At 37.2% G+C, this 72,089-nt stretch overlaps 1 protein-coding gene across 3 annotated transcripts; it reads left to right on the top strand.

Moving 5' to 3' along the window:
* Positions 1 to 38,447: 38,447 nt before the first annotated feature.
* Positions 38,448 to 41,173, top strand: LOC110798256 (uncharacterized). 3 transcript variants are annotated; one of them, XR_008918480.1, is made up of 5 exons: positions 38,448 to 38,952; positions 39,139 to 39,281; positions 39,530 to 39,588; positions 40,416 to 40,518; positions 40,644 to 41,173. XR_008918480.1 is itself a non-coding variant. In XM_022003430.2 (3 exons), exons 2-3 carry the CDS (start codon positions 40,492 to 40,494, stop codon positions 40,959 to 40,961), a joined length of 345 nt encoding a protein of 114 aa, XP_021859122.1. In that variant the 5' UTR covers positions 38,448 to 39,588; positions 40,416 to 40,491; the 3' UTR covers positions 40,962 to 41,173. The 3 variants fall into 3 exon arrangements, 1 of the variants encoding a protein (XP_021859122.1); XR_008918479.1 differs by having other exon boundaries at positions 38,448 to 39,281; XM_022003430.2 differs by having other exon boundaries at positions 38,448 to 39,588.
* The last annotated feature ends 30,916 nt before the right edge of the window (positions 41,174 to 72,089 follow it).

The following is a 72,089-nucleotide window of genomic DNA, read 5'->3' on the forward strand; positions in this document are numbered from 1 at the left end:
GGAGAATATGAAGAGTCTTTTCAATGGGGACTCTAATTCTCACTCTTTTTTTTCTTTGTGTTTTCCAATGAGAATTTCCAACATCAATCACTGATATTTCGATGAACTTTATTTGTTGTTAGTCGTACCTATTTAAATTTCATTTTCATTACTTGCTTTGTTCATTTGGTAATTTTTTTTGAAATTACCTGTTTATATGCAATGTCTTAAATCGTAAAAAGTTAACTATCGTTAAAGACATACCCCTAGACATCTTGATCGACGTACAAGATAAGTTATTATTACTGATTTGCTTTTAGCATCGATATAAATTTATACCCGACTTTATAATTGGTGATACCCTTTGTACACCCGCTTTAATTCATATAACCTACAAACGGTGTCAAAATTGGGTGATAACTACTTGTGCGTAGAGATTAGTAGCAGATTACAGACATGCAATGTAAACACCTTAGCTTGTCTTACTACCTTTTTCGTTTGACGTGCCTCTTTACTTGTCTCCTAATACTTAAATGTGGGAAATTGACATTTTTAAACTGTAACGACAATTTCTTAATAAATATTCCCATTCCAATTGTATGTACATTATATATGGACACGACCTTTTTTTTAATTTTTGGTGCAAATATTGACACGCCTTCGTAAATTTAAGGTTTAATTCAATTAAGGATAAGTTGAAACAACAATTTTCTATCAAAATTATTAAAAAAAAAATTAAAAAAAAATAAAATATTGCAAACAACTTCGTAAGTTCGTATAATTTTGTTTAATCCTTGTCCACCTTTTAAACAGTAGGTTCCGTTCCTCAGTGGGACAATGAGTTGGATCTTCATCTATTTTGACTTTACACTAAACTTTTCCATGGATATGAAATTATGAATATCAGGTAATCATTTGGGTTTGCCGGCGGGTCATCAAAAGCAAATCTAAAGGTAGACTTGTCAAATGAGGATTACGTTTGGCTAGCGATAGGTTCTAATCGGTTTGGGTCATATCAGATAAAGTATTGAATATACAAGAGAATTTTTCTCTTGAATCACTTCGACTTTTTTTAAAATTGCGGTCTGATCAAATTAGTTTTTGACAACTCCATCCACATTTGGGGTATGTTTTCGTTCTTTGAAAATTAGCTAGGTCTTATATTTTTATCTACTTTCGAAAGAATTAGTAAAAATGAGATAATACCTTGTCATTTCACGATGAAAGGAAACAAAGTTAAACTAAAATTGAATCACTCATTCGGTATCTTTTTTTATTTTCAATTTTTTATTTTTTACAAAATTAAAACCAAAATATGAAAACCACAAAAAGTAGTTTCCAGTTTTTTGTTGTCAGTTTTCAAAATTAACATAATTACAATAGGTATGACTATTTTTTAGTTCATAATTCAATCTAAATCATATGACTTACAAAATCAAAAATCAAAAACTAAAAACTGACAGTGATACTGAACGGGCCCTTAATCTCCAAACCAAAACTCATTTTATGGTCAGACCGAGCTTAAAATACGCAAATTTTTGGCTGTACTCGGGTACAGTCAGAGTTGGTTGTACCCCTATTCAAAACGAACATTTACTATTTCGGAAATGAATATTTATTATTTTATTTGGAAATGAACATTTACTATTTTGGAAATGAACATTTATTTATTTATTTGGAAATGAACATTTATCTACTCATTCGAATATGAACGTTTATCTAATTATTTGGCAATCCTCATTTATCCAACCAATTTAGAAATGAACATTTATCTACTGATTGTGAAATGAGTAGTTACTAATTTTAAAATGAACTTAGTTATTGCATTACTATATTATTACTTTAAACATATATTTACATATATTGAGCAATTAAAACACGTCAAAATATATTTTACTAAAAAATTGAATATTTTAGGCATCGCCTATGTCAGTTTGTACTTGCATTACAAGATATTGGTAGAAATCATCCACTTATTTTTCAATATCTTCAATATTAAATCTTACTTTTGATGTAGTCTCGAGTTCTTATACTTTTGAATGTGTGTATGAAGTGTGATTTGAACACAATATTTGACTTTCACGGTTTCAATTTCCTCATTATTGTAGGCTGAAAATGAAAATAGTAAGTAATTTGATATGATGATCACAACTAATTTAAAAATGAACATTAACTGATTTGAAAATGATGAGCATGCAAAGAAAACAAATAGGTTAAAAAGATACAAGGGTTTATAAGATGCTCAGTAATAGAACAAGAAAGAACAAAGAATACAAAAGGTATGAACAAATAAAACAAAAAGTATGAACAATTTCATTATGAACAATAACCAGATGATTATTATGAACAAACAAATAAACAAAAAAGACCAAACAATTCAACAAAAAAGAACAAACAATATAAAAAGGAACTTATAATTTCAGAAGAAAGAACAAACAATACAACAATTATTAACAATTTTATGATGAATTTAAAAAAACAAAATGAAAGAACAAACAGTACAACAAGAAAGAACAACCAATACAAAAAGAAAGAACAAACAATACAGGCGCTTGTAAAAACATAAAAGATCAACGAAGAACTTAATTTCATTATGAACAATAACCAGATGATTATTATGAACAAACAAATAAACAAGAAAAAACAAATAATTCAACAAAAAATAACAAACAATATAAAAAAGAACATAAAATTCCAGAAGAAAGAACAAACAATAAAACAATTATGAACAATTTTATGATGAATTTAAAAAACAACATGAAAGAACAAACAGTACAACAAAAAAGAACAAAACAATACAGGCGCGTAGTTTTTGGGCGTTTTTATTCGACGCCCTATTCGGTTAATAACGCCCTCAATAATTATGTGAAAGTACGATCCTGCCCCCCTCCCTCATCCCCCTTCCTCCTTCGCTGCTCTTTCCTCTTCACCCTGCATGTTCCTCTGGCAGCCAAATCCGATTCGCCGACACAACCACAGCCGAATTCCGGTGGGATTTGTTCCACCAAAATCTCGTCGCCGTCGCCGGTTCCCATTTCCAGTAACCGGCACAACTCTGTTTTTGTCCTACAACCGTTGGCTGCCGTTTACTCACAGCACAACCTGCTTGGTCGCACCATCGTCGCCGGAGCACTCCCCTTTCCGCCGTAGCTGCACTCCCCTATCGCCGGCGCTGCGCATCCCGCTCGCCACACTGCACTCTCCTCTCGCCGGCACTCCTTATTTTCCTGTATCGCCGGCGTTTGGAATTTTTCTCGTCGCCCACGTCGATTTCTTGCCGGTAGAGTTTCAACGAAAATGGCTCCAAAGAGGAGGCCTACGTCGAGGTCATTTCCTCCTCCTCCATTATCTCCGGCGAGCAAGGTAATTTTTTTTTTGATTTTTGTTTTCTCGCCGGCGCACAGGAATTGCACGGCCTCCATGTGCGCCGCGCACAACCTGTGCGCCGGTGACATGTGGGCCGTGCAGATTTGGTGCACCACTTCCATGTCACCGGCGCACGGTGTATGCGCGGTGGACATGGAGGCCGTGCAATTCCTGTGCGTGGGAATTTTTAAATTTTTTTAATTTTTTTTTAATTTTTATTGTTGTTTTAATTATATTTCTGTTTATATTATGTAATTTGTTGTTGATTTTTTTTTAAATTATTGTTGTTTTAAGTGAATTATTTAATTTTCTGTTTTATTTTGATTGTTCAATGTAATTATTTTAGGGTATATTATCAAATTATTAGCGTTGAAAATATATACTCCGGCGATAAATTATAATTTATAAATTATTAGAGTATAAATTATAGTTTATAAATTGTGAATTTTTTTTTCCGGCGAATGAGATGGTACGCCGGCGGAGGGGGAAGAGGAGATGAGGGGGAGGGGTGAAAAAATGAGATGGGAGGGGGTAAGTTTTTATAAGGGCAAGATTGTACTTTCACTCCAATAATGCGGGCGATATTAACGTATGCGGGCGTCGAATAGCGATACACTAGTTTTTTGAGGGGTATAGCCAAAACTGGCTGTACCCGAACACCGCAGTTAGGGGTTACTTAAAGTAATATTTGTAGGTCATTTCAGGTTAAACATACTTTGAGTTAAAAACCTGCCAGATTGAGTTGGGCATAAACTTTGGCCAAAGAGCTTGACTCGACTGGCCTAATCCCTTTTGTTAATGGGAGAAATTAATCCCCTCAGTTAATGGGAGAAACTTTGGATAAAAGTATGATCGATCTCATGGTCACTCTAAGGGTGCGTTCTGTTCACCTTAAAAAATTAAGTTTCAATTCCAATAAATTCAGATAATTTGAGATAAGTTCAGATAATTTCAATAAGTTCCAATAATAATAATAATAATAATAATAATAATAATAATAATAATAATAATAATAATAATAATAAATAATAATAATAATAATAATAGTAATAATATTAATAATAAATACGGAGTAATAATAATGAATAATAATAATAATAATAAATAATAATAATAAAAATATTAATAAATAATTAAATAATTATTCTTATATTATTATTCTTCTTCTTCTTATTAATATTATTATTATTATTATTCTTACTATTATTATTATTCTTATTATTATTATTAGTGATATATTACTATTATGATTATAAATAACCCGACACGATATTATCCCGAACCGATAAGAACCCAAATTCAGCGAAAATTGACCCATTACATTCAAACCCGATTTACCCGATCTAACATGAAGATGACTAATATGATTCTCAAATCCGTTTAAACCCAACCCCTTTTCAACTCGTTCCCTTTTAAACCCGTAATCGTTAATACCCGAACCCGTTTCAACCCGTTCCCGTTTAATCCAGGATCTGTTAAAACCCGAACCCGTTTCAACCCGTTCCCGTTAAATCCTAAACCCGTTAAAATCCAAATCCGTTTCAACCCGTACCCATTAAAACTCGAACACATTAAAATCTGAACCTGTTTCAACCCGTACCCGTAAAAATCTGAAAACGCTATTTTTTATTTATTTATATATATATATTATTAATTATTATATATATTATTATTATTATTATTATTATTATTATTAATTTTTAATATTTTTTTATTTTTTTATTATTATTATTATTTTATTATTATTATTATTATTATTATTATTTTATTATTATTTATTTATTTTTATTTATTATTATTATTATTTATTTTAATTATTTTAATTATTTTTTATTGTTATTAATAATAATAATTATTTTTATTTTTATTTTTATTTATTATTTTAGTTATTTTAATTTATTATTTATTATTAAAATTATTATTATTATTTATTAATTTAATTATTATTATTATTATTATTATTATTATTATTATTATTATTATTATGGGAAACCACCAAAATGTTACAAGCTTAACAAGCTACAAAGATCAAGTAATCTACAAGAAGTTGGAGGGGAGCCGAGATACAATCTGGGCCCCCACTCCTCTAGCTATGGCGAACCCGATCCTGCTGAAAATGTGGGCAGCTGCCCGTGCCTCAATGTGTTGAGCCCTGGAGTACGTCTGGACCCGCTTCAGCAACGAAACAACCCCTTTCTCTAATTCCCCAAAAGAAGAGAAGGAAAAAGGAAAGAAACCGTAACCCAAGGCCCTACAATGTGCCGCATACTTATCCTGCTTCCGCTGCGCTGCAACCGCCACAACCCGACCTGGAACAAAATCTGACAACCCAGATTGCGTCATAGGTGAAGACCCAGTCAAGTCAACACACACATCTACATCGCCATCCCAAGAATAAAGCAATATATCTGCCGGACGAAGAGCTCCATCACTCTCACTAGTCAGCCCAACATCAACCTCGTTGCGAGCAGAAATCCCCGACCGATAGCAAATATCCAAAAGGGTATCACGCACAACATTATGTCGATGTTTAATACCCACAATCCCAGCACAAGACACGGCATGATCCCCATAAATGTCCCCATCGAAAACCCGAGAGCAAGCAGAACAAGGCGTCGAAACAGAGAACAACGGAATACCCAACCGATAGCAAAGAACCGAACGATAAGTCTTACCGTTCATAGTCTGGCCTAAACCCAAGACGGGGACTGCCCGCAGCCAAGCTGAGGAGTGATCCCCCTGCTGTGATTTCCATACGGCAACATGACAGGAAGATAAGGAGTAGGCAGATATTATTATTATTATTATTATTATTATTATTATTATTATTATTATTATTATTATTATTATTAAAAGTTTCAATAAGTTCAGATAAGTTCAGGTCAAATAAGTTGAACAGAACGCACCCTAAGTTGAAATCAATACATAAGCGTGCTAGTTCGTAAATCAATTTTTTTTTTTTGATTTTTGTTTTCTCGCCGGCGCACAGGAATTGCACGGCCTCCATGTGCGCTGCGCACAGCCTGTGCGCCGGTGACATGTGGGCCGTGCAGATTTGGTGCACCACTTCCATGTCACCGGCGCACGGTGTATGCGCGGTGGACATGGAGGCCGTGCAATTCCTGTGCGTGGGAATTTTTTAAATTTTTTAATTTTTTTTTAATTTTTATTGTTGTTTTAATTATATTTCTGTTTATATTATGTAATTTGTTGTTGATTTTTTTTAAATTATTGTTGTTTTAAGTGAATTATTTAATTTTCTGTTTTTATTTTGATTGTTCAATGTAATTATTTTAGGGTTTATTATCAAATTATTAGCGTTGAAAAATATATACTCCGGCGATAAATTATAGTTTATAAATTATAGTCTATAGTTTATAATTATTAGAGTATAAATTATAGTTTATAAATTGTGATTTTTTTTTTCGGCGAATGAGATGGTACGCCGGCGGAGGGGGAAGAGGAGATGAGGGGGAGGGGTGAAAAAATGTGATGGGAGGGGGTAAGTTTTTATAAGGGCAAGATTGTACTTTCACTCCAATAATGCGGGCGATATTAACGTATGCGGGCGTCGAATAGCGATACACTAGTTTTTTGAGGGGTATAGCCAAAACTGGCTGTAACCGAATACAACAGTTAGGGGTTACTTAAAGTAATATTTGTAGGTCATTTCAGGTTAAACATACTTTGAGTTAAAAACCTGCCAGATTGAGTTGGGCATAAACTTTGGCCAAAGAGCTTGACTCGACTGGCCTAATCCCTTCTGTTAATGGGAGAAATTAATCCCCTCAGTTAATGGGAGAAACTTTGGATAAAAGTATGATTGATCTCATGGTCACTCTAAGGGTGCGTTATGTTCACCTTAAAAAATTAAGTTTCAATTCTAATAAATTCAGATAATTTGAGATAAGTTCAGATAAGTATCAATAAGTTCTAATAATAATAATAATAATAATAATAATAATAATAATAATAATAATAATAATAATAATAATAATAATAATAATAATAATAATAATAATAATAAATAATAATAATAATAATAATAGTAATAATATTAATAATAAATACGGAGTAATAATAATAAATAATAATAATAATAATAATAATAATAATAAATAATAATTAAAATATTAATAAATAATTAAATAATTATTCTTATATTATTCTTCTTCTTCTTCTTAATATTATTATTATTCTTACTATTATTATTCTTATTATTGTTATTATTATTAGTGATATATTACTATTATGATTATAAATAACCCGACACGATAATAACCCGAACCGATAAGAACCCAAATTCGGCGAAAATTGACCCATTACATTCAAACCCGATTTACCCGATCTAACATGAAGATGACTAATATGATTCTCAAATCCGTTTAAACCCAACCCCTTTTCAACTCGTTCCCGTTTAAACCCGTACTCGTTAATACCCGAACCCGTTTCAACCCGTTCCCGTTTAATCCAGGATCTGTTAAAACCCGAACCCGTTTCAACCCGTTCCCGTTAAATCCTAAACCCGTTAAAATCCAAATCCGTTTCAACCCGTACCCATTAAAACTCGAACACATTAAAATCTGAACCTGTTTCAACCCGTACCCGTAAAAATCTGAAAACGCTATTTTTTATTTATTTATATATATATATATTATTAATTATTATATATATTATATATATTATTATTACTATTATTATTAATTTTTAATATTTTTTTTATTTTATTATTATCATTATTATCATTATTATTATTTTATTATTATTATTATTATTATTTATTTATTTTTATTTATTATTATTATTATTTATTTTTATTATTTTTTATTGTTATTAATAATAATCATTATTTTTATTTTTATTTTTATTTATTTTAATTATTATTTTAGTTATTTTAATTTATTATTTATTATTATAATTATTATTATTATTTATTAATTATTATTATTATTATTATTATTATTATTATTATGGGAAACCACCAAAACGTTACAAGCTTAACAATCTACAAAGATCAAGTAAACTACAAGAAGTTGGAGGGGAGCCGAGATACAATCTGGGCCCCCACTCCTCTAGCTATGGCGAACCCGATCCTGCTGAAAATGTGGGCAGCTGCCCGTGCCTCAATGTGTTGAGCCCTGGAGTACGTCTGGACCCACTTCAGCAACGAAACAACCCCTTTCTCTAATTCCCCAAAAGAAGAGAAGGAAAAAGGAAAGAAACCGTAACCCAAGGCCCTACAACGTGCCGCATACTTATCCTGCTTCCGCTGCGCTGCAACCGCCACAACCCGACCTGGAAAGAAGTCTGACAACCCAGATTGCGTCATAGGGGAAGACCCAGTCTAGTCAACACACACATCTACACCGCCATCCCAAGAGTAAAGCAATATATCTGCCGGACGAAGAGCTCCATCACTCTCACTAGTCAGCCCAACATCAACCTCCTTGCGAGCAGAAATCCCCGACCGATAGCAAATATCCAAAAGGGTATCACGAACAGCATTATGTCGATGTTTAATACCCACAATCCCAGCACAAGACACAGCATGATCCCCATAAATGTCCCCATCGAAAACCCGAGAGCAAGCAGAACAAGGCATCGAAACAGAGAACAACGGAATACCCAACCGATAGCAAAGAACCGAACGATAAGTCTTACCGTTCATAGTCTGGCCTAAACCCAAGATGGGGACTGCCCGCAGCCAAGCTGAGGAGTGATCCCCCTGCTGTGATTTCCATAGGGCAACATGACGGGAAGATAAGGAGTAGGCAGATATTATTATTATTATTATTATTATTATTATTATTATTATTATTATTATTATTATTATTATTATTATTATTATTATTATTATTATTATTATTATTATTATTATTATTATTATTATTATTATTATTATTATTATTATTAAAAGTTTCAATAAGTTCAGATAAGTTCAGATCAGATAAGTTCAGATAAGTTCAGGTCAAATAAGTTGAACAGAACGCACCCTAAGTTGAAATCAATACATAAGCGTGCTAGTTCGTAAATCAATTTTTTTTTTAATTTTTGTTTTCTCGCCGGCGCATAGGAATTGCACGGCCTCCATGTGCGCCGCGCACAGCCTGTGCGCCGGTGACATGTGGGCCGTGCAGATTTGGTGCACCACTTCCATGTCACCGGCGCACGGTGTATGCGCGGTGGACATGGAGGCCGTGCAATTCCTGTGCGTGGGAATTTTTTAAATTTTTTAAAATTTTTTTTAAATTTTTATTGTTGTTTTAATTATATTTCTGTTTATATTATGTAATTTGTTGTTGATTTTTTTTTTTAATTATTGTTGTTTTAAGTGAATTATTTATTTTTCTGTTTTTATTTTGATTGTTCAATGTAATTATTTTAGGGTTTATTATCAAATTATTAGCGTTGAAAAATATATACTCCGGCGATAAATTATAGTCTATAGTTTATAAATGATTAGAGTATAAATTATAGTTTATAAATTGTGATGTTTTTTTTTTCCGGCGAATGAGATGGTAGGCGGAGGGGGAAGAGGAGATGAGGGGGAGGGGTGAAAAAATGTGATGGGAGGGGGTAAGTTTTTATAAGGGCAAGATTGTACTTTCACTCCAATAATGCGGGCGATATAAACGTATGCGGGCGTCGAATAGCGATACACTAGTTTTTTGAGGGGTATAGCCAAAACTGGCTGTACTCGAATACAACAGTTAGGGGTTACTTAAAGTAATATTTGTAGGTCATTTCAGGTTAAACATACTTTGAGTTAAAAACCTGCCAGATTGAGTTGGGCATAAACTTTGGCCAAAGAGCTTGACTCGACTGGCCTAATCCCTTCTGTTAATGGGAGAAATTAATCCCCTCAGTTAATGGGAGAAACTTTGGATAAAAGTATGATCGATCTCATGGTCACTCTTAGGGTGCGTTCTATTCACCTTAAAAAATTAAGTTTCAATTCCAATAAATTCAGATAATTTGAGATAAGTTCAGATAAGTATCAATAAGTTCCAATAATAATAATAATAATAATTATAATAATAATAATAATAAATAATAATAATAATAATAATATTAATAATAAATACGGAGTAATAATAATAAATAATAATAATAATAAATAATAATAATAATAATAAATAATAATAAAAATATTAATAAATAATTAAATAATTATTCTTATATTATTATTCTTCTTCTTCTTAATATTATTATTATTCTTACTATTATTATTCTTATTATTATTATTATTAGTGATATATTACTATTATGATTATAAATAACCCGACACGATATTAACCCGAACCGATAAGAACCCAAATTCAGCGAAAATTGACCCATTACATTCAAACCCGATTTACCCGATCTAACATGAAGATGACTAATATGATTCTCAAATCCGTTTAAACCCAACCCCTTTTCAACTCGTTCCCGTTTAAACCCGTACTCGTTAATACCCGAACCCGTTTCAACCCGTTCCCGTTTAATCCAGGATCTGTTAAAACCCGAACCCGTTTCAACCCGTTCCCGTTAAATCCTAAACCCGTTAAAATCCAAATCCGTTTCAACCCATACCCATTAAAACCCGAACACATTAAAATCTGAACCTGTTTCAACCCGTACCCGTAAAAATCTGAAAACGCTATTTTTTATTTATTTATATATATATATTATTAATTATTATATATTATTATTATTATTATTATTATTATTATTATTATTATTATTATTATTATTACTATTATTATTAATTTTTAATATTTTTTTATTTTATTATTATTATTATTATTATTTTATTATTATTATTATATTATTTTATTATTATTTATTTATTTTTATTTTTTATTATTATTATTTATTTTAATTATTTTAATTATTTTTTATTGTTATTAATAATAATCATTATTTTTATTTATTTTAATTATTATTTTAGTTATTTTAATTTATTATTTATTATTATAATTATTATAATTATTATTATCATTTATTAATTTTATTATTATTATTATTATTATTATTATTATTATGGGAAACCACCAAAACGTTACAAGCTTAACAAGCTACAAAGATCAAGTAAACTACAAGAAGTTGGAGGGGAGCCGAGAGACAATCTGGGCCCCCACTCCTCTAGCTATGGCAAACCCGATCCTGCTGAAAATGTGGGCAGCTGCCCGTGCCTCAATGTGTTGAGCCCTGGAGTACGTCTGGACCCGCTTCAGCAACGAAACAACCCCTTTCTCTAATTCCCCAAAAGAAGAGAAGGAAAAAGGAAAGAAACCGTAACCCAAGGCCCTACAACGTGCCGCATGTTAGGTTATGATACATATGACAATTCATAAATCATGCGGAAAAACCATTTAGCCAGGAATACATATTATTTACACATAATCATATAGCATAATTTAGATGCATACTCTTTGTTGCGTGCCTTCCCTAGCTGCGCCCGAACCGAACAAGAACAAGTCTTTAGGACTCCAAGTGTCGTCCCTCCGTAGATAGTCCACAACACGTCCGGATCCGCCTTAAGATTGACCAACTAGAATCGCCCTTAAGGTACTAGAATTTTCGGCACTCTTAGGTAAGAAATATGACTGAATTTTTCTCTCAAAACTCACTTTGAATACTTGAATTATCTCTTAAAATATGTGACCCTAGGTACGTATTTATAGAGTTATGGAAAGGGAATTGGAATCCTAGTAGGATACAAATTAATTAAACTTAGAATCCTATAAGAACTCTAATTAATTAATTTATCCTTTTAGGAATAGGAATTTAATCATATACTAATTCTAATAGTTTTAGGAATCGTGCATGAACACAAACTCACACACACACACGGCAGCCACGAGGGCCGCCCATGCGTGCGTGCGAGCAGCAGCCCACGCAGCGAGGCCTATGGCCTTAGGCGCGCGCTGGGCCTGCCTTGCGGTGGGCCTGGGCGCTGCCTTGGCTGGGCGCGCGTTTGGCTTGCTGGGCGATGGCCCGACTTCGTGCTGGGCCTTCGTCCGGCAGGCCTCGTCCGATGCTAATTCGTACGATACGATTCCGATTAAATTCCCGGTTCCGGAATTCATTTCCGATACGAACAATATTTAATATTTCCGATTCCGGAATCAATTTCCGTTTCGAACAAATATTTAATATTTCTGTTTCCGGAATTATTTTCCGATTCCGATAATATTTCCGATTCTGACAATATTTCCGTTTCCGGCAATATTTCCGATTTTGGTAATATTTCCATTTCCGATAATATTTTCCGATACGTACCATGTTTCCGTTTCCGGCAACATCTACGACTTGGATAATATTTATATTTCCGATACGATCCATATTTCCGTTTCCGGCAATATTATCGTTTCCGGAGTATTCATTTCTTGCCTGTGACGATCTCAGCTCCCACGGAAACCAAGATCCGTCGATTCCGAATATCCATAGATGGAGTATCTAATGCCATTAAATACTTGATCCGTTTACGTACTATTTGTGTGACCCTACGGGTTCAGTCAAGAGTAAGCTGTGGATTAATATCATTAATTCCACTTGAACTGAAGCGGCCTCTAGCTAGGCATTCAGCTCACTTGATCTCACTGAACTATTAACTTGTTAATTAATACTGAACCGCATTTATTAGACTTAACATAGAATGCATACTTGGACCAAGGGCATTATTTCCTTCAGTCTCCCACTTGTCCTTAGGGACAAGTGTGCATTTCCTAATTCCTTTGTCGCTCGATGCTTGCTCTTGAACATAAGGTAAGAGTCGTCATCCTTATTATGTCCAGAGGTGTTCCTCGGTTTCAGAGTTCAACTGATCAAATAAACAGATAATCATAGCCTATGATTCATCCGAGCACGGCCATGCATTTCACAGTTTCTAGCTCTCCGAGTGGCCTTGTACAACTTTTAAGCATCTCATCCCGATTTATGGGAGGACAATCCCAATCTTGCGATCTTGAGATTAGACTTCGTTTGATAGGTGATTACCTGAGCGTTGCCTTTATAGCCTCCTTTTACGGTGCGACGGTTGGTCAACGTCAAAGCAACCAGTTCTCAAACAAGTAATCTCAAATCACTCAGGTATTGAGGATTTAGTGTCTAATAATTTTAATGAAATTTACTTATGACAGATTTTCATCTCTTACAGTAAAGTTTCATAGGTCTTGTCCGATACTAGTCTTCCCAAAGTAAGTATCTATGCAAATGATTATGACATTGCCATGTCCACATAGTTCAAGAAACAGAACTACTAGTCATCTTGCATTCTAATCGTCTAACGTTTTCTATGCGTCCAATTTTATAGAAAACTCCGACTAGGGACCATTTTCAACCTTTGACATTCAAGTTCACTTGATAGACATTTCTTAGTCACAGGACTGGTCCTGACAGTCTATCTTGAATATATCGTCAAATTGAAGGGACTCATCATTTAATAAACCACAAATTAAATGGAAAAATGAATTCTTTTCATTTATTGTGAATGATTAACCAATAATGTTTTACAAAGATTTAAACTCTAAAACTTTAAAACATTAAACAGAGACATCAAAGCCATTCTCCAATATGCTTGATTCCCATAGCTGCAGTGTGCGAGTTGTGCTTCGCCTGCGGCAGAGGTTTAGTTAATGGATCTGATATGTTGTCATCAGTTCCAATTTTGCTTATCTCGACTTCTTTTCTTTCAACGAACTCTCGTAGAAGGTGAAATCTACGAAGTACATGCTTGACTCTCTGGTGGTGTCTAGGCTCTTTTGCCTGTGCAATAGCTCCGTTATTGTCACAATACAGGGCTATTGGTCCTTTAATGGAGGGGACTACACCAAGTTCACCTATGAACTTCCTTAGCCATATAGCTTCCTTTGCTGCTTCATGTGCAGCAATGTACTCCGCTTCAGTTGTAGAATCCGCAATGGTGCTTTGCTTAGCACTTTTCCAGCTTACTGCTCCTCCGTTGAGGCAGAAGACAAACCCAGACTGTGATCTGAAATCATCTTTGTCGGTTTGGAAACTTGCGTCCGTATAGCCTTTAACAATTAATTCATCATCTCCACCATAGACCAGGAAGTCATCTTTGTGCCTTTTCAGGTACTTCAGAATGTTCTTGGCAGCAGTCCAATGCGCCTCTCCTGGGTCTGACTGGTATCTTCTCGTAGCACTGAGTGCGTACGCAATATCCGGGCGTGTACATATCATAGCATACATTATTGAACCAATCAATGATGCATATGGAATCCCATTCATTCGTCTACGCTCATCAAGTGTTTTTGGGCACTGAGTCTTGCTTAGAGTCATTCCATGAGACATGGGTAGGTAGCCTCGCTTGGAGTCCGCCATCTTGAACCTATCAAGCACCTTATTGATATAAGTGCTTTGACTAAGTCCAATCATCCTTTTAGATCTATCTCTGTAAATCTTGATGCCCAATATGTACTGTGCTTCTCCTAGATCCTTCATCGAAAAACATTTCCCAAGCCAAATCTTGATAGAGTTCAACATAGGAATGTCATTTCCGATAAGCAATATGTCGTCGACATATAATACTAGGAAAGCAATTTTGCTCCCACTGACCTTCTTGTATACACAAGATTCGTCTGCGTTCTTGATGAAACCAAAGGCCTTGACTGCTTCATCAAAACGTATATTCCAGCTCCTGGATGCCTGCTTGAATCCGTAGATTGATTTCTTTAGCTTGCATACCTTTTTAGCATTCTTTGGATCCTCAAAACCTTCAGGCTGTGTCATAAACACAGTTTCTGTTAAAACGCCGTTTAAGAAAGCAGTTTTGACATCCATCTGCCATATTTCGTAATCGTAATATGCAGCGATTGCTAACATTATCCGAATAGACTTTAGCATTGCAACTGGTGAAAAGGTTTCATCATAATCCACACCGTGGACTTGCCTGTAACCTTTTGCAACCAATCTAGCTTTGAAAACTTCAAGTTTCCCATCCTTGTCCTTTTTCAGTTTGAAAACCCATTTGCTTCCAATGGCTTGGTAGCCATCTGGCAAATCGACCAAATCCCATACTTGGTTTTCAGACATGGAGTCTAATTCAGATTGCATGGCTTCTTGCCATTGCTTGGAGCTAGGGCTCGTCATAGCTTATTTGTAAGTCGCAGGTTCATCACTTTCAAGTAATAGAACGTCATAGCTCTCGTTCGTCAAAATACCTAAGTACCTTTCCGGTTGAGATCTATATCTTTGCGATCTACGCGGGGTAACATTTCTAGATTGACCATGATTCTCACCAGATTCTTCTAAAGATCTCTGAGTTTCATCCTGAATGTCATCTTGAGCATTCTCTAGAGTTTGTTGTTCGACTCGAATTTCTTCGAGGTCTACTTTTCTCCCACTTGTCATTTTGGAAATGTGACTTTCTCCAAAAAGACACCATCTCGAGCAACAAACACTTTGTTCTCAGATGTATTGTAGAAGTAATACCCCTTTGTTTCCTTTGGATAGCCCACAAGGATACATTTGTCAGATTTTGGATGAAGTTTGTCTGAAATTAATCGTTTGACGTATACTTCACATCCCCAAATCTTAAGAAAAGACACATTTGGAGGATTTCCAAACCATAATTCGTATGGAGTCTTTTCGACAGCTTTAGACGGAGCTCTATTTATAGTGAGTGCAGCTGTATTTAGTGCATGTCCCCAAAATTCTAATGGAAGTTCGGCCTGACCCATCATTGACCTGACCATGTCTAGCAAGGTTCTGTTCCTCCGTTCCGATACACCGTTCCATTGTGGTGTTCCAGGAGGAGTCAATTCTGATAGAATTCCACATTCTTTCAGATGGTCATCAAATTCATAGCTCAGATATTCACCGCCTCTATCAGACCGCAGTGTTTTAATCTTCTTGCCTAATTGATTCTCTACTTCACTCTGAAATTCCTTGAATTTGTCAAAGGATTCAGACTTATGCTTCATTAGGTAGACATAACCATACCTACTGAAGTCATCAGTAAAAGTGATAAAGTAGCTGAAACCACCTCTAGCATTTGTACTCATTGGTCCACATACATCTGTATGGATTAAACCCAATAGTTCATTTGCTCTTTCTCCAACTTTAGAGAAAGGTTGCTTTGTCATTTTGCCAAGTAAACATGATTCGCATTTACCATAATCCTCTAAGTCAAATGGTTCTAGAATTCCTTCCTTTTGAAGTCTTTCTAAGCGTTTCAAGTTTATATGGCCTAATCGACAATGCCACAGATAGGTGAGATCTGAATCATCCTTTTTGGCCTTTTTGGTATTTATGTTATATACTTGTTTGTCGTGATCTAATAAATAAAGTCCATTGACTAATCTAGCAGATCCATAAAACATCTCTTTAAAATAAAACGAACAACTATTGTCTTTTATTAAAAAGGAAAATCCCTTAGCATCTAAGCAAGAAACTGAAATGATGTTTTTAGTAAGACTTGGAACATGGAAACAATCTTCCAGTTCCAAAACTAGCCCGGAGGGCAACGACAAATAGTAAGTTCCTACAGCTAATGCAGCAATCCGTGCTCCATTTCCCACTCGTAGGTCGACTTCACCCTTGCTTAACTTTCTACTTCTTCTTAGTCCCTGTGGATTGGAACATAAGTGTGAGCCACAACCTGTATCTAATACCCAAGAAGTTGAATTAGCAAGTATACAGTCTATAACGAAAATACCTGAAGATGGAACGACTGTTCCGTTCTTCTGATCTTCCTTTAGCTTTGGACATTCTCTTTTGTAATGGCCTATTCCATCACAATAAAGACAACTTGATGTGGACTTGTCCTGCTTTGATTTAGCATTGCCCTTGGACTTTCCACCTTTCTTGAACGGTCTCCTTCTAGCCTTGAGTAAATCTTTGGCTTCACAGTCCAGTATTATTTCAGCCTTTCTGACAAGGTGAACAAATTCTGCAACTGTTTCTTCTCTTGGTTCACTTAGGTATAGTTGCTTGAAGCGACCAAACCCACTGTGTAGTGAATTGAGCAAGATAGAGACTGCCATCCTTTCGCTTATTGGTGTTCCTAGTAGACTTAGGCGATCAAAGTATGAACACATAAGATCCACATGGAACCTCAGTGGGACGCCTACCCTCTGTTTAGTGCGAAGGAGCTGAACATGTGTTTCTTGGACCTCCATCCTATAACACCTGTTGGGAGAACCAACCTTTAGACCAGACGTTGATTCAATCAACTCATGGACGTTCAGGTCCCTGTCCTCCGTACTTCCACGACAGATATCCCTCAGATTCTTGATGAGCGTAAAAGGTTCATAAGCTACAAACCTTTTAGCCCAATCATCAGGGATATTGTTCAGCATGAGACTCATAACCTTTTTGAGATCCGCATCCCAGGCGTAAAATCTCTCAGGGGTCATGTCTCTGGCATAGTAGCTTGGCATGGGATGTGACAGTACATACTCAAGTCCATTGAGTTTGACTATTTCAACTAGCTTAGCTTCCCATTCAAGAAAATTTGCCAGGTTCAGCTTGACCATAAGCTCAGAACCCATGATGATGTTTTGATTGTTGTTTGCCATATTAAAACTACAATTGAAAAGAATAAACAAATAAATAACCATTCACAGTTTCTCTTAATAAACTTAAATTCTAGCATACATGCATAATTCAATGTTTATTAAGCATTTTATTCAAGTTATGTGTTCCGGCAGGTGTGAATAAAATGATTCCAAGATCCTAAAATCATTGAAGAACTAAGCACAGTTTGTCGACTTAATCCTAGAACATCTTAGGTAAGCAAAAACCTTTTGCTAATAGTCTAGAAACTATTCTTGGTTGATAGGTACGTCTAAGAACTTATTAGGTAAACCTATCGATTTTGCCACGACATAAAAGGACTCCTTACTTATATCGTTGATTTTCACCAAAACTAACATGTACTCACAATTATTTGTGTACCTTGCCCCTTTAGGACCAATAAGTAACACCTCGCTGAGCGAAAACTATTACTAGATTGATGTAAAGGATATCCAAGCAAGTGTATATTTTGGCATGGCACCTTTTAACTCAATTTTTAAGTTTGGAACTTAAGGCTCTTACTATGTTGGTTAGATTTTAAGTGAACTAAAATCCTTAATCATGCAACATAATCAAGCTTTTGATCTCATGCATTTTAAGACATATTTAAAAGCAATAAATAACTTAAAACATGCATAAGATAAATGTGATCTAGTATGGCCCGACTTCATCTTGAAGCTTTGACTTCAAAGTCCGTCTTGAAAATCTCCGTGGGAGGCACCATTTTCTTCAAATAGGATAAGCTATAACTAATTACAACTATTTGATGGTACGCAGACCATATTTGAATTGAAAAACAACTTTGGTACTTTAGACCAATTACATTCAAATTAATGGTACGCAGACCATATTTTCTATCCTATTTGGGCCATACTAGTTACTTCATAACCTGCAAAACAGTACATATACAATATATACCATTCACCATTCATTATCATGAATGGCCCACATAGCTGGTTAGTAAAACACATTATGCATCACGTAAACATTTGCAGCAATTAATCAAGGGCACCAATAATCTACCAATTATTCAGTCCTTATTAATTCTAATCAAGTTGTTTTAACCTTAAGGATTTGTAGACCTAATCAAGAGTTTATGACTAAAAGGGCTCCCACTTAAACCAATAAATTCATATGCTTTACTAATTTTAAACATAAAAATGTATTTCTAGTCTAACCGGAAACATACAAATTTAATTAAAATTTAAAGCTCATATAAATTTATAATTGAATCCAAAAGTTTAATTTAATTTCAGTCGTATTTAAATTAATTCATGATTTTAATTTTAGTAAAATAATTAGAATAAATAAAATTTATTATAATTACAATATTCAAAATCAAAATCCAAGAAAATAATTTAAATTATTATTTTTAAAATTAATTAAAATTACGTAAACTGAGAAATTTCAAATTAAACATTCAAAACGATCTAATCGCACCGCAAACACCCTACGCATCGCACGCCCATGGGCCGCACGCACACAGCCATCGCTGGCCATGTGCGCGCAGCCCATGCGCTCGTCGCATAGCTGCTGCATCTCCATCGCAAGCCATCGCACGCTGTGGTGCTTGCTGCGCGCGCGCCGGCGCTCGACGCACGCGAGCCATCGCTCGCTGTGCGCGCTCGCCAGCGCACGCTGCGCGCGCTCCAGCGCACGCTGCGCGCGCGAGCCATCGCTCGCTGTGCGCGAGCAATTGCGCGCGTTCAACGCTGGGCGCAACGCTCGTGGCACGCGAGCTTGCGCTCGCTGCGCGCGAGGCTGCGCGCGCTTGCGCGAGGCAGTGCGCATTGTGGCGCAGCTCGCTTGCTGCCCACACACGACTGCCATGGCTTGCCTTTCGCCCATGCCCATACGTCCATAGCTCGTGGCCCACGACACAAGGCAGGGCTGCTGCCTTGTGCTCGTGCACCATGCTTTGCTCATTGCATTCGTGCCGCACGGGCGACGAGCTCCCTTGCTCGTCGTCGCATGCCCGCACTATACAACACCCCTTAAGGGTAACACGAAGCGTCCATTGCTTTGTGCGTGCAAGTTATATGAACGAATCGCATAAAAAATTTAAAATTTATTTTAAAAATTAATGACAAATTAATAAATAATATTAATTTCATAATTTTAGGGCGAAAAATCGAAAATTTATTATTCAATTGATTTCCGATTATTATGGATTCAAGCCTAGGTCATAAAAATTTAAAATTTATCATAAATTTACAATTTTTATGGTGGTTTTTAATCATAGGTTTCTAATTAAATTATAATTAATTATGAAAATCAAATTAATTCTAAATTATTCTAATTTTCAACAAATTAATCATAATTACAAATTAGATTGCATAATTAACAAGGCTAGGCATTCAAACTTGTTAAACATATACAGTAGGTCAATCAAAAATTCAAGATTTATCAACAAGAAACGCAAATATTTAATTTAACATCTTAAATTTACGAAATTTTGCATTCGAAAAACTAAAACCTTCGAAAAGTCATAGTTAGGCTTCGAATTTGAGAATTCTGGGTTCGGCAGAAAAATTTTAGAATGCCTTTTACATGCGGAATTGACACAAAAATCACTCAATTCGGATGAGTAACGAAGAAACTGCCGAAAAACTGCGTACGTATAATTAAATAAACGCAATTTGCAATTAATTAACAATTACGAAAATTAATCACCCCTTTTAATTCTTGCAAATTTGTAATATTTAACCATGTTCATGCAATTTAGATTATGAAAATAATAAGGGGCTCGTGATACCACTGTTAGGTTATGATACATATGACAATTCATAAATCATGCGGAAAAACCATTAAGCCAGGAATACATATTATTTACACATAATCATATAGCATAATTTAGATGCATACTCTTTGTTGCGTGCCTTCCCTAGCTGCGCCCGAACCGAACAAGAATAAGTCTTTAGGACTCCAAGTGTCGTCCCTCCGTAGATAGTCCACAGCACGTCCGGATCCGCCTTAAGATTGACCAACTAGAATCGCCCTTAAGGTACTAGAATTTTCGGCACTCTTAGGTAAGAAATATGACTGAATTTTTCTCTCAAAACTCACTTTGAATACTTGAATTATCTCTTAAAATATGTGACCCTAGGTACGTATTTATAGAGTTATGGAAAGGGAATTGGAATCCTAGTAGGATACAAATTAATTAAACTTAGAATCCTATAAGAACTCTAATTAATTAATTTATCCTTTTAGGAATAGGAATTTAATCATATACTAATTCTAATAGTTTTAGGAATCGTGCATGAACACAAACTCACACACACACACGGCAGCCACGAGGGCCGCCCATGCGTGCGTGCGAGCAGCAGCCCACGCAGCGAGGCCCATGGCCTTAGGCGCGCGCTGGGCCTGCCTTGCGGTGGGCCTGGGCGCTGCCTTGGCTGGGCGCGCGTTTGGCTTGCTGGGCGATGGCCCGACTTCGTGCTGGGCCTTCGTCCGGCAGGCCTCGTCCGATGCTAATTCGTACGATACGATTCCGATTAAATTCCCGGTTCCGGAATTCATTTCCGATACGAACAATATTTAATATTTCCGATTCCGGAATCAATTTCCGTTTCGAACAAATATTTAATATTTCTGTTTCCGGAATTATTTTCCGATTCCGATAATATTTCCGATTCTGACAATATTTCCGTTTCCGGCAATATTTCCGATTTTGGTAATATTTCCATTTCCGATAATATTTTCCGATACGTACCATGTTTCCGTTTCCGGCAACATCTACGACTTGGATAATATTTATATTTCCGATACGATCCATATTTCCGTTTCCGGCAATATTATCGTTTCCGGAGTATTCATTTCTTGCCTGTGACGATCTCAGCTCCCACTGAAACCAAGATCCGTCGATTCCGAATATCCATAGATGGAGTATCTAATGCCATTAAATACTTGATCCGTTTACGTACTATTTGTGTGACCCTACGGGTTCAGTCAAGAGTAAGCTGTGGATTAATATCATTAATTCCACTTGAACTGAAGCGGCCTCTAGCTAGGCATTCATCTCACTTGATCTCACTGAATTATTAACTTGTTAATTAATACTGAACCGCATTTATTAGACTTAACATAGAATGCATACTTGGACCAAGGGCATTATTTCCTTCACCGCATACTTATCCTGCTTCCGCTGCGCTGCAACCGCCACAACCCGACCTGGAACGAAGTCTGACAACCCAGATTGCGTCATAGGGGAAGACCCAGTCAAGTCAACACACACATCTACACCGCCATCCCAAGAATAAAGCAATATATCTGCCGGACGAAGAGCTCCATCACTCTCACTAGTCAGCCCAACATCAACCTACTTGCGAGTAGAAATCCCCGACCGATAGCAAATATCCCCGACCGATAGCAAATATCCAAAAGGGTATCACGAACAACATTATGTCGTTGTTTAATACCCACAATCCCAGCACAAGACACGGCATGATCCCCATAAATGTCCCCATCGAAAACCCGAGAGCAAGCAGAACAAGGCGTCGAAACAGAGAACAACGGAATACCCAACCGATAGCAAAGAACCGAACGATAAGTCTTACCGTTCATAGTCTGGCCTAAACCCAAGATGGGGACTGCCCGCAGCCAAGCTGAGGAGTGATCCCCCCGCTGTGATTTCCATAGGGCAACATGACGGGAAGATAAGGAGTAGGCAGATATTATTATTATTATTATTATCATTAAAAGTTTCAATAAGTTCAGATAAGTTCAGATCAGATAAGTTCAGATAAGTTCAGGTCAAATAAGTTGAACAGAACGCACCCTAAGTTGAAATCAATACATGAGCGTGCTAGTTCGTAATTCCTAAGAAAAAAAATTCAAAATAATTAGCGTGTCAATATTATGTAGACACTAGACACGAATCACATGATCATGGGACAAGATCAATTTCAATATTGTACTCCGTATCTTTTTAAAAGAATGCTACCCATTTACCCTTCAACGTTTTTCACATTCTTCAACTAAAGTCCATTTTTCTAAACACTGAACTATCTTTAGACTCTTACTTTAATTTCAGAGGTTTGAAGTTCAAATCTTACTATGGTGAAACCAAGATATTGCGAGGGTTGAAATTTGATCAGGGCCATACTACTACCACATGATTTAATTGTCACAAATTTGTGATTGATATGGTTAATAAGGACAGTTCTTGGGTTATGCGGGGTGAGCGACCGACACAATCCCTAGATTTAAGATACAATATAATTAGTTTCCTAAGTATTAACAAAAACAAATGTGAAATAGCAGTTAAGGTGTTGTTATATAATGTCCAAGCGACAAGTCCCAAGAGCCTTATTTTGAGAAATTGCACAGCCCTATATCCATGACGGTATCGTAATCTCGACACTTATAGTTAATTAAGTATAAATAATACCATGATTTAAGGTTCTAATCTTACCGATCTAGTGTGCTTGGGGTTGACGATTGAGATTTTGATTAATAATTTATACAGTAGTTATAAAATTGCAAATTTGTGATTGGTATGGTTAATCATAATCTTAATCTTAATCCCATGGTTTGAGACTTTGAGGTCGAATATTTACAATTACACCACTTAGAAAAGGAGTTGCCGTGGGGGTGGGCCCAAAGCATGCATGGAACAGCAAAAGAGCGAGGCGTGAGAAATAATGCAAGATTGATCACGGTACGTAGAAGACGACACATGGTATATGATCAATTTCACTCCATCTTCCTTCTTATTGCCCAAACAATCCTAAAGGTCCCCCAACTCAGATTCACATAAAGAGATACATACTTTCATACATACATCATCATCATCCTTGTCATCACTAAATAAATTATTACTCCGTATTATTTATAACTATTATTATTATTTTGACAATGTCCAAATATATCACAATCATTTCTAATGCTTTGTTTTTTTTTTTTGAGCAAATCATTTCTATTAATTTTGTTTGTTTATAATTGAAAGGATTATGACAAATTTCAAATCTGTAAGGACTTTTATTTTAGTACGGGGTATTTCTGAAGTACTTATGTATTTAATTTGGGACAAAATCATTTGTTAGAATGCCTTGAATAAGTTGCAGGGATGCATGCAGCGAGGGATCCCCAACGAGGTAGCGAGGTATCTTCGTCCGCAAGTGAGCGATGGGCTGCATTAGTCATTCCGTTTTGGGCCTAGGTTACATGTTGTCTGCATCTGTTTAAAGGGAGTACTGTATATATTAACTCCCTATATTTTATTTTATTTTATTTTTATAAACAAATTAATTCATTGACAAAAAGTCATACGACATCTACACAAAGATTTAAATCTAACAAACACATAACAATCGAATCAAATAAAATCTTCCTTTCACCATAGCTACGATCGTAGTATATCAAACATTCGGTATACCCTCTTATATATCGCTGTGATTTACAGCCTTCATTGACGAGGGGGTCTATAGATCTGTTGTAGCCATGAAAAACTCTATTTCTGCCTGATTCGTCTGATTGTAGTCGAAAGATTGACATCCTCTTCGATCCCGCATAAATCTTTACCAAAGAAACAACCTGAACTAAACTAAACACACAAACCTTAACTAAAAACAAACCCACCATAGGGGTACTTACTGTTGGAAATTCTCATTGGGAAACACAAAGGAAAAAAGGGTGAGTGAAAATTCAAGAGTCCCACATTGGAAAAACTCTTCATATTCCTCTTGTTTATTAATTGGGGAATGAGTGTAACTCTTGTTTAAGAAAGTGTGAGAATGGTATGGGTGGACACATCACACACACGCGCGCGCGCGCCGGGCCGGGCGCGGGCCGCGGGCCTTGGTACTTGGGCTCTTGGGCTCTTGGGAATGCGGTTCGCGGGCGTGGGGTGGGTTTTGTGGGTCAACCCTGTTCTTTTTGGTAACTGGACCGGTTTGCGCAAGTCATTGTTACGGGAATCTGTATTGATTACGTAACCGTTGGATTAAATGCCATTAATTACGTCCGTTACTATGATCAATGTTTTTGACCGTTTTCTGGCTGTTGCAACATTCATTCCCTCAGCCGTTTTTGTCTGTTGCAGTGCTTTCCTTCTAATTATTTAAATCAGAGTTTCAGTTCCCTTCTCACAGAAAATCATACACACAAAATACGAAAACACATTCTTACTCTCACACAAAATTGCTCTCGGTTTTGGGCATACGTTCTGACTCCATCCGGCTTTGTGAGTGCACACAACGTCGGAGTTGCGCTAATCCTGGAGGGCGACCGCATTCTGTTCTACTGCACCGGGAGGTAGCGCGGAATCGTCTTTTAGGACAGTGAGTGTCCACGACGCAACAATTGTTCTTCGTTCAGTTCATCGAATCAGATAAGTTTGTTCTAATTTTCGCTTTAATCGCAACAATCTAAAAGACGATTATTATGGCTTTGACTTCCAAATTCATGATTCCTGATATGTCTAAGTTAGAACCTCTTGATGGCATGAATTATAAACGTTGGGCTGTTAGGATGCGATTCTATTTAGAACAAATTGAGATTGCTTATGTGCTTGATGATGTTGTCGAACCTGATGATGAAACTGAATTGCATGCTTTTGAGTTGAAATTTGCTAAAGATGATAGGACATGTAAGGGCATGTTGCTGCATCATATGTCGAATACATTGCTTGATATCTATATGGGGTTTAATCATGCTAGGGATATTTGGGATGCATTAGAAAAGAAATATGGAACTGATGATGCTGGTACTAAGCGTTATTGTGTCAGTAAGTGGTTAGCTTTTCAAGTCCAAGATGATAAACCAATTATTGATCAGATTCATGCTTATGAAAATATTTGCATTGCTATGGCTGCCGAGGGTTTGAGTATTTGTGATATTACCCTTGCTATAGTTTTAATTGAGAAACTCCCACCCTCTTGGAAAGATTTTCGTAATCAGTTAATGCATAAGAAAAAGGACCTTACCTTAGAGGAGCTTGTAGGTCACCTGAAAATTGAGGAGGAAAATCGTATTAAGGATAAGGGTCAATCTGTGTTTTTCGGGTCTGCTAAGGCTAACCTTGTAGAACCTAAGCCTCATGCATATTCTGAAAAGTTTAAGGGAAAGGGAAGTCCTTTCAAGCCTCAAGGGAAACCAATGAAGTATAAGTTCAAGGGCAAGTGTTTTGAATGTGGGAAAACTGGTCACAAGTCTGTAGATTGCAGATCCAAGAAGAAGTCGGATCAGAACCAAGCCAACCTTGCTGAAGCTAATGAAGTTTCTAATCCTAACCATTTTGTTGCTGTTGTTTCAGAAGCTAACTTGACAGGTAATGTTGCTGAATGGATCGTTGATACTGGAGCAACGAGACATATCTGCACCAACAAAGACATGTTCACTACCTACGAAAAAACTGATGGTGAAAATGTCTTCATGGGTAATTCAGCTTCTGCAACTGTTCAAGGCAAAGGGAAGATCGTTCTCACTCTTACCTCTGGAAAACTTATTACTCTTACCAATGTGTTGCATGTTCCAGAAATGCGTAGGAACCTGATTTCTGGTAGCTTGCTAATTAAGGCTGGATTGAAGCTTTCATTTGATTCTGATAGGCTTGTTATTGCTCATAATGGGGAGTTTGTGGGAAAGGGTTTCTGTAATGGGGGTTTATTTACTCTTGATGTCAAACTTGAAATTATGAATAAGAATGCTAGTACTTCTTCTGTTTATATTGCTGAGTCTATTGATTTATGGCATGCAAGGTTGGGTCATCTTAACATTGCTTCAATTAAAAGGCTTAAACAACTTAACTTGATCCCCAGTTTTTCTAAAACTGATTTTGCAAAATGTGAAGTATGTGTTGAGGCCAAGTTTGCAAAGAAGCCATTTAAATCAATAGATAGACAAACTAAAGTACTAGAGCTTGTTCATAGTGACTTGGGGGATTTTAAAAATTATGAGAGCAGGGGTGGTAAAAGGTATTATATCACTTTTGTTGATGACTGCTCAAGATTCACCATGGTTTATCTTCTCAGGTCAAAAGATGAGGCCGAGGAAATGTTCCTCAAATACAAGGCCGAAGTGGAGAACCAACTTGATAGGAAGATCAAGAGACTTAGGAGTGATAGGGGTGGTGAATATGACCCTAACACTCTTAAGGCATTTTGTGAGCAGAATGGGATCATTCATGAGACAACGGCTCCCTACACACCCGAGCAGAACGGGATTGCTGAAAGGAAGAACAGAACATTGAAGAACATGATGAATTCTATGCTTATTAGTTCTGGGTTTTCTGATAACATGTGGGGGGAAGCTATATTATCTGCTTGTCATGTTTTGAACAGGGTACCTCACAAGAAGCTAGACAAGACTCCATACGAAATATGGAAGGGTCGTGCACCTAACCTAAGTTATTTGAAAGTGTGGGGGTGTCTAGCAAAGGTGGCTATACCCAGCTTCAAAAGGGACAAGATTGGTCCTAAAATGGTTGATTGTATTTTTATTGGTTATGCTTACCAAAGTGCTGCATATCGTTTTCTTGTTAAAGGTGCTAACAATTCTTATGCAGGTGGTAACATCATTGAGGCAAGAGATGCCGAGTTTTTTGAAACAGTATTTCCTTTGAAAATATCTTGTATCAATGATGTGCCTTCTTCTAGCACTTCTTCTATTATGCCTGTTGTTGCTCCTCCCACCTCTGATGTGAATTCTGAATTGGAGCCAAGGAGGAGCAAGAGGGCAAGAAAGGAAACCAGTTATGGTGATGATTTTATTACTGCTTTCTTAACTGAACCTTACTTGATTGATGATGACTTTGCTTATGTCTTTATTTTGGAAGATGATCCTAGGACCTATGAAGAGGCTATGAAATCTGTTGATGCAGTGTTTTGGAAAGAGGCAATAGATAGTGAACTTCAGTCAATCCTAAGTAACAATACTTGGGAGTTGGTTGATCTGCCTAGGGGTTGCAAGCCCATTACTTGTAAATGGATCTTTAGGAAAAAATTGAAATCCACTGGATCCATTGACAAGTATAAGGCTAGAATTGTGGTAAGGGGATTCACCCAAAGGCATGGTATTGATTATTTTGATACTTATTCTCCTGTCACTAAAATTGCTACTATTAGAACTTTGATTGCTCTTGCTTGCATTCATGATCTTGTTGTGCATCAAATGGATGTTAAAACTGCATTTTTAAATGGTGATTTGGATGAGGAAATTTACATGGTTCAACCGGAAGGGTTTGTTGTTCCTGGTCAAGAGAATAAGGTTTGTAAATTAGTCAAGTCCTTGTATGGGCTTAAGCAAGCTCCAAAGCAATGGCATGACAAATTTGACAAGACTATGACAGGTAATGGGTTCCATGTAAATGAAGGTGATTCTTGTGTTTACTCTAAGCATGATTCTGATGGTTGTGTGATTATTTGTCTTTATGTGGATGATATGTTAATTTTTGGGACTAATTTGGATCGAGTAAATGAGACAAAAAGTTTTCTAAGTTCTAAGTTTGAAATGAAAGATATGGGTGAGGCAGATGTGATTTTAGGAGTGAAAATCAAGAGAACTCCAAATGGCATTTGTCTTAGCCAAGCTCACTATGTTGAAAAGTTACTTAAAAAATTTAACTCTTTTGACGTCGATCCAGTTAGGACTCCCTATGATCCAAGAATCCACTTAAGGAAAAATAATGGTGATCCTGTTAGCCAATCTGAATATGCTAAGATTATTGGTAGTGTTATGTTTCTGATGAACTACACTAGACATGACATTGCTTATTCTGTGAGTAGATTAAGCAGGTATACTCATAACCCAAGTCATGAACATTGGGATGCTTTGAAGAGATTGCTCAGGTACCTTAAGGGTACCATGGATTGGAGTTTGCACTACTCCAAGTTTCCAGGAGTTTTGGAAGGCTATTGTGATGCTAACTGGGTTTCTGGCAATGATGAAATTAACTCTACCAGTGGTTATGTTTTCACCCTAGGGGGTGGAGCTGTGTCTTGGAAATCTTGTAAACAATCTTGTACTGCTATGTCTACTATGGAATCTGAGTTTATTGCTCTTGAATTGGCAGGTCATGAGGCAGAATGGTTGAGAAATGTGCTTGCAGATATTCCGCTGTGGGGGAAGCCAGCTCCTTCAGTTGCACTTCATTGTGATTCGCAAGCGGCTATTGCTGTGGCAAACAACCATGCCTACAATGGGAAGAAAAGGCACATTCGTTTGAGGCACAAGGCCATCAAAGAATTGTTGTCAAGTGGGGTGATATCACTAGACTATGTAAAGTCTGAAATGAACATTGCGGATCCGTTAACGAAAGGCCTATGTAGAAAACTAGTTTTGGAAACATCGGAAGGGATGGGCCTGAAGCCCGTTGAATGAATTGTAAAATAATGAACTCCTACTCACAGAGTTCAAAGGACGACATTATTGTTATAATTCGGAAGCACAAAATTTTATTTTTTGTCCATCCCCTAGATGTTATAATGTGCTTGCTACAATAGGAAAGAGGTTGAGCATACGGCTCTTAATGAACCCATACCATATGTTTGGTGGTGTGAATGTAGCTCACACTTGATGGGATTCACCTACGTAGGTGTGGAAGTGTGGCCGCTTCCTATGAGAATTGCGATGTGGGCTATTCTCTAGAGCACCTATGAGCATATCCAGGTCGGACGTATGGCCAGTATAAGGCGCCACTTTATTCGCGGAGTCAGAATGTCATACATATTCAGTTGCGTGCTTTAAGTGACGGGTTTCTAACTCCCTATCAAGTTCAATACGAAAGTCACTTGGTAGGAAAGAGATCATAGCTTAAATGTCACTAAGTGTTAATTCAAGTCGAAAGACATTGACACCTATTCAATTGTTTTGTTTTGCCCAAAACCAATATCCTTCTCCTTTCTTTTCTTTCTTTTCCGCATATTCGAACCTGTGGGGGATTGTTGGAAATTCTCATTGGGAAACACAAAGGAAAAAAGGGTGAGTGAAAATTCAAGAGTCCCACATTGGAAAAACTCTTCATATTCCTCTTGTTTATTAATTGGGGAATGAGTGTAACTCTTGTTTAAGAAAGTGTGAGAATGGTATGGGTGGACACATCACACACACGCGTGCGCGCGCCGGGCCGGGCGCGGGCCGCGGGCCTTGGGCCTTGGGCCTTGGGCCTTGGGCCTTGGGCTCTTGGGAATGCGGTTCGCGGGCGTGGGGTGGGTTTTGTGGGTCAACCCTGTTCTTTTTGGTAACTGGACCGGTTTGCGCAAGTCACTGTTACGGGAATCTGTATTGATTACGTAACCGTTGGATTAAATGCCATTAATTACGTCCGTTACTATGATCAATGTTTTTGACCGTTTTCTGGCTGTTGCAACATTCATTCCCTCAGCCGTTTTTGTCTGTTGCAGTGCTTTCCTTCTAATTATTTAAATCAGAGCAGTTCCCTTCTTACAGAAAATCATACACACAAAATACGAAAACACATTCTTACTCTCACACAAAATTGCTCTCGGTTTTGGGCATACGTTCTGACTCCATCCGGCTTTGTGAGTGCACACAACGTCGAAGTTGCGCTAATCCTGGAGGGCGACCGCATTCTGTTCTACTGCACCGGGAGGTAGCGCGGAATCGTCTTTTAGGACAGTGGGTGTCCACGACGCAACAATTGTTCTTCGTTCAGTTCATCGAATCAGATAAGTTTATTCTAATTTTCGCTTTAATCGCAACACTTACTACACCGAAACAATCAAACCCACCATAGGGGTACTTACTACACCGAAACAATCAAACCCACCATAAGGGTACTTACTACACTGAAACTGTTTGGGCTCTTGGGCCACTAAGTCCAAAGCCCAATGGCTCAAAACAACAACATCAAACCCGCTACACTCCAAAAGGCTATTCAGCCATCAACCAAGGCCCAGGGCCCAATAGCAATAAATGACCTATGGACATTTATAAGGCTCACACCTCAAGGTACGTCCAATTTATCGCCTTAAGACTACTATTCTAGAGAACTTCTCTCTAGAATCCTAACATCGTTCTTACTTAGGCATCGGAGGGGCTTTCCTCGGAAACACCCCCGAGGCTAGTAACTTTGTCTTTGTGCAGGTGAATTCGGACACAACTCATTCAAGCTAGCAAGATCTTCAATGCACACAAAAGGGCCTTCATTCGAAGCCCATTGTTCTATCCACTTCAACACCGGAACAGAAACTATGTAGTTTTATTGATAACGCAAAAACACAACAGAATTGAAAGAGAAGGGGCGGAAATAACCAAATTTCCGATTTTTTTTTGTAAACCTTAAAAAGAGAGAGAAAAGAGGGAGAGAAGGGAGAAGCGGCCTATTAATTAACGTACTCCCTATATGATCATAACCTAGAATATAACCTCTGAAATATGTAGTCCTCGAGATCAATAAATATTTCATCTTCTCTATTTGTGGACGTAGCTAACGCATTGTTAGTTAACCACGTTAAATCTGTCTTTTATTCGCATTTTTTATTATTCTTTTTTACGTCAGTTATAACATCATTATTAGCCTTTTCATAGGGCCATGTGGATGTGATTTTTGTTTTAACTTGATGTGTATGCAAGTTTTTATTTCCTGTTTAATTAATTAGAATGAATTAAGTTGCGAGTCTTGTAAGGAAAATTGTCAACTTTTGTTTAGTATACACGGAGTATACACCAAGCAATGTAAGGCATAGTGGTAAAGTTTGGTCTCATAACCTCAATGTTATGGGGCAAACCCTACTAGGGTCTTGTGGAGTTGAAAAATATCCGTATAATCCCCCTCTCATTTTCAATGAGCGTGACAGTCAAAGTTGACTTGAAATACTTGTGCGAGGTACTAGTTCAGTATAGGGTCCTTTATCTTACCTTTTTTTTATTAAAAAAATACGGAGTATACACATTTGGAAATATTATTGGTTAAACGAGTGTGTATCAACTACAATGATGTTACTACATAGGAATGCATGTTTATTATTATTATTATTATTATTATTATTATTATTATTATATTATTATTATTATTATTATTATTATTATTATTATTATTATTATTATTATAAATCAAATGCTAACAAAGTCAAATATTTTACAAATAATTAGTGGGAAGTCGAGATACAATCTGGGCCCCACTTTCCTGGTGAAAATATGAGCAGCAGCACGAGCCCCAATGTCCTGAGTCCTAGAAAACTTCTGAATCCGCTTCAGCAACGCAACATCATCCTTATCCAGCTCCACCAAAGAAGAGAAAGAGAACGGAAGAAAACCATAACCAATAATAATAATAATAATAATAATAATAATAATAATAATAATAATAATAATAATAATAATAATAATAAACTCTCAAATTAGGCGATTATGGGTGGCTGGTTAGGGTACCGCCTACGTCCATAATCCGGCGGCTTTTCCGGTCAGTTCACGGTGGCATTAGGTTGTGGGCACGGCATTTTCAGGCGACATTTTCGGGTCATAATCAGGTGGTTTATGCGGCTTCTGGGTGGCGTTTCAGGTGCGTTTTCCAGGCGTTTCGGGCGGTTTTGGGTGCGTTTTCAGGCGGTTTCCACGGCGATTTTTGGGTAGGGCTCAGGTTCTTGTCCGACGGTTCTGTTGTGGCATAGCTTTTAGGGTGTTATTGATCGCATTTGGTCGGCGGTTTGTTTCGGCAGTGATTGTTTCGGCAGTGATTGATCGCATTTGGTCGGCAGTGATTGTTGCGTCTTCTTTGGTCGGCGGTTTGAGGTGTGTTTTACGGCAGTTTGCAGGGATCAGTTTGCAGGGATCGGTTTGGTCGGCAGTTTGCAGGGATCGGCAGTTTGCAGGGGCCTGCAGCGTGGGTTTGTGTTCACGTGTGGTTTGAGTTGCAGCCTGGTTTGCGTGTGGTTTGGGTTGTAGAGTGCTGTTTGGGGCAGTTCGGTTGATTGGTGTGGGTTGGTGGTGCTGCGATCGTGTGGTATTGCTGGCTTTGTGTAGTGTTGGTCTTGTTGAGGTGTGTGATATTTCGTCGGCAAGTGTGTGATATTTCGTCGGCAAGTGAACCTTTCCACGGTTGAAGTGCTTTAATATGGCTACTTCCGTGGAGAAGTTTCATTGCCCTTTTGTGGGGCTTAGCGGCTGCTAGGATGGAGGTGGGCGTGGTCTGGTGAGGAGTTCTCTGATCACTCACTTGCGGGATTGTCATTGTTGCACTGGTGTGCGGGATGTAACCCGTCAGTCCCTTTCTACCAATTTGCTGGTTTTTACTAATGCTGAGGTGACCTTTCGTCGTATGGGAATTTGGCTATGTGGAGATTGTTTCAAGACGCATACTCATCGTATTAGGTGTCGACATGGCAGTGGTTCTAGTATGGTTTTTGTGGACCCACCTGATTATGGGGATGGTACTATTCGTTTTACTCTCTACGGTATTCAAAAACCACAAGCTCCTGCTTCCGAGCTGTCTTCTTCTGATGCGCCTCGAGAACATCATTTTTCTTTTGATGTTGCTCTTCTAGACACTTTATGGTCTAAGCGGTTGCGTTATGTGAAATCCATCCCTCCCAAATGTCGTTTGGGTTTTTCGCGAGTTCTGAAAGGGGCGCTTGATAAGGTGATTTGCAGACCAGATGACATCGCTTGTTGGGTTCAATTGCTCGTGTTACCTCTTTGTGTCCTCAAGACTTTTTCTCCACGAAGTAATCGTGAGTGTTCCTCCGGTGTTAGGCGGCGACAACAGGAGGAGTGTATCACCTCTGCTATTCGTTCTTGGGGTGTGCCTGGTGGTTCTGAGCAACTTGTCATAGACACATTGGCTAGCGTGTCTCCCCCTTTGTTGGATGTTGACGAAGACCATGATTTGGCGGAGCGTAATATTAAGCAATGCAAGAGAAAGATTTCTGACGGTCACTACACTGCTGCTGTTAGGGTTCTTTCTTCCCCAGGTCTTGCCCCTTACGATGATGCTACTCTTGCAGATTTGCAAGCAAAGCACCCTTCCGTTCCGGTCCCTACCTTACCGGATATCCCTGTTGATCATCACCTTACTGCTTCCTCCGCTGTTGTTTTGGAGCAGATTATGGGCTTTCCGCATGGTACTTCGTGCGGTAGAGATGGCTTGCGTGCTCAACACCTTCTGGATTGCTTGGGTGGTGCTGCTGTAGCTGTTTCTGATGAGTTGGTGGATGCTATCACTCAGGTAGTTAATCTCTTTCTTGCTGGAAAGTGTCCTGCTGAGCTTGGAGGTTACATTGCTAGTGCTCCTCTTACGCCACTGGTTAAGCCTGGTGGGGGTATTCGGCCTATTGCTGTGGGCACTATTTGGAGGCGCCTTGTTTCTAAGGTCGGGGCTGCTTTGATTGGTCCGCGTTTAGGAAACTTCTTTGGAGGTCTTCAGTTTGGAGTTGGGGTTCCAGCAGGTGGTGAGGCCATTCTCCATGCTGTCAATCGGTTGATTGAGGCTCGTGGGGCCGATGTTGGCCTATCTATGTTATTGGTGGATTTTCAGAATGCTTTCAATTTAGTTGATCGATCGGCTTTGTTGCGTGAGGTTCGGCTCCATTGTCCTGCTATTTCGTGTTGGGTTGAATTATGCTACTCTTCTCCAGCGCGGCTGTATTATGGGGAGCATACCTTGTGGTCTTGTCAGGGTGTGCAGCAAGGGGATCCTCTCGGCCCTTTGCTTTTTTCTCTGGTTCTACATCCATTGGTGTGTCGAATTTGTGACTCATTTGATCTATCTCTTCAAGCATGGTACCTGGACGATGGCACTATCGTTGGTGACACTTTGGTGGTTGGGCAGGTCTTGGAGTTGATTTTGGAGGAGGGTCCTCGTTTAGGTCTCCATGTTAATGTTGAGAAGACGGAGGTTTTCTGGCCTTCGGAGGACCCACGCTGTCGTCTAGAGGGTGTCTTTCCTACGGATATTTCTCGTCTTGCTCTTGGTGTTAAGTTGCTTGGTGGCCCAGTCATACGGATTCCTCTTTTTGTAAGGAGTTGGTTTCGCAGCGTGTGTCGAAGACTGTTGTGTTGATGGATGCTGTAGCCAAGCTTAATGATCCCCAGTGTGAGTTGTTGCTTCTTCGTGCGTGTACTGGAGTTTCTAAACTCTACTTTGTTATGCGCACTTGTCCGCCTCATCTTTTCGAAGCTGCCCAATTATCTTTTGATGTGGCTCTACGGGCTTCTTTAGAGCGCATCGTGACTGCTTCGGGACCTGGGTTCGGTGACTGGAAATGGCGCCTTGCCACCTTGCCTTATTCTTATGGAGGATTGGGTGTTTATTCAGCTGGTGATGTTCGGCATTATGCTTTTCTTGCATCCCGTTTGCAGTCTTCTGGTTTGCAGGATTCGCTTCTTCGGCTTTCAGGTGTTGATGGTCCGGGACCTGCCTTTGATGATGCTCTTGGTCTTTTCAACAGGACCATGGAGACCGACCTTATGCGTAGCCCTAGTGAGATCGCTGCCCCCAGACTCATGAAGAAATTGGCAGACATATATTTCACGAAGGTTACTGCTGATGCGGAATCCGCCTACTCCTTATCTTCACGTCTTGTTGCCCTATGGAAATCACAGCAGGGGGATCACTCATCAGCTTGGTTGCGGGCAGTCCCCATCTCGGGGTTAGGCCAGACTATGAACGGTAAGACCTATCGTTCGGTTCTTTGCTATCGGTTGGGTATTCCGTTGTTCTCTGATTCGACGCCGTGTTCTGCTTGCTCTCGGGTTTTCGACGGGGACATTTATGGGGATCATGCCGTGTCTTGTGCTGGGATTGTGGGTATCAAACATCGACATAATGTTGTTCGTGATACCCTTTTGGATATTTGCTACCGGTCGGGGATTTCTGCTCGCAAGGAGGTTGATGTTGGGCTGACTAGTGAGAGTGATGGAGCTCTTCGTCCTGTAGATATATTGCTTTACTCATGGGATGGCGGTCTAGATGTGTGTGTTGACTTGACTGGGTCTTCCCCTATGACGCAATCTGGGTTGTCAGGCTTCATTCCGGGTCGGGTTGTGGCGGTTGCAGCGCAGCGGAAGCAGGATAAGTATGCGACACGTTGTAGGGCTTTGGGTTACGGTTTCTTTCCTTTTTCCTTCTCTTCTTTTGGGGAATTAGAGAAAGGGGCTGTTTCTTTGCTGAAGCGGGTCCAGACGTACTCCAGGGCTCAGGACATTGGGGCACGGGCAGCTGCCCACATTTTCAGCAGGATCGGGTTCGCCATAGCTAGAGGAGTGGGGGCCCAGATTGTATCTCGGCTCCCCTCCAACTTCTTGTAGTTCACTTGATCTTTGTAGCTTGTTAAGCTTGTAACGTTTTATAATAATAATAATAATAATAATAATAATAATAATAATAATAATAATAATAATAAAAATAATAATAATAATAATAATAATAATTATTATTATTATTATTGTTATTATTATTATTATTATTATTATTATTATTATTATTATTATTATTATTATTATTATTATAGACATGTAAACATTTTACATAAAGTTGGATAGGAGTCTAGAAACAAGTTGTGCTTCCACCCCTTCTGAATAATCGATATTTCTATTTTATATCATATCTATCAACATCATGTAGAAATTAGAACAAATTTGCCTAGATCATGTAGAGACCAGAACCAATATATCAAGATCATAACTAATATGTCCATATAATGTCCATATTGGAATACTAATACAATATGTCATGCATGTTAATAATAATAATAATAATAATAATAATAATAATAATAATAATAATAATAATAATAATAATAAAGAAGGGGTATAGTGTGTGGCCGGTAGGTGAGTGCTCGGGGCGGCACAAATTGTGCCGCCAACAAGGAGCTACTGGCAGTGTTGTGGTGGTGAGGAAGAGAAGGAGTTAGTGGTTGGGTTAATTAAGGGGTTAATTTATGGGTTAATTTAGGGGTCTAAGGATGGCTTAATTAAGTGTTATTCGGTTAATTAAAGGCTGATGATGTCACTAAGGGTATTTGGTGACTTGTTTTGAATATTATTTAGGGGTATTTGGTGAATTTTTGACCAGAAACGTATTTGGTAAATATCTTTAAAACTCAAGGACATTTCACGTAAAAACATTAATGAAATATTTATTTTGTATCTCTATTATATAATCCAAGAGTTGAGTTTAAATGAGTAAATACACTTTTCTTGTCCCCAAGCAAAAAACCAAAATATCCCACTCTCAATTTAACCCCCAGCCCCAATTCCAAGCCCTAAAAATGTCGTGCTCTCTCACTGCACACTCTCCCCCCCTCCCTCTCTCAACTCCATCACCCTATCTCTTCTCTTTCGATTTCTTCTACTCCCCCAAAACCTTCTCCCCGCTTCATCCTCTCATCCGTCTCTCGCCGTCGCCACCACCATCACCGTCTGATATTCTCTATGTTCGTCAAGAAGCCGTTGAAAACGCCGGAAACATCGAAAACCGCGACGGAGGAGGTAAACATCGATGAGTCGCCATTGTTAAGGTTCGTTGAAAAGACGACCTCCACATTAGGATCCTGCAATCCAAATTCACCCTCCTCTAGATCACTGCTTTCGTTCAGTCGCTGGCCACCGTATTCTCCGTCGCTTCCTTAGCGCAGCCACCGTATTCATTTCCATCAGAAGTTAAGATCTGAAGGTAAAATCTTCCCCCATTTCCTTTATTATTTTCATGTAATTATAGTATTTGTTGTAATATGTATTCTTCAATTTGTTTATGTTAACTTCCACCATGACTTAGGCGTAATTATTCTAATTCTTCACTATTGCAGTACAATTTATTCATTTGATTCTGTTTCTTTTTCAAAAATTGTAGTGTGAAATTGTTGTGAATTTGGGGGAAATTGTTGTGAATTTAGGGGAAATTGTGTGAAAGTGTTGTTCTTGATTGTAGAATTTTGTGATTTTTGACAGAAGTACAAACCCTAATCTATCATGAAAGTACTAAAAAATGAAGAGGGTCCGTTAATTGGGTTGTCGGAAGATCAGATCCTTGAAATCCTGTTTCAATCAACCCTAAAATCATTAGAAACGCTCAATCGAAATTCAAAGTAATTATCTCTTATTTTTAATTTTCTGGGTTTTATTTCAGTTTTAGGGTTTTAATTCCAATTCCAATTTTAATTTTTTATTTCAGTAATTGGAAGCAGGGGAATAACATATAAACGAGTTCTTATACTCCAATTGATTCAATTGATTTAGTTCCTCTTCCTGCTAATTCCTGTGAAGACTGACTCCTCTTTCTGGTCCTAATTAGCTAATTGACTCCTCTTTCTAGACTTTGAGCTAATTCCAATTTATTCTGAAATAACAGCCACAAAGTTCAGTTATAGGGTTCTTATTCTGATATCGTAATTTGTTTATTTGTGCTCAGTTTCTTCATGAAGAGCCTCCTATTCGAATTGCGAGCAAGCTATTGAACTTGATAATGCGTTATTACTTGGATCCTAGGTATTACTTGCCTGAATTCATCCTTTAATTTTGTTGCTACTTTTTGTTTTGGTTGATATCTTTTGATCAGTTTAGTTAAAATATATTTGTTTAGTTAAGAAAGATCAACTGAAGGATTTTTGGTTTATTATATTTAGAGGCTGTATATATAATGTGTTTTCTAATCTAGGAAATGCGCTCCTCAAGTTTGTATTGCTTCTAAGCTTTCAAGCTTAGGTAAATAATTAATTGTTTAAGCTAAGTTTATTATATTTGCAGTAGCAGTCATGAGTCATGAAGTTGGACGTCAATGCTCTTAGATACCTCTCCAAAGATGATTCCAAGGTTCTCACTGCCGTTGAGATGGGCAAGCGGAATGTAATCATCTTCCCACTTCTTTTTCTCTCCCCTTTCATTACCAATTAAACTCTTGAATTAATCACCTTTTTGTTTCTGGGTTTCTGTTAATTGTCAAATCAATAAGGAATGGACCTATTTATCCTGTGTGGTTGTGCCTCAAAATGCTATTTTCGTCTTCCTCCTTTCTCTTCCCCTTCATATCTCTCTCTTTTCCTCTCTTCCTTTTTCAAGGTGCAGGTTATTATTGTATGTAACAGGAAAACAAGGTAGAAAATCAATCAACAAATGGAATTCAACAATATGACATTGCTATTGTTGGTGGTGGCATGGTCGGCATGGCTCTGGCATGTTCCTTGGGTTAGTTTGGGTTTAACTATATGTGGGAGAGTTAAATAGTAATGGCGTCCCTCTTTTCTATTTTTGATTTCATATATCTTGCAAGCTTAATTACCTTTAGTTGCATTTGTGGTATACAATATAATTATTTCCTTGCAGGTTACATATGTTAGCTTAGGCTTTAAAAATGTTTTATATTCCTCGCAGCGAGCTCTGCTTTAACCAGAAAGTTGAGTGTTGCCATCATTGACGACAACCCTGAATTGACCTCTAGAGGTTTGATTAGTAAAGAGGAGCCTCCTGACCCAAGAGTCAGTACGATAACACCATCTTCTATCTCCTTTCTTAAAGTATGTTATCTTTGTTGATATTAGTATTTATTTTGTGGATTAGCTATCAGAATACATAAGTTGACCCACTAATCTACCCATAGCAGGCAAAGTAAAAACTGTTTAGTGTTTACTATGTTAATATATGTTCCCTTTATCAATAGGGGCATTTATTATATTTTGTGTCCTTTAGAATTTCAAGTAACTAGGGCAAGACAAATTTCTGACATATTACCCTTTTGTTTTCCAATTCGGTTTCATTATTGCAGATATTGGAGCTTGGAAGTATGTTGAGAAGCAACGCCATGCATATTTTGACAAAATGCAGGTGAAGCTCGCTCTCTTTCAAGTTTGAAATTCTCATGTTGTTTGTTACTGTTTGCTCTTTGCTTAAATTTGACCTTGGATTTACAAATGTCAACTTTTCTGTCTTTGAAAACTAAATGCATTAATGATAATATGATTCAATGTTGGTAAAGGAGAAAGGACACGCTTATTATCAAATGATTGTGGTAACTCAACCTCAAAGTGGTCAATTCTGTACGTATTAAGACTCAACATGCTTATTGGTACTAAAATTTTATAACATTTTAGGTGAGGGTGATATAGTAACAACATGTTCAAATTACCTTTATAACATTTTAGGTGATGCTAAAATTTTATTCCAACATTGATGTTTAAGATCCCTACACATGTTCATTAATTGTGTCAATTATAAGTGGTTCATAAATCTTTTTACACTAAACTGTTGGAGGAAAAAAAACCAATGATATTGCTGCAGGGTATTGGTTTTATATTCCCGACTCTATTTTTCATTAGTATGAAGTATTAGATATTGAGTAGTACCTTTAATCTAGGGAATATAGGATAGAGTATATACTTCTAAATCCGAAAGTTACACTTTACACTCCCCCTTCTTTGTCTGGGGGTGCTGGCTAATTAATGAAATACAAGATTCTATTACATATAAGATAAATTTGTTGGCCCTCCCTTTACTTAATGAAATACAATAATAATGAAGGGAGGTCCAATATTTAATTTTGTATCAATGTTTAGCGGTGCTTTTACTACAATTCTATGTTTCTAATGCTAATTGATTATTATTTTTGTAATTAATTGCTTAATGACCCTATATTGACCTTTCGGGTTAATCAGGAACGTGAGACTCAATATGTGGAAGGCTTTGAAGAACTAAAGAGAGAGATACAAGATTTTGGTGCTTTTGCAAAGAATGGTCCTCTTGGCCAAAATGACGAAGGTAACCTTTCAAGTCTACTGGCTGTATCTTAATTTCTGTTCATGAATAATAAATTTGTTATTGGTAAATTCTACCATTTGTTTTGTTTGGTCTTAATTTATTTTTATATACCATACATGAAACAGATTCCATGGATACGGATGACGAAGATGTTGAAGGTTCTAATAGAACGAGGAGCCGAAAAGAATCTAATCTCTTCGGAGATTGTTGATAGGGGTGAGCCTTCTCAACACACAGACGCTGATATCAAGGATGGAGTGTGTGGATTGAGTATGGTGGTTAGGGATGGAGTGGGCAACGTCCTAATGTCTGTAGCGGTCCCCAAGCTCGCTAATAAGCAGACTGATATGGCAGAACTAGCACAAGCTCTGAAATTTGGCATGGAGTATGCATTCGATGAGGGCTTCCGTAGCATTGAAGTGGAATCAGACTGTCTCAAATGATAAAAATGATGGGAGGTGCTCAAAAGGAAAGAACTAATAAACAGGTTGTGGTGGATGATATATTAGCTTTAAAATGTAACTTTGATGTACTATTGTATCATAGAATATTACCGTAAAAAAAAGGACCAACTTTTGATGTAATTCTTTTGTAACATTTTTTATAAGTTGCTTGAATTGGTTTCTGATAAACTTCCAGGTAACATTTTACATTATGTTTGCTTAAGGGGAGCAAATTTACTTTTTTTATATTCGCACGCATCGCATGCATATAAGACTAGTACTCTGTATAAGGGAAGGCATGAGGCGGCGTAAAGAGTGATGACCTATTTTACCCTCTACTAAGATTAGAAAAATAAAAACAAATTAAACACGAAAACCATTTTACATTACAATATAAAAGGAAGTCAACTTAAAAAATATTTACTAAACTCAACAAATATTAAAACTTAGAAAAAATATATGAATAAAAAGCGCAAAAAGTAATCATCAGTCTTATTGTGTGTGCGTTTTTAAATTACAAGCAGTCAAGCACGCATCGCATGCATAGAAAACTATTACTCAGAATGACTATCAGCTTAAATATGAAGTTATTAAACTTATTAGTTGCGATTTAAACCAATATGAAATCATTTAAGGGAGAGAATAAAGAGGAGAGAGGGAGAGAAAAATAGAGAGGAGATCCAAATTGATTTTAGGGTTTAATCCCCTTGCATCTTGGTTTATATATACTAACCTTTATTTGGGCCTCAAGTGAGGTTTAGGAACGCAATTGAACTAATTTGCCATCTTTTTCTATTCGGATTTTTCATGAAATACCCCTGAGGTTTGATTTAATGCACCAAATACCCCTAAACTTTCCATAATGCACCAAATACCCCTCACGTATGAAATATCTCAAAATGCCCTTTTGTTTGACGGATGTTAACCCTCCGTTAGTATGTTTTTACCTTTTTGCCCTTACTTCCCCATTCTGGCTCCATAACAAAACCAAAAAAATATTAATAATTCAAAACCTAACTTCCCAACCTCCTTCCTCGACATTTCTCTGTTCTCTAGAGAGAACTTGAATCCCTAAACCAAAGAGTGTTAAAGTGAGAATTTCGCTGGGATTTGCGTAAACCCACTCGCAAGAGTTAGTCGAAGTTAGTCCCCACAAAAGATCGACAATTTGGTCAAAAAATCTGGAATTTTCGCGAGTCCTACAAAAGTGCGTGCAAGGAAAAAAGATTGAAATTTGTGGCTGCGCATTCCTCAAAATTCTGTCAAGATAAGCTCCTTCAATTCGTTTATTGTTTTGGGTGCTAATATTTTACGAATTTTGTTGTAATTAGGGTTAGGGTTTTGATAAAATCGGGTTGTTTTTTCATGATCTGGGTCAATTGAGAATTTTGGGTTGTTAATGGTAGTACATAGTCAGTGGTTGTGTTATGTTACGTTGTTTTCCATATGCTTAAGTTCATGAATTTGAAGTTTTATTTTGCGTTTACTGTTTGTATAGGATGGGTGCAATTTGGTTGTTATATCATTACAATGATCGTAGTTTTGATCTGAGGGTAAATGATATTGATGAAACCAACTACATGGATTTGGTTGATGATTTGTTTGATGATTCTGTTAAGCAAGATGTTCTGATTCTCGAGGTATTTAGGTTGCTGAGGAGTTTGAGAGGGAGAGGGAAAAGTAAAGGAGAAGGTTAGAAAGGCAGGTTGAGATTCAAAGGGAATTGGAGGAGCAATTGGGAAACACACTGGCAGTTGAGGTGCCTGTGTATTCTGTTGAGGACTTAAGTGTAGAGTGCGTATGAGTTTTCACTTCACAAAATGCCGAATACTTCTCTCCGAGACCCTGCTGCCTCACCACCACCAAGAGCTCCATCACCACCACCAAGAGAGCCATCACACCCGCCAGCTTCACCACAAACACAACCTCAGTAGCCACCTCAACAACCACCTCAGCATGCACCTCAACAACCACAACAGCAGCCAGATCAACAACCAGATCAGACACCCCCTCCTAATAGGGCTGAGTTAAACAAAGGGAAGGGATTCAGAAATTCCAGAAGTCATGCTAAGAAGACGGGTACATTTGTTCATAAGAAGAATGGGACAAGGCCTGCTGGTGTCAAAAAAACCCACCGCATACAATGAGGAGGAAGAAGAGCAGTGGGATGATGATAAGAGTGATGATGAAAACTTTGAGGAGAGTGAGAGTGATAGTGAAAGTGGTTTTAACTCCGACAATTTCATTGACGAAGAAATTGAAATTGAAGAAGAAGAAGAAGAAGAAGAAGAAGAAGAAGAAGAAGAAGAAGATGTTCTTAAGGAGGTAATTTCCGAGAGAAGCTTTGAGGATCATTTAGAAGGGAGTAATAAGATGGATAACTTGTATGTAAATGGGAAAGTTGTGGGAAGCATGCCATGTGGGACTATCAAGTTACAACAATGGATGATATTCCAAAGCAAGACACATTTTATGGAGGTCTTTAGAGACTTCTGTATTTAGGAGGAGTTTGTTGTGAGTGTTGAGAAGGCCGATACAACCTGATTCACTGCAATGTGTCTGGTTGAGTCATGCAATTGGAGGGATCCATGCTTGTGTGTTGTTGGATGGGGTCAGTTGGGCCATTAAAACCCTAGTCAGTGAGCACAAGTCACGTGGGAGGTTTGAGGAGAATCCTATGGTGACATCTCAGTGGCTATGCACCAAGTTACTACTTGATATTGAAGCAAATCCAGAGATCCCAATTAAGACACTTCAAAGAAAGGCATTGGGGACTTATAGGGTAGAAGTGAAGAAACGGTTGATGTACAAGGCCAGAAGCCTCGGGAGGCAGCAAATTTATGGTGGTTTTGATGAATCATATGCTCTTTTACCATCCTATGCAGAAATGATCAAATCTACCAATCTCGGGAGCTATGCCTTGGTCACTTGGACTGCAGATTATGGTAAAGTGACACCCTGTTTCAAGACTTGCCTTTTCTCCTTTGCTGCACAAGTTAGGGGATTTCTTAAGAGGTTGTAGGCCTATCATAGGCATTGATGACATTTGAGTGGATACTATGAGGGGATTCTTCTGACTGTAGTTGATATTGATGGAAATAACGAGATTTTTCTATTTGCGTATAATTGTGAGTACGAAGAGTATGGACACATGGTCCTATTTTTTCAAAAGTTTGAAGGCTTTGTTTGTTCAACATGGATGCCAGAGGGGTGACTGGACTTTTATTAGTGACAGATTGAGGGTAATCACTCCTCCATTTTCTTGTTTTTATTTTTTGCAGTTTTCTTTAATTTTTTTTCAGTTTTCTGGTTCAATTCCCTAGTCACCGAAACACGATTATGGAATGCAGGGAGTTGAAGCTTATTTTTATGATGTTTTCCCCAGAGCAGTTAGGATGGTCTATGCTCAACATCTGTATATTAACTGCAGACAAGATGGATACACTGGCACAACCTTCCATGACTTGTTTTGGGTTGCTGCTGATGCATACAATCCATATGTCTACAACAAAGCCATTGTAATACCTCGTATTTTTCGTAATTTATAAAGATTTTTACGAATTTAATTGCATTTAATAGGAATTAAATGCATTTTATTTTTAAATAATTTAATTATTAATTATTTACGAAAACCGGATTTTATTAAATAAATTCAACGAATTTATTTAATCGGGAATTGTTGGGTCACATTTTGAAAACGAATTTAATTTTTAATCTAAGCCCAGTCCAATTTTATGATCAAACACAACAAGGCTTGCAAGGAGTCTCAAAACCCTTAAACCTAGCCCATGAGGAAGGAAAAACTATAAATACCCCCTTCCCTTCATTAAATCCCCACTTAAAATTCTCAGCAATCTCTCTCTCTCTCCTTCTTTTCGTCCGCCCTTTCCTTCGACCCCAAGGCAACGAGCGTTGCCTTTGCTCGCTGCCAGCCCCGGCCTCGTGTGCTGCCATTGTGCGCACACCGTGCCCGCCTCACGCGCACACTCACCCTCACTCACTCTCGATCTCGCGCACTCACCCTCGCAGCCCAGCGCGCACACGTTGTGCGTTGTTGCTGTTGTGCCAAGCACCCCTGCGCCCAGCTCTCGCCCTCGCCCGCAGCCCTCGCCCTCGCCTAGAGCGCACACCCGCGCTGCTCGTGTTGTGGTTGTTGTTGCTTCGTGCTGCTACTGCTGCTCCACGTCGCTGCCCCACACGCAACACATCAATTTTTGAGTGTGTGTTGTTGTTGTTGTTGTTGTTGTTAATCTCGGTATACTTTTAACTTTTCCAATTTCGTTTTTAAATTATTTAATTACGATTATTTAATTGTTTTGGATTATTAAATTGTTGGGAACGGTTATGAACACCGTGTTTTATTATTTCGTATTTGAATTGACGAGATTGTTTTTAATTCAAAAGAATTATGATTTTCAGATTTAATGGGTAATTAAAGTGTCAATTTTTAAGGTCAAAACATGGTTTTATTAATGACCTATTAGTAGGATTTTAATTACGATTGTTCAAGCGATTGATTCACATAATTTAATGACTATTTAAATTATGGGAATCAACTTAAATTTTTAGATTTGTTATAAAGCTTTAAAGTGTTGATTTTAATGATTTTTAAGGCCAAAAGTCAATGTTTTTATGCTAGGACTTGAGTTGACTATTTGAGACTTTTAAATTGAAGAATAACGATTAATTTCTAAATAAACCAAGGGTTTTAGATTCTTAAATAGTTGCTGGAAATTTATTAAACATGAATAATAATTAAGTTTCTCCTTTGTGTTTATAGGAGTTGATTTCTAGCTTGAGTAGTGATTCGCACAGTGGCCCCCATACTTAGGTATTCCAGGTACGTACTGTTAGGTTATGATACATATGACAATTCATAAATCATGCGGAAAAAACCATAAAGCCAGGAAAGCATATTATTTACACATAATCATTTAGCATAGTTTAGATGCATACTCTTTGTTGCGTGCCTTCCCTAGCTGCGCCCGAACCGAACAAGAACAAGTCTTTAGGACTCCAAGTGTCGTCCCTCCGTAGATAGTCCACAGCACGTCCGGATCCGCCTTAAGCTTGACCAACTAGGATCGCCCTTAAGGTACTTAGAATTTTCGGCACTTTATAGGCAATTGTATGACTGAATTTGGCTCTCAAAAATCACTTTGAATACTTGAATACTCGATGTAAATATGTGACCCTAGGCACCTATTTATAGAGTTATGGAAAAGGATTTGGAATCCTATTAGGATACTAATTTATTTAATTATAATCCTACTAGGACTCTAATTAAATAAACTAAATCTTTTAGGATTAGATTTAATCATATGACAAATCCCGGTAGCCTTAGGATTCGAGTAACACACATCGAGTGATACGCTAGCACCGCACGCAGGCCTTGCGGCCCACGCACAGCGCCAGCCCACTCGTCGCAGACCCGCGCGCGCGCCTAGGCCATTGCTGGGCCTGGCCTTGCGCTGGACCGGGCGTGGCTTGGTAGCGTGTTTTTGGGCGCTTGGGCTTGCTGAGCGTAGGCCTGGCTTCGTGCTGGGCCTTCGTCTAGCAAGTCTCGTCCGATGCTAATTCGTACGACGCGCTTCCGATTAAATTCCCGATTCCGGAATTTATTTCCGATACGAACAATATTTAATATTTCCGATTCCGGAATTAATTTCCGTTTCGAACAAATATTTAATATTTCCGTTTCCGGAATTATTTTCCGATTCCGATAATATTTCCGATTCTGACAATATTTCCGTTTCCGGCAATATTTCCGATTCCGGTAATATTTCCATTTCCGATAATATTTTCCGATACGTACCATGTTTCCGTTTCCGGCAACATCTACGACTTGGATAATATTTATATTTCCGATACGATCCATATTTCCGTTTCCGGCAATATCATCATTTCCGGAGCATTCATTTCTTGCCTGTGACGATCTCAGCTCCCACTGAAACCAAGATCCGTCGATTCCGAATATCCATAGATGGAGTATTTAATGCCATTAAATACTTGATCCGTTTACGTACTATTTGTGTGACCCTACGGGTTCAGTCAAGAGTAAGCTGTGGATTAATATCATTAATTCCACTTGAACTGAAGCGGCCTCTAGCTAGGCATTCAGCTAACTTGATCTCACTGAATTATTAACTTGTTAATTAATACTGAACCGCATTTATTAGACTTTAACATAGAATGCATACTTGGACCAAGGGCATTATTTCCTTCAGTCTCCCACTTGTCCTTAGGGACAAGTGTGCATTTCCTAATTCCTTTGTCGCTCGATGCTTGCTCTTGAACATAAGGTAAGAGTTGTCATCCTTATTATGTCCAGAGGTGTTCCTCGGTTTCAGAGTTCAACTGATCAAATAAACAGATAAGCATAGCCTATGATTCATCCGAGCACGGCCATGCATTTCACAGTTTCTAGCTCTCCGAGTGGCCTTGTACAACTTTTAAGCATCTCATCCCGATTTATGGGAGGACAATCCCAATCTTGCGATCTTGAGATTAGACTTCGTTTGATAGGTGATTACCTGAGCGTTGCCTTTATAGCCTCCTTTTACGGTGCGACGGTTGGTCAACGTCAAAGCAACCAGTTCTCAAACAAGTAATCTCAAATCACTCAGGTATTGAGGATTTAGTGTCTAATAATTTTAATGAAATTTACTTATGACAGATTTTCATCTCTTACAGTAAAGTTTCATAGGTCTTGTCCGATACTAGTCTTCCCAAAGTAAGTATCTATGCAAATGATTATGACATTGCCATGTCCACATAGTTCAAGAAACAGAACTACTAGTCATCTTGCATTCTAATCGTCTAACGTTTTCTATGCGTCCAATTTTATAGAAAACTACGACTAGGGACCATTTTCAACCTTTGACATTCAAGTTCACTTGATAGACATTTCTTAGTCACAGGACTGGTCCTGACAGTCTATCTTGAATATATCGTCAAATTGAAGGGACTCATCATTTAATACTAAACCAAGATTAAATGGAATATGAAAATACATTTCATATATGATAAATGTTCAACCCCATTGTTTTACAACCATGGAATTCAAAGCTATGCTTGATTTCCAGTGCTACAACGTGAGTGTTGCTTCTCACTTGTTGCATAGGTTTAGTTATCACGCTTTGCCAATCTTAACATCCTTTTCATCATATAAGAACTTTTGAGTATGTTTATTTTGTGATATAGTCTTTCTTGCTACATTAGTGGTTTTACGCATTTTGCAATGAAGAACCATCAAGTTAGCAGACGTTTTTCTTGCTTCAAGAGTGGTTCTACGCATTTTTCAATGAAGAACCATCAAGCCAGCAGATAGGTGATCTACCCAAGTTCAGTGAACAACTTTAAACAACTCTGTTTTATTGCTTTTTAGGCAATAATTACTTTTACTTCAACTGTTTAGGTTGCTAGTGATGCTTTGTTTGGATTTGCTTATCCAAGCAGTTCACAGATATGTGGAAGACTTTCCAGCTGTATCTTAGAACATAGAAATTAATATTTTAATTTCCCACGCAACAACTCATGGTCTCCAATCCATGTTGCCATTTCGAAACACGATGCTCTTTAGCTCGTTCTTGTCAATGGTTAACTCCAAAGGGTCTTGCTTGATCCTTTGCCAGTGTTTATGCGTGAAGCATCAATATTTAGCATATCTTTATTTCCTTGAATCAAGAACTATTCCTATGTACCTTTTCAAGTACCATAAGTGTTCTTGATCTCAATCTAGTTGATCTTTACTTAGATCAATAGAGATTGGTGTATGTTCGTCATGCCCAAAGTCACACGATATGTTTTTGGCGATCCTCATATCATACATGATAAATTCTTTTGCAGAATAATTCCCAATTGAATTCTATTCATGTAACTTTAGCTCATTCAGTTACAGTAGATACTGAATCCAACTAAATTCTTTGACATATAATATAGGTGAAGAATCTCATTAGATTCTTTGATGTTTAACTTAGTAAATGCTTATACATAGTTCAAACATTCATTACTTAGATTTATTCATATGGATCGAATATCTCCAATGGAGTCTTTCGTGTTTGATTTAGTAAATGCCATTACTAAACAATATCATAAGATCTTTGTAAATAGATCTTAATACCCAGTATGTACTAAGTTTCGCCTTGGTCCATCATTGATGAATAATTTCAAACCTAAGTCATTAGCATTTGAATGTTATTTCACAATAGAGAGATATGTGTGATACACATAGGACCAAATAAGTTTTACGTAGTCCCACTAAACTTCTTATATATCTATAAGAATCATGTATATTTTATGAAACTAAAATGCTTATTAGCTTCACTAAAATACAGTTCCAATTCCCAATTGCTTGCTTAAATCTGTACTTAGATTTCATAAGTTAGCATTCCTTTTCAAGCATTTATTTGGATCCACAAATCCTATGACATGCCATGTACATAGTTTTCTTCCAATATTTGATTGAGGAATACGTTATGTCATTCAATTGTCATATGTACCAATATGCAATCATTGCTTGAGTTATAGACTTGAGGGTTACGATTATGCATGAGGTTTCAACACAATCCATGCCATGAATTTGCTTGTAACCTTTAGAAACTAATCTAGCTTTGTGTGTGAACACAATTCCATGTTTGATGGTTTTTATCCTTAAAACAAACTTGCAACCAATAGGTGTGAAACTATTCTTGCAAATCAACAAAATTTCAATTTTGTCATCAAAACATTGGTTATGTTTTATGGCCTTTAACCATCTAAAACATTTGAGTCTATATATATGGCCTCTAACCATCTAAAAAATTTGAGTCTATATATATGGCCTCTAACCATTTTAGGGAATCTGGGTTTCGTTATAGCTTTCTTACAGGTCACAAACTCATTAATAGTTTGACTGCAAGTTGTAGGTTTCTTCACTATTAATAGAAGAATCTCATAGTTTCATTGACCTGAACTCTATGCCTACTTGGGTATCAAACAATAGAATATCAACAGGCACTTTGAGAGTCCTTTGAATATTCTGTTCTCCTTGAATCACTTGTAAAGTCTTCTAAGAGATGTCTATTCTTTAAAGCCACTTCTAAAGTCCTTAAAGAATACGTGTTCGGATTTTCTAAAGAACTTCGAAAAGCCTCCGGAATGTCCGTTTATGTTTGTTGTTCGCCTCGAAGACTTTCGAGGTCTATTTTCTCCCACTTGTCATTTTGGAAACGAATCTCCAAACGGACATTATTTCGAGCAAACAAACATTATGTTCTCAAAAATTCGTGGTAGAAACAATACCCTGTGTCTCATTTGAATAAATCACAATGAAACATATATCTATACTTGGGGCCTTAGTTTGTTGAATAACAAACACTAAGCTCCCACTGAGTTTAGGAACTCTTTAGATATATTATGAAAAGATATTTTGAAATTACTTTTCAATAGCTTTGACGAATTTGGTTTAGTTTGGTGGTAGTTGAGCATTTTGTTTTAGAAATTATAGGAAAAGTCTTTATGATCCATCATTGATCGAATCAAGTACTAATTGACTTCGATTATTCCAACTAAGATATGCCATATCTTATGGACCTAGATTGTGAAATTACAACACACAATCATTGATGATCATATTTGGTCTCAAGTAATAATCAACATGATCTAACCTAGATCTTTATGATTTCTTGCCAAGTGGATTTTATACTTCTGAATCTTTGAACTAGCCAAACAGATTCAACTTATATCACATTTGAGTAAATAAACCTATATTCACTCAAATCCATGTGAAATAATAAAGTCATAAAACCTTTCTTTAGCTTTGAACTCTATCGTCTAGGCGTTCTAACAATAGTTCATATCTTTTGTTACTTTCAACAAGTAAGACTAGCTTGTCTTGAATTGATCTAGAAATCAATCAACTTTCAAAAGTCCATCAAAATAGAGCTTATGAATGTTAACTTGTTGATATGGTCTAAGAAACAATGCTAAAGGTTAGTGGAACTCAAATCAAGAGATTGATTTGAACCTAGTAAAGTTCTTATTGTTAAAGAGTTGTTTGTTTTAATCAAGCATATTGACTCATCCCGTAAATGACCATTTCATTCAAATAAAAAAAAAAACAAGCATTGTTTTTGTTCTTCTGAATGTGAGTCTTTCTGTGTTTGAAGCAGAAATTTAGGTATGCTGATTATGGAACAAAATAGCCATTTAGTTCCAGCATTGAAAGGACTTAAAACAAACTAGATGACCCTACAACTAATGTAGCATTGCCATGCTTCATTTCCCACTTGTAGGCCATTAGTGTAGCCTAGCTTCCATTGTTTGAGTTATTACCGAAGTAAGAACCTCAAGCGGTATATGATACCAAGGAAGTTTGGTTGCTAGGTCACTTCTCTTTAAACATAAACTTATAGGTAGAAACGGAATTATAAATTCCTTTCATTTGTTCCTTTGCTTTCCTATTTCTTGTACCCTTTCTTATAGTCTTAAGAATTGAATTCTTTAGCGTTAACTTTTATACTTTGTTAGACATGTCCAATGTCACCAACAAGGTTCTTTACCATTTTAATTTATGTTGAATATTTTGTTTCAACTAGATGATCTTACTAGAAGCTTCTAAAGTTCTCTAAGCATCAATCTACTCGAATGTCTAGGGACTAGACTCATTCGAGAATTAAATCGAAAAAATATTTTAGGTTGTTAACCATTGGTAAAGCTGAGCGTTTAAACTCAATGCTTTATGATCTCAAAACTACATTGTATTTTGAATTCACAAGCACCAATCGGTTCGCCATTCGACTTTGATACTCGAAAACAACCATAAAAGTCGCTAAAAGAAACGTACATTTTAAATTGCTCATTTTCTCTCATTTCCGTGAATCGTTCTTGGATTCACTACCAATCGAGGAAATTTACTGTTACCTTTCTAAGACGATTTATTGCAGTGCAAGATATTTAATTATAAACAATAATTAAAACATACATTGAAGCATGCAAAGTCTAAACATTTATCATGAATAATAACTTGAAAATTAAAGCAATCATGCAATTTAAACAAGTCATTAGCATTTTATTCGAATTTATTGTTCCGGCAGGTGCGAATAAAATTATTCCAAGATCCTAAAATCATTGAAGAATTAAGCACAGTTTGTCGACTTAATCCTAAAACATCTTAGGTAAGCAAAAGCCTTTTGCTAATAGTCTAGAAACTATTCTTGGTTGATAGGTACGTCTAAGAACTTATTAGGTAAACCTATCGATTTTGCCACGACATAAAAGGACTCCTTACTTATATCGTTGAGTTTCACCAAAACTAACATGTACTCACAATTATTTGTGTACCTTGCCCCTTTAGGACCAATAAGTAACACCTCGCTGAGCGAAAACTATTACTAGATTGATGTAAAGGATATCCAAGCAAGTGTATATTTTGGCATGGCACCTTTTAACTCAATTTTTAAGTTTGGAACTTAAGGCTCTTACTATGTTGGTTAGATTTTAAGTGAACTAAAATCCTTAATCATGCAACATAATCAAGCTTTGATCTCATGCATATTTAAGACATATTTAAAGCAATAAATAACTTAAAGCATGCATAAGATAAATGTGATCTAGTATGGCCCGACTTCATCTTGAAGCTTTAACTTCAAAGTCCGTCTTGAAAATCTCCGTGGGAGGCACCATTTTCTTCAAATAGAATAAGCTATAATTAAAACTAATTACAACTATTTGATGGTACGCAGACCATATTTGAATTGAAAAACAACTTTGGTACTTTAGACCAATTACATTCAAATTAATGGTACGCAGACCATATTTTCTATCCTATTTGGGCCATACTAGTCACTTCATAACCTGCAAAACAGTACATATACAATATATACCATTCACCCATTCATTATCATGAATGGCCCACATAGCTGGTTAGTAAAACACATTATGCATCACGTAAACATTTGCAGCAATTAATCAAGGGCACCAATAATCTACCAATTATTCAGTCCTTATTAATTCTAATCAAGTTGTTTTAACCTTAAGGATTTGTAGACCTAATCAAGAGTTTATGACTAAAAAGGGCTCCCACTTAAACCAATAAATTCATATGCTTTACTAATTTTAAACATAAAAATGTATTTCTAGTCTAACCGGAAACATACAAATTTAATTAAAATTTAAAGCTCATATAAATTTATAATTGAATCCAAAAAGTTTAATTTAATTTCAGTCGTATTTAAATTAACTCATGATTTTAATTTTAGTAAAATAATTAGAATAAATAAAATTTATTATAATTACAATATTCAAAATTAAAATCCAAGAAAATAATTTAAATTATTAATTTTAAAATTAATTAAAATTACGTAAACTGAAAATTTCAAATTAAAAATTTCAAAACGATCTAATCGCAACGCAACAATCCCACGCATCACACGCCCATGGGCCACACGCACACAGCCATCGTTGGCCATGTGCGCGCAGCCCATGCGCTGCCTCGCATCGCTGCTGCTCACCATCGCAAGGCATCACGCATGGTGCTCGCTGCGCGCGCCAGCGCTCGACGCACGAGCATGCTGCCGCAGCCCATCGCTGGGCGCAGGGCTCGTCGCACGTCGCAATACGCACCCGCACGCCATCGCTGGGCGCAGCGCTCGTCGCACGCACAACAAGCACTCGCACGCCATCGCTGGGCGCAGCGCTCGTCGCACGCACAATAGCGCTCGCTGCGCGCGAGCGATCGATGCTTGGCGCAGCACTCGTGGCACGCGAGCTTACGCTCGCTGCGCGCGAGGCTCCGCACGCTTGCGCGAGGCAGTGCGCGCTGTGGCGCAGCTCGCTTGCTGCCCACACGCGACTGCTCGTGCCTTGCTCTCGCCCTCTCCCATTCGCCTATTGCACACAGCCCACGACACAAGGCAGGGCTGCTGCCTTGTGCTCGTGCACCATGGCCTTGCTCATTGCATTCGTACCGCATGGGCGACGAGCTCCCTTGCTCGTCGTCACATGCCCGCACTATACAACACCCCTTAAGGGTAACACGTAGCGTCCATTGCTTTGTGCGTGCAAGTTATATGAGCGAATCGCATAAAAATTTAAAATTTATATTCAAAATTAATGACAAATTAATAAATAATATTAATTTCATAATTTTAGGGCGAAAAATCGAAAATTTATTATTCAATTGATTTCCGATTAACATGGATTCAAGTCTAGGTCATAAAAATCTAAAATTTAACATAAATTTACAATTTTTATGGTGGTTTTAATCATAGGTATCTAATTAAATTATAACTAATTATGAAAATCAAATTAATTCTAAATTATTCCAATTTTCAACAAATTAATCATAATTACAAATTAGATTGCATAATTAACAAGGCTATGCATTTAAACTTGTTAAACATATACAGTAGGTCAATAAAAAATTCAAGATTTATCAACAAGAATCGCAAATATTTAATTTAACATCTTAAATTTACGAAATTTTGCATTCGAAAAACTAAAACCTCCGAAAAGTCATAGTTAGGCTTCGAATTTGAGAATTCTGGGTTCGGCCGAAAAATACTCTTTTTGTCAAAATTTTAGAATGCCTTTTACATGCGGAATTGACACAAAAATCACTCGATTTGGATGAGTAACGAAAAAACTGCCGAAAAACTGCGTACGTATAATTAAATAAACGCAATTTGCAATTAATTAACAATTACGAAAATTAATCACCCCTTTTAATTCTTGCAAATTTGTAATATTTAACCATGTTCATGCAATTTAGATTATGAAAATAATAAGAGGCTCTGATACCACTGTTAGGTTATGATACATATGACAATTCATAAATCATGCGTAAAAAACCATAAAGCCAGGAAAGCATATTATTTACACATAATCATTTAGCATAGTTTAGATGCATACTCTTTGTTGCGTGCCTTCCCTAGCTGCGCCCGAACCGAACAAGAACAAGTCTTTAGGACTCCAAGTGTCGTCCCTCCGTAGATAGTCCACAGCACGTCCGGATCCGCCTTAAGCTTGACCAACTAGGATCGCCCTTAAGGTACTTAGAATTTTCGGCACTTTATAGGCAATTGTATGACTGAATTTTGCTCTCAAAAATCACTTTGAATACTTGAATACTCGATGTAAATATGTGACCCTAGGCACCTATTTATAGAGTTATGGAAAAGGATTTGGAATCCTATTAGGATACTAATTTATTTAATTATAATCCTACTAGGACTCTAATTAAATAAACTAAATCTTTTAGGATTAGATTTAATCATATGACAAATCCCGGTAGCCTTAGGATTCGAGTAACACACATCGAGTGATACGCAAGCACCGCACGCAGGCCTTGCGGCCCACGCACAGCGCCAGCCCACTCGTCGCAGACCCGCGCGCGCGCCAAGGCCATTGCTGGGCCTGGCCTTGCGCTGGACCGGGCGTGGCTTGGTAGCGTGTTTTTGGGCGCTTGGGCTTGCTGAGCGTAGGCCTGGCTTCGTGCTGGGCCTTCGTCTAGCAAGTCTCGTCCGATGCTAATTCGTACGACGCGCTTCCGATTAAATTCCCGATTCCGGAATTTATTTCCGATACGAACAATATTTAATATTTCCGATTCCGGAATTAATTTCCGTTTCGAACAAATATTTAATATTTCCGTTTTCGGAATTATTTTCCGATTCCGATAATATTTCCGATTCTGACAATATTTCCGTTTCCGGCAATATTTCCGATTCCGGTAATATTTCCATTTCCGATAATATTTTCCGATACGTACCATGTTTCCGTTTCCGGCAACATCTACGACTTGGATAATATTTATATTTCCGATACGATCCATATTTCCGTTTCCGGCAATATCATCGTTTCCGGAGCATTCATTTCTTGCCTGTGACGATCTCAGCTCCCACTGAAACCAAGATCCGTCGATTCCGAATATCCATAGATGGAGTATTTAATGCCATTAAATACTTGATCCGTTTACGTACTATTTGTGTGACCCTACGGGTTCAGTCAAGAGTAAGCTGTGGATTAATATCATTAATTCCACTTGAACTGAAGCGGCCTCTAGCTAGGCATTCAGCTAACTTGATCTCACTGAATTATTAACTTGTTAATTAATACTGAACCGCATTTATTAGACTTTAACATAGAATGCATACTTGGACCAAGGGCATTATTTCCTTCACGTACAAGACTGGTGACCACCCATCCCATGAGGACTTTATGAAGTATATTGATTGTCAATCATGTGAACTTAAGTGTTGTAAATTCATGTTTAATGTGTGAACAAGAATGTTGAGAATTGTTATTGAATCTATGTGAATGAGCATGTTATGGATTGATTAATGCTTTATAGATTCTGTTGAACTATCATGTTATGGACTTTTATAATCGTTGAATTATGTCAAGCATGTTGTTCAAATTGGTATGCATGTGTGAGGGTTTCGCATGCAAGTTATTATGATTATGCTATTGTACGGGATGTCTAGCATACAATGAGCCTATTGAATATTGCCTCAGTGCATCAGTTATTATATTACCTCAGTGCATCGTTTATTCTACCACAAGTGTAGAATACATTTAAGAAGTTTATGTGAATTGAACTAAGGACTATTCGTGCTAAGGTCACACCCCGCTTGTTAACAGGCAATGTCAGGTTATCTCAAACAGTGTTTTTAAGAAGGAACAATGGAGTAAATTCTCTTGAGTCCTATGTTTGATCACAAGTCCTAAAGGATTAAAATGAAGGGTCATTGTTTAACTATTTGTTTGTGTAATTATTGAATTCCTTGTGAGTTATGTCTATAGGTTGAGTCTTGAACATAACATACTAATTAACGTAAAGTGTAACCCGAATGAGCTTCCAAACTCTTGGAACATATATACCTCGAGCATGAACAATGGGGGGAGTCGCGTCAGAGAAACTCGTACTCCTTGAATGATACAAGACGTTGTTTCATTCTTTTGGTTATTCGCTTATAAAATGCGCATGAATTTCGTCGGTATGGTCCGACTGTCGGTAGAAAGCCCGACTCTATATTATTTGATTCTTGGTGGGCTCCCAACACCCTCAGTTTCCCTCAGTGGTCTTGTTTCCCTCAGTGGGTTTTGTTATTATATTTTACCCGTTCGAAGCTAAATTCTTATTAATCAATGAGTTAAGAGTCGTGTCAAGTCTTGAGTATGTCTTCATGATTAATTGATTTATTTGAATGGCTTTTGCATGTGGATTATCTTTATTGTTGAGTGAAGCATGTTAGACTAGGATTTCATTCTAGCTTGTTCGTACTCATCTTTCGTTGACTTCGTGCTTCATGTCTTTTGGTCATGGCCTTCGCTTTAGTGACCCTATGATGATCCATCATTGCACTTGCATTGTTGGGGAGTAGATTTCAATAAGCAGGTTGGTAGAGATAACTTGCGGGAGAAGTTATCGTGGGAATAGTGTCGAGTGACTATTTCATCACTCGTATTTATAAATGAAGGAAATATGTTCTTCAACCAAGGTGCATTTAGTCTAATACCAAGGTTCAGATTAATTGCGAACAATTAATTCAGTGAGATCAAGTGATCGGAACAGCTAGCTGGAGCAATGCTTCCGATCAGTGAGTTCTAATGAATATTAAGCTCACAACTTACTCTTGACTGAACCTACAAGGTCACACCAATGGCACGTAACAGATCACCGGATTAAATGAATCGGAAATTCATTTAATAGCTTTTCGGGAAATTAGTTCGGAAAACATAATTATACAATTTAACATTAGATCGTGAAATCGTATATCGTGATTGCATATATTCGTAAGCTAGGCGAAACGAATAATCGTATCGTACGACAATGGATCGTCAAGTACGAAACAATAAATGAATTATCGAATGATAATTAATTAAAGCAAACACGAATTCAAGCCCACGAGCAAAGCGCAAGGAGCAAAGGCCCATGGCCTTGCTGCCTTGGCTATGCATGCACGGAGAAGCAACAACAACAGCAGCAGCGTGGCCCAGCCCACTGCGTGCTGTGTGTTGCGCGTTGGTGCAGGGTCGTGGGCCTTGCTGGTCGGTCGGGCTCTATGCTTGGCCAGTTGGCTTGGCTCACTTAATAGGTTATTGATATAACCTAGTCCATTATGTTTTCCTAAGGAGAATGCAACAAATCAGATTACACACACCAAACCCTAAGGGAGAGAGAAACCCTAATTTTCTCTCAGCCTCCATGGATGCGTTCTTCCCAAAGCACAAACTCTTGAGTGATTGTCTAAGCTACGATTATCAAGACGGATCTGATCGTGTCGGTAAACCAAGTAGAGGAACGACAAGTGGAGTTCTAAGTTCGTGTTCGTTGACAGATTGTGGAAAACACGCTTCAAACGTAAGTATGCTTAATCTGTGTTTTATACATGCTTCCTGGCTTTTGGGATTGTTTCCGCACATGTTATTATGTTTAACTGTATTCCCCTACAGTGGTATCATGAGCCTTATGTATTCAAAGCATATTTTAGCATGTCTTATTTTTTTTTTTGCATTTGTCGAAATTTGGGAATTTTTTGTGAGTTTTTCGGATTTATTATGAATTTTTGGATGAATTGCGTAATAAGGTCTAATTTCAAAAAGATTCGTTTTTTCGACTTTTCAAACCATAATCTGATTGAAAACGATTTTCTAAGATCAACTCATGAGAACGGAATTGCAAAAGCAGGCCTTGAAGTGTCGTTTTTTGGGCGTTTGTGTTAATTTTTTAATAAAAATTAAAAGTGTCGGAAAGTAATTCAATTAAAAGGTCGACCTAAACAACTCGGAATTGCTTGGAATTTTGACACGATATCACTGGGTATATTCTTAATCTATGGTAAATATTTCAGATTTTTCCGATAAGTATAAACCCTAATTTTGTTTTTCCCCAATTCGTAAAAATTAGATCCCTAATTGATTTTTTAAATGATTTAGGTCTAATAATTCGGTTAATTGGGAAAGGGAATATAATTTCATGGGTCAGTGGCTAATTTTAAAATTATTGGATTAAAATTTTGAATGGTTTCGTTAATTTTAATCGCACTTAAACCTAATTATTAAAATCTGAAATTTAAATGTTAAAGAACGATTGAAAGTTTTGGATTTTATTATTTAAAAAGTTCAAAATTTTCAAGTTGATTCGCTCGTTCTTAAAAATTTGAATAATGTTAGCCTTGATTTAATATTTTACGAAATTGGATTGTCGTTAAAATTTTATTAAATCGTTAAAAATCGTTGTTTTTCGAAAATAAAAATATGAAAATAACATTAATGCAAGTTCGTGAAATTAATTTTTTTTTAATTAAGTTGGTCGGTAGGCACGAACCAAAGGCACGAACATACGAGTATGGTGGATGTGTGGCTCGACGAGCCATGCGGGCTGCTATGCGAGTGTCGAGCCGCAGCGACGCGGGCAGCAGCATGGACGCTGCATGTCGCGCGCGCTGGGCGAGGACGATGGGCGTGGGCTGCGAGCAAAGCAAGGCACGAGACCTTGCGATGTGCAGCGATGCGCTGGGACGACGTCGAGCCAGGCACGCACGGGCAGCAGCAGCTGCTGCGGGTACGTGTGCAAGGTTGCGGGTGCGCGGGCTTTGCTCGTGTGCCTCGTAGGCCACACAGTGCTATGATGGGCTGGGCGCAAGCCTAGCCCGAGAAAGCACATGAACATTTTTTTTAATTTGTTGGGCTTGACATATTTGCATTAATTTGGGCTAACGGGATATTTAATTTAATATTTTATTTACTTGGGCCGGGCCGCGAGTTTTAATTTAATATTTAATAATTAATTATCCGGAATAATTATTGGTTTGAGTGGGAGCCACTAAATGAAATTAAAATGAAATAATTATTTTTAATTATTTTCTTAGGTCGCATTATTTTTATTAAATTCAATTTTAATTAGAATAAAGTCTAAGGATTAATAATTTGGAAATTGATTAATCTTTTAGGACGCGTTTATGTGACGTGAATTATAATTAATTCATGTAAATACTTGCATAATTATATGGGCCATTCGTTTTAGCATACGAATGGGTGAATGCATAGAATGTATATTTTATGTAATGCAGGTACTCCAAGTAACTAGTATGGCCAATTTAGGATAGTTAAATACGGTCTACGTACCGTTCTATCTTTGAATTTAAAGTTTTAAATATGGTCTGCGTACCATGGAAATTTTGATGTAATTTTATTATTTTAAAGTATTCCTAAGTTTAGAACTTTAAGTTAGCATTTGAACGAAGATTCAAGACGATGCCAGGCTAACAAGGTGGTGATGAAGATTGGATGCTTCAAGACAAGATGTTTTGGGCCATACTAGTTCACCATTTATTTATGCATTTTGATATATATTATGCTTGAATGTATGTATGTATACTTTACATTAATAGGTTGTTTCGTATGACTCGATTAGATTAAGTTCACTAAATAATCGAACCAACATAGAAACAACTAGGTCCAAAGTAATATTGAGTTCAAAAGTTGCCTTCCAAATCAAGCACTTACAAAAATCTAGGGATCTAAGATAGTAGGTTTCCGCCAAAGCGAGGTGCTATTTTAGTAGACTTAGGTGGTAAGGCGTCCCAAAGGAGCACGTTGATTGTGGTTTCAACTCAAACAACAATGGCATTATGTTGTGGCAATGGGATAAATTATAGTATTAATTTATTAACCAAGAGTAATTTGGAGATTACTAGCAATAGGTTTTGCTTACCTAGAATCTTAAAATACTTAAGACATGCCAAAGCTGCTTAAGGATTTAGGACTTTTAGGGTCTTGGAATCGTTTCATTCATTATGGACCATGTTTTGTTTTTGCATGAATGAAATGTTTAATAGCTTTGATGATTGCGTGAATGCTTTTATTTCAAGTTATTAAAGTATGATGAATATTTTCTTTGCTAGTTCATTGTGTAGAATAGTAAATCTTCAACCTTATTGCGTTCAGACAATAGAACTGCGATATTTCCTCGATCGATTGGTAACTAATTTTGAGAGCGATTCTCAAAGAAAAGGAGAGTGAGATCGTATCTTGAATGTTATTTTCTTATAGTGATCTTCATGGTTGTTTTCAAACTTAAATTTGAATGGTAGACCAATTGGACCTCATATATTCAGAATACTGGGTGGTTTTGAAATAATGAAGTATTGAGTTAAAGACTCAAGTATAACCAATGGTTAACAACCAATTTTCTTTTGATTCGATAATTAACTAGACTCATTGGATGTGGTCATTCAAATTGAATGAAAGAAAGGGACTTTGTAAGCATAACAAAGTAAGAAGATCAAGCAAAGAGTAAAATCTTTAGGACTATAAGAAAACATGCTAGAAAGGATAGGAAAGGGGAACAAAAGAAATGAATTCAAGATTCAATTTCTACCTTGAAGTTTGTGTTAAAGAGAAATGACTTAGCAAATAAACTCCTATGGTATTAGATTACCGCTTGAGGTTCTAACTCTTGTTAAGAACTCAAATTCCGGGAGCTAAGTCTGGTATTGACCTACAAGTGGGAAATGAAGCAAAGTTGTGCTACATTAATTGTAGGGTCATCATGTTTGTTTTAAAGTCCTTCTGAAGGCTGGAACTTAATGGTATTATGTTCCATTAATCATCATAATCAATTTATGTTTGGACAACGGAAAGACTCACATTCAAAGTAAACAAAAACATTCGTAGAGTGTTTATTTGAATGAAATGGTCATTTAAGGGTTGAGTCATATGATTGATTAATAAACAAACGAATCTCTTCACACTCAAACTTCAGAAGGTTCAAATCAAACATTTTGATTTGTGTTCCACAAATCTTTGGCCATGTCATACGGCCATATCAACAAGTCAACATTCTAAGATTCCATGGCATGGATTTCTGAAAGTTGGTTAATTTAAGACACGTGGGTCTTGCTTGTTGAACATGACATAGAAATGGACTATTGTTAGAAGTTTCTAGACAATGAAGTTCATGGGCCAAAGATGGATTTTATGACTTACCTATTTCACAAGAATTTGAGAAAATATGGCTATATTTACTCAAAGTGAAATGTGTGAAATACTTCAATGTAATTCACAAAAGGGTATAAAATCAACTTGGCAAGAATTTTGGAACATCTAGGCTGGGTCAAGGTGATGTTTGCATGAGCCAAGAAATATTATCTAGATTGTTTACATGGCATTATAACAATCGAAGCTCCATAAGAATATGGTATGTCCAAATGGAGAAATCGGAATCTATTTCGATTAACGATAATCACGACTATTTTCCTATATAGTTTCTAAATGATACTCTCAAGTGACTATCACACTAAACAAAGTTGTCAAATCTAAGGATAAGATGTCATATGGATTGAACTTCGGTTCAGTACATCTTTTCAGTACATATATATCTAGGGTTGTCAAACCCAGTGGGAGTTAGTGTTTACAACAAACAAACTCAAGAATAGATATATGTTTCTTTATGAGCGACTCATAGAAACAAAAGGTATTGATTCTACCACAAATCTGAGAACATATGGTTGTTGCTCTAGATAATGTCATTTAGGAAACCATCATATTTCCAAAAAGGCAAGTGGGAGAAATATGACCTCGAATGAAATTCGAGTCAAGCAACAAACAAATGTAGGATACTTAGGAGTCTTTGGAAAAGCTCCGTACTTAGAAGCCTTTGGAAGAGCTTCATGAAGACTTTGGAAGTGCTTCAAGAGAATCCTAAAACTCAAAGGACTTGAGTAATGTCTTTAAAGACACTAACGTTTGATGTTCAATACCTAGGTAAATCGTATAAGGAATAGAATTCAACCAAGATAGATACATAGATATCTTGAGGAATGAAAACTATGAAGACTTTGGAAAGTGCTTCAAAAACATACGACTTACAAGTTAGCTACGGCGAATTAAAAATTCCCAAGTATGGTTTGAGGCCATCAGAAACATAAGTATGGTTCGAGTCCATACAAAATGGTTTGAGGCCATTTCATCCAAAGTACCTTCATCTTAAAGAATCAAATCTATGATTTGGTTGATTTGCATAAAGGGTTCACTCCCATTAGTTGCAAACATGTTTTATAAACATAGAACGTTGATTTGCATAAAGGGTTCACTCCCATTGGTTGCAAACATGTTTTCTAAACATACAACGTTGATTTGCATAAAGGGTTTACTCCCATTGGTTGCAAACATGTTTTCAAAACATACAAATATGATATTGTATACACATACAAAAGAAAAGCTATATTGGTGGTTAAAGATTGTAAACAACTTCACGGCGTTGATAATGTTGAAATCTTTTTCACCAAGTTGGAATGCTTAAACTATTTTGGATAAATCAAGCAATCATTGCGTATGGCAATATGGAAATTGGAAAACGAAACACCTTACTCAATTAGAGTTGTAGAAAGGAATTGTGTACATCACACAATGTAAAAGTTTTGGATGCTAGATAAAAGAGCAAGCATAAGAAATCTATTCGTAGATTAAAGCATGCAAGTGGGAATTGGACCATATTTGTCTAAAAGGCTATTGAGCAATCATAACTTTATGAAAATATGGATCATCTTATAGATGAGGAGTTTAGTGGGAGCTAAGTCAAGTTTATTGGTTCTATATATGAGATACATATCTCTCTATTGAAAATGACATTCAAATTCTAAGTGGTTAGATTTGAAAGTATTTGTCAATATTGGAACCATGGCGAAACTTAGAACATATTGGGTTAAATATCTATTGGATAGGATCTAAAGCATTGTTTGGATTCTGTAAAAGTAATTACTAAATCAAACACAGTGGAGAGACTCAAAAGAGACTCTCAACCCATATGAGTAAGTCTAAGTTATGAATTCTTTAACTAAGTATAAAGCTAGGCTGTTATCACTAGAGTTAAGCATGAAGGACCTTGAAGAGGTGCCTTCACCTTATATCACATGGCAATGCCAAGATTTTAGCAAGATTCAGTATCTCTTGAAACAGAATAAAGCTAAAAGTCACATGGATGGATTTTAAAATGCGAATGGTTTTTGCATTACAATCAATCATATATGATGTTATATATAGATCGCCAAGATAACTCGTGAACATTGGATCATGACGAGTTTATACCAATCTCTATTGATCTGGATCAAAGATCATTGGAACAGTATCAAGAACATCCAATACATTTGGAGATGTAGGATGAGCACTTGATAAGAGGAAGTGAAGATAACTAAAGTTTTGATGCTACATGCATTTGCCTAAGAAAAAGTTCAATCTTGTTGTTAGGCAAACCACAAACAAACACGGGCAATTAGGCGTCGTGATTAAAAGGTGGTTACATAGGTTCAAAACCATATGTGATGCATGGGAAACTGAATCATTGATAGTTTCCAAGTTCTCAGTTGAAAGATGTATCTCCCACATCTATGTGAACTGGTTGGAGCATTCCAAAAGGGAAGCATCATTTGAAATTCTACATAATTGAAATGAATTCATTGTTGCCTAAGAAGGAATAAAAGGGAATTGTTTTTAGTGGGAGTTCTTCAATGAACTCAGGTTGATCACAAGTCTGCTACCTGGATGATTTTCTATTTTAGATATGATTATCATTCTAAACAGCAACGAAAGACTAGATCATTCTAGAAACATATTCAAAGATCTTTTCATCTTACATCGAAAGGCTTTCGATAGAAAAGATGCTAAGGATAGCAAAGTATGATAAACTAAACCTGTGCATTGAATGATACACAACATTCATATGCAGATATGGAATCAAGTTTGAGTTCCATGAATGTTTTAAGTATTGGGTGAAAGGCCTATATCTTTAAAACATTAAATGCTTGATTTTGGGTTAGAGGCCCACAAATTGGTAAGCATTTGGTCTAAACATTTATCATTTATGAAATTATATTTCAGAGTTCATTTAATTTTGGTTTAGTATTAAATGATAAGTCCATGTGATTCAAATCATTCAAATGGGATGTCAAGATGGATTCTTCGACAAAGAAACATCCATAAGTGAACTTGAATATTGAAGTCACAAAGGATCCCTAATCCAGGTCATTGAAAGGTGGACGGCCAATGACTAATGAAGATTAGATTGCAAGTTGATTTATAGTTCTGTTTCTTGAACTAGATGGACTGGATGTCAGAAATCATTTGCATAGATACTTATTGGATCTTGTATCGGATTGACCATGAGAACACTTTAAGAAATTAAAGTCATGTCATAGGTAGTTCGCATTAATGGTGATTAGAACCGTTCCTCGGAACATGAGCGATTATGTCTGCTCGTTTGAGAATTAGTTCTCTTTGATGCTAGCTAAACGTCGCATCGTAAAAGGAGGCTATAAAAGCAGTTATTGGGCGTACTATGAATCAAAGTGAATGTTCATAGATTGCAAGAATGGATTATACTCCTATCTTTGATAGGATATGGTGTTGTTGTGTAACAAGGCCTCTCGGAGAGTTAGATACTGTATAATGCATGGCCGTGCTCAGAATGGTTAAGGCTTAACCTTCTGTAAAAATTTAACAGTTGAGCTCTGTAATTCGAGAAACACTTCTGGACCCAATAAGGATGGCTTGGATCTTACCTTATGTTCAGTAAGTAACACTAAGAGACAAAGGAATGTGAATGCACACTTGTCTGAATGACAAGTGGGAGACTGAAGGAAATATGTCCTTCAACCAAGGTGCATTTAGTCTAATACCAAGGTTCAGATTAAGTGCAACACAATTAATTCAGTGAGATCAAGTGATCGGAACATCTAGCTGGAGCAATGCTTCCGATCAGTGAGTTCTAATGAATATTAAGCTCACAACTTACTCTTGACTGAACCTACAAGGTCACACCAATGGCACGTAACAGATCACCAGATTAAATGAATCGAAAATTCATTTAATAGCTTTTCGGGAAATTAGTTCGGAAAAAATAATTATACGATTAAACATTAGATCGTGAAATCGTATATCGTGATTGCATATATTCGTAAGCTAGGCGAAACAAATAATCGTATCGTACGACAATGGATTGTAGAGTACAAAACGATAAATGAATTATCGAATGATAATTAATTAAAGCAAACACGAATGCAAGCCCACGAGCAAAGCGCAAGGAGCAAAGGCCCATGGCCTTGCTGCCTTGGCTATGCACGCACGGAGAAGCAACAGCAACAGCAGCAGCGTGGCCCAGCCCACTGCGTGTTGTGTGTTGCGCGTTGATGTAGGGTCGTGGGCCTTGTTGGACGGTCGGGCTCTATGCTTGGTCAGTTGGCTTGGCTCACTTAATAGGTTATTGATATAACCTAGTCCATTATGTTTTCCTAAGGCGTATGCAACAAATCAGATTACACACATCAAACCCTAAGGGAGAGAGAAACCCTATTTCTCTCTCAGCCTCCATGGATGTGTTCTTCGCAAAACCACAAACTCTTGAGTGATTGTCTAAGCTACGATTATCAAGACAGATCTGATCGTGTCGATGAACCAAGTAGAGGAACGACAAGTGGAGTTCTAAGTTCGTGTTCGTTGACAGATTGTGGAAAACACACTTCAAACGTAAGTATGCTTAATCTGTGCTTTATACATGCTTCCTGGCTTTGGGGATTATTTCTGCACATGTTATTATGTTTAACTGTATTCCCCTACAATAAACTCTATTTCTGATTTATAGTCATGACTTTTACTACTACTTTAATTATTATACTATAGTTAATAGATTTTCCAAACTACTAAATGTTGGTTTGGGCCTTGGCGGTTCCAAGTTATTTGTGACCATTAACTATTTAATATGTTTTGAAAGTTAGTTAATTTTTGCTGTGTAATTCTGGTAAATAGCCTTAGCCGTTATCACGGTGGCGGTAATATCTTGGTAATTCTTTTATATTAGTCAGAAAAAGGTAATTATAAATATAAGGAATTACCAGGGTGTTACAGCCATGGAAAAGATTGCCAAAATCATGCCAGAAGCAGTGCGATATCTTGACAGAGTGCCTGAACAGTGGTCCAGACACAAGTTCGATGTTGGGGTCACTTGTGATCACAACACCGCCAACTTTGTGGAATCCTTCAACTCATGTACCAAACCCTTTAGGGATCTTCCTGTTATGTCACTTCTTGAAGGTAATCGTTTACATTTTATCCTAATTTAGTGTCATTGGAACTTATTTACTTAGGTTTGTTTTCAAGTCTCCGAGTCGGGTTTGTGTTCAATTGTCCGAGTCGGGTTTGTGTTCAAGTGTCCGAGTATGGTTTTGTTTTGCATTCAAGTGTCTGATGTCAGTTATTGTATTATTTTATGTTATTAATAAGGTCTTGGAGCATGCCGAAGATAGGGGCCAAATTTGATAAAGTTGTTGACATTTGATCCGATCAATTGACACCATATGCTATTAAGGAGTTGGAAGAGAGGAGTGCTGACTAAAGGTTATGTTATGCAACTAATTCTGGGGGGTGAATTTGAGGTTTTAGATGGTCATGTGAAGTTCCCAATAAGCCTAGCTGTTGGAGTTTGTGGTTGTGGGAAATGGCAAGGGTGTGGTATACCTTGCAAGCATGCTATTAGGGTCATATACCATCAAAGACTCAAGCCTACTAACTTTGTTTCTTTATACTTCAAAGGGGAAACCTATAAGCAAACATACTCAGAACATACTCAGAACATATTCACCCCATGCCGACTCGACACAATGGCCTACATTTGACCTACCTAAGACTCTTCTTCCACTAATGAGAAGGGCAGTTGGCAGACCAGCCAAGCAGATAAGAAGGGGTGCTCACGAGACGAAAAGGGGGAAAAGAAACACCACTGTCAAATGTGGGAAGTGCAAGAAAATTGGCCACAACTCAAGAACCTGTAAATGAGGTTCCCCTGCAAAACAGAGGAAGGAAGTTGTTGTTGTTGCTGCTGCTGTTGGTCTGCTGGTGCATCAACATCTGGTACTAGAAAGAGGAAGCCTCCAACATCTACTGCATCGAAAGGCAAGAAGTCCAAAGCTATATAACTGCCAGTAAGCTTAGGTTTTAGTTTAGTAATTCTATATTTAAGCTTAGGTTTATTTTGGAAACAAGCTTAGATTGTGGCACATTTTGGCCTTTTTTGTATAGCTACCGACAACTTGATGTTCGAATTGTTTTGGAAACAAACTATTTCAGTTACACTACGAGTTCAAAGACTTCCATATTATTGATAAATGAAATTTATGTCCTCATGCCATTACAACCATCATTGTTGTCTTCATTACTTCTTAATTACAAACATTAGAAACATGAACATTACAATTCCTCTCTTAATTGTTACAGCTTGAAATTTTTTCAGCCCTTTCACTCTCTTCTTCAGTTTCTTGAGTTCATCACTCATATTGTTGTTATCTTCCGATGTTCCCTCATACTCTATGTTGCTTTGTTGCCGCATGTGTTGTTAATTTTTTTGTTGAACACTTCCTTTGCACCACATAAAATAGTTACAAGGATCACACTTGTAATATAGCCTCTGTGGATTTTTTGATGTCTCTGAGCTTTTTATTGCACATTTTTTTGCACAAATAGGAAAACATTTATTTGGAACAATTATGTAGGAAAATAGAATGGATGATGATGTATTGGATGAAGAAATCATGCTGAATGTGGGGGGGGAAGGTGTTGTTGTTGTGTGGTTGTTGTTGTTGCTGTGTTGTCTGGTTGTTCTTGTTGCTGCTTTTGTGTGGTTATTGTGGTTGCTGTGTTGTCTGGTTGTTCTTGATGCTGTTGTTGTGTGGTTGTTGTTGTTGATGTGTTGTCTGGTTGTTCTTGCTGCTGATGTTGTGTGGTTCTTGTTGTTGTTGTTGTGTTGTCTGGTTGTTGTTGGTGCTGTTGTTGTCTAGTTGTTGTTGCAGTTTTGGTTGTTGTTGCAGGTTCTGCTGCGTGGTTGTTGTTGTTGTTGTTGTTGTTGTTGTTGTTGTTGTTGTTGTTGTTGTTGTTGTTGTTGTTGTTGTTGTTGCAGTTCTAGTTCTTGTTGCAGGTGTTGCTGTGTGGTTGTTGTTGTTGCAGTGCTGTGTAAGTGGGGGTTGGGGCGGATTGTTTGTGCAGTTTGGGGATGGGGGTTTAGGGGTGTGTGGTAGCTGTTGTTGTTGTTGTGCAAGGGGGGAATGGGTTTAGGGTGGTATGGGGGTATATGTAAGGAAAATTAGGGATTGCAACAGCTATGTTATTCATATCCAACGTCTAGTTTTGTGAAAAAAAATATAGCAAACCTCATGGGTATTTCGTGCATTATATAAAACCTAAGGGGTATTTTGTGCATTATGTTTTAACTGACTAACGGAGGGTTAGCGTCCGTCAGCCAAAATGCCATTTTGAGATATTATTGCATACCTAAGGGGGATTTGGTGCATTCTGGAAAGTTTAGGGGTATTTGGTGCATTAAAACAAACCCCATAGGCATTTCATGAAAAATCCGTTTTCTATTTTAATCTCTCCATCGTTTTTAATTAAAACTATTTTCGTTTAAGGAAATACTGAAAATCTTTTCTTTTCTAAACTACATTTAACAACTTTAATAAATATTTTCACTTAAGTTCTCTTTTTATTATTTATGTAATTTAATAATCATAAAAATACTTTTAAAATGCTTTATTAGATTATAAATATATTGAAATTACATTTATAAAATAATAAAATTACGGGGTATGACATATATTGTTGTGTTGTGTTTGTTATTCGTAGGCATACGGCTATATTTATAATACAAACTAGATATCCTAAGCTTCGTAGATTTCCTAATTCATATAGACTTCTATCTTATGTCATATAGCTAAGATATAAAATAACTCTATCACATACGATATTCTATCCTCTAGGATAACGTAGTTATCCTCAAGACTCTCCTGCAATCTAAACGACGGTTTCACAAACATTGCCATTGGAGGAAAAAAATGTCAGATGCTTGTCCTGTCGTGTCAAGGAGTCTCGGCGTTCGTACAAGGAAATATGTTTGTCCCGTCGTTTCAAGGAGTCATGTCGCTTCGTAAAAGAAAATATACTTGTCTTGTCGTTTCAAGGAATCTTGTCGTTTCGTACAAGGAAATATGCTTGTCATGTCGTTGAAGGAGTTATTGTGATTAAACAAAAATCAGAACAAGCTTATCTGATTTAATGAACTGAATGAAGAACAATTGTTGCATCGTGGACACCCACTGCCCTAAACGATGATTCCGCGCTACCTCCCGGTGTAGTAGAACAGAATGCGGTCACCCTCCAGGATTAGCGCAACTCCGACTTTGTGTGCACTCACAAAACCAGATGGAGTCAGAACATATGCCCAAAACTGAGACCAATTTGTGTGAGAGAAACGAATGTGTTTTTGTTTTCTGGAATTTTTTTTGAATAAGTAATTAGAATTAAGGGAAGCCAACAACCAAAAACGGGCAGAAGCAATAAAGCTTGTAACAGCAAAAATCGGTCAGAAATAATCAATGTTGTAACAGACGTCATTATGGTTAATTTATCCAATGGTTACGTATTCAACACAGATTCCCGTAACAATGACTTAACCAAAACAGTCCGGTTACCAAAAAGAATAGGGTTCACCCACAAAACCCGCCCCACGCCCGCGAACCGCATTCCCAAGAGTCCAAGTACCAAGGCTCATGGCCCATGACCCACGGCCCGAGCCCGGCCTGTCCCGGCCCGGTGCACGCGCGTGTGTGTTTTGTGTCCACCCATACCCCTCTCACGCTTTCTTAAACAAGAGTTACAACTTACACCCATTCACCAATTAATAAACAAGGAGAATATGAAGTGTTTTTCTAATGTGGAACTCTCTAGTTTTCACTCTCTTTTCTTTGAGGTTCCCAATGAGAATTTCCAACACCCCCCACAGGTTCGAATATGTGGAAAGGAAAGAAGAAAGAGATGGATATTGGTTTTGGGAAAATCAAAACAATTGAATAGGTGTCAATGTCTTTCAACTTGAATTAACACGTACTTAGTGACATTTAAGCTATGATCTCTTTCCTACCAAGTGACTTTCGTATTGAACTTGATATGGAGTTAGAAACCTGTCACTTAAATCACGTAACTGAATATGTATGATATTCGGACTCCGCAAATAAAGTGACGCCTTATACTGGCCATACGTCCGACCTGGATATGCTCATAGGTGCTCTAGAGAATAGCCCATATCGTGATTCTCATAGGAAAAGGCTATACTTCCACACCTACGTAGGTGAATCCCATCAGTGTGAGCTACCTTCTCACCACCAAACATATGGTATGGTTCATTAAGAGCCGTATGCTCAACCTCTTTCCGATTGTAGCAAGCACATAATAACATCTAGGGGATGGACAAAAAATAAAATTTTGTGCTTCCGAATTATAACATAATGTCGTCCTTTGAACTTTGTGAGTAGGAGTTCATTATTTTACAATTGATCCAATGGGCCTCAAGCCCATCCCTTCCGATGTTTCCAAAACTAGTTTTCTACACAGGCCTTTCGTTAACGGATCCGCAATGTTCAGATTGGCTAACAGGATCACCATTATTTTTCTTCAAGTGAATGCTTGGATCATAGGGAGTCCTAACTGGATCGATGTCAAAATAGATAAACTTTTTAAGTAGTTTTTTAACATAGTGAGCTTTGCTAAGACAAATGTCATTTGGAGTTCTTTTGATTTTTACTCCCAGAATCACATCTGCCTCACCCATATCTTTCATTTCAAATTTAGAACTTAGAAAAGTTTTTGTTTCATTTACTCGATCCAAGTTAGTCCCAAAAATTAACATATAATCCACATAAAGACAAATAATCACATAACCAGAAGAATTATGCTTAGAGTAAACACAAGAATCACCTTCATTTACATGGAACCCATCACATGTCATAGTCTTGTCAAATTTTTCATGACATAGCTTTGGAGCTTGCTTAAGCCCATACTAAGACTTGACTAATTTACAAACCTTATTCTCTTGACAAGGAACAACAAACCCTTCTGGTTGAACCATGTAAATTTCCTCATCCAAATCACCAATTAAAAATACAGTTTTAACATCCATTTGATGCACAACAAGATCATGAATGCAAGCAAGAGCAATCAAAGTTCTAATAGTAACAATTTTAGTGACAGGAGAGTAGGTATCAAAATAATTAATACCATTCCTTGGGTGAATCCCCTTACCACAATTCTAGCCTTATACTTGTCAAT

Source organism: Spinacia oleracea, chromosome 4 (genome assembly GCF_020520425.1).
Source record: "Spinacia oleracea cultivar Varoflay chromosome 4, BTI_SOV_V1, whole genome shotgun sequence".
NCBI lineage: Eukaryota > Viridiplantae > Streptophyta > Magnoliopsida > Caryophyllales > Amaranthaceae > Spinacia > Spinacia oleracea.

Coding starts and splice junctions, on each gene's coding strand:
- LOC110798256 (XM_022003430.2), top strand. CDS start 40,492: ATGGTCCTCTTGGCCAAAATGACGAAG. Junction 40,519..40,643: donor TCTTGGCCAAAATGACGAAG/GTAACCTTTCAA, acceptor TACATGAAACAG/ATTCCATGGATACGGATGAC.